The sequence below is a fragment of the Aegilops tauschii genome, chromosome 7, assembly GCF_002575655.3.
Source record: "Aegilops tauschii subsp. strangulata cultivar AL8/78 chromosome 7, Aet v6.0, whole genome shotgun sequence".
Classification (NCBI taxonomy): Eukaryota; Viridiplantae; Streptophyta; class Magnoliopsida; order Poales; family Poaceae; genus Aegilops; species Aegilops tauschii.
In genome coordinates this window covers 44,879,547-44,951,635 of record NC_053041.3, presented here as the reverse complement: position 1 = coordinate 44,951,635, position 72,089 = coordinate 44,879,547, and the positions used below count along the sequence as shown (strand labels likewise).

General features: G+C 44.4%; 1 protein-coding gene across 1 annotated transcript; it reads left to right on the top strand.

Moving 5' to 3' along the window:
• The first annotated feature begins 22,895 nt into the window (after positions 1 to 22,895).
• Positions 22,896 to 32,009, top strand: LOC109735038 (kinesin-like protein KIN-UB). The gene is made up of 19 exons (XM_020294230.4): positions 22,896 to 23,389; positions 24,439 to 24,539; positions 24,633 to 24,755; positions 25,274 to 25,459; positions 25,573 to 25,794; positions 25,890 to 26,055; positions 26,197 to 26,346; positions 26,502 to 26,590; positions 26,754 to 26,957; positions 27,463 to 27,555; positions 27,703 to 27,831; positions 27,956 to 28,087; positions 28,471 to 28,612; positions 29,239 to 29,331; positions 30,006 to 30,131; positions 30,255 to 30,380; positions 30,799 to 30,942; positions 31,119 to 31,247; positions 31,341 to 32,009. Exons 1-19 carry the CDS (start codon positions 23,179 to 23,181, stop codon positions 31,499 to 31,501), a joined length of 2,727 nt encoding a protein of 908 aa, XP_020149819.1. The 5' UTR covers positions 22,896 to 23,178; the 3' UTR covers positions 31,502 to 32,009.
• Positions 32,010 to 72,089: the final 40,080 nt, after the last annotated feature.

Sequence of the window (72,089 nt, the reverse complement as noted above, 5' to 3'; positions counted from 1 at the left end):
TGGAGATATACTCGCCAGCAGAATCAGCATGAAACACGCGAATAGGTGTAGAGAACTGAGTGTGGACCATGGCGGCAAAACGCTTATAAATAGAGAGAACCTCGCTACGAGAAGACATGAAGTAAAGCCAAGTGTAGCGAGAGAAATCATCTATAAAAATAATATAGTAGCGATGCCCCCATTTGGAAGAGAAGGGAGCCGGACCCCACACATCTGAATGTACTAAATCAAAAGGGCGCTGCGACACTGACTCGCTAGTAGGATAAGGTAACTGAACTTGTTTACCAAGCCTACAACCCTGGCATTGTAAGGAGACATCTCCTAAGACAGGCCCGAGAAGACCACAATGAACTAAAGACGATAGTTGAGAACCACATTGGTGACCAAGTCGATGATGCCATTGCTGGAAGGAGCTGGTAGCTGAAGCGGCGAAGGCAGATGGAATGGCCAGTGTGGTGGTAGCGGAAGGAACATTAAGCCATTCCAACTCCCAAAGCCCCAGAGAATCACGGCGGCGCGGGCCAGCCCCAACCAGAGCCTTCGTGTGACGATCCTGGATAGTGCAAGAATCAACGTCAAGAATGACACGACAACCAGAATCAGTAAGCTGACCCGCAGAAAATAGGTTCATGGTAAGGCGAGGCACATGAGAAACATCTGGAACATAAAAGGAAGAAGTGGCAAGAGTGCCTCGACTCGCAACAGGAAGAGGAGTACCATCAGCAGTAAGAACATTAATTGGAAAATCGAGAGATCTACGAGAGGACAAGATAGAAGAATCGGAGGACATATGAAATGAAGCTCCAGAATCTAGAATCCATGGGGATGTACCTGACTGTGTAGACAGTGGTCGCTGAACACTAGAAGCACCAGTCACAGAGCCTGCAGTACCTGTCGAAGAACCTGAAGCAGCAACTAGACGCTTGAGCTTCACAATATCTTGCTCAGTCAAGGAGACAGCAGACGGCGTCGAGGAAGAAGCACGAGTCCCAGAAGAAGAATTGTGCTCCCTATTACGCATATCATGCTTCTTCTTGAAGCAGTCAGACTCGGGGTGACCATCCCTGTTGCAGTAGTCACAATGAGTACGAGGACGAGAGCGGGCCTCACTACCCGGAGGAGTGGGCAGTAGCGGCGGAGCACTGGAGCGAGAAGACACTGGTGGAGTAGCACCTCGAGCAGCGAGCACAGAGGGAACCTGAAGCAAACCAGCACCACGGAGGCGAGTCTCCTCAGCACGAAGCTCAGAAAGCACCTCAGAAATAGGAACACGGCCACAAGCAAACAACTGAGCACGTCGAGGCTCAAACCCCCCACGCAGCCGTGACAAGAACTCATAGACGCGCTGAAACTCCAAGTCTGACCTCACAGTCTGGCAACATGGGCAAGTGCCACAAACAGTAGTGCGAAGGGAGTCAAGCTGGCGCCAGATAGCAGAACTCTGAGTGTAGAACTCAACAATAGTGGAGTCTCCCTACTGAAGAGCATGCTCCTAACGGACCACAGACAAGTAGAGAGCATCACCAGAGGGCTGATAGCGCTGACGAAGATGAGTCCACATCTCAAAGACAGTACCGAGGCCTATAAACTCAGAAGCAAACTGAGGCAAAACACTGGAAGTGAGAACAGTCGCAGCACGAGCATCATCATCACACCACTGAGTGTAAGCAGCCAGATCGTCATGATAAACAGAAAGAGCATTTGAATAATCCAAGACCTCCTGGCCATAAGCGGCATCCGCATCATCAGCAGCAACCCTGGCTGCAGCCCTATCAGCATCAGAAGCATCCGCATCAAGAGCCGGTGGCGTCGGCAGTGGGGTAGGAGCCACAGGAGGCACTGGGCGCGGAGGACAGGGGACCTCACTGGAAAGAACACCACAGAGACGAATGGCACACATGTGAATGCGCATAAAGGCAACGAACTCAGCATAGTTAGCCCCATCAAATATCACTGGGCAGTGCGGGATGACAACATAGCCAGATGACGCCAAAGACATGGTGCTCTTCTCTGTCTCTTTTTTTTTAGAATAGCTAAAGGTCACCCAAGACTCAGCTGGCCAAGATGAGAGCGGCCAGAACCAGCAGCAGATCAATCACACGAAAAGCTAGCCGAACGAGGACCAAATCGGTTTGACAGAGTCGCGATCTGGAGCAGTAGACACCCGGACAAGAAACAGCAGCAGCCACTCACGTGACCACGCGAGCGCCCTGCAGGCACCGCGGAAGACAGCAGCGTCGCGGACGGGGCCGACGGTCGGTAGCAGCAGCGCAGATGGGGCGGCGACCGGTGGCGCCGAAGAAGACAACAGTGACGCAGACAAGGCTGGCGGCCGGGCGGGGACGGAGCGGTTGACCTCCGATAGCTGCTGCCTCTGCTTGATTGAGAGATGGACCGACGGGCAGCTCGATCTGGGGCGGATGGATTGGCCTGCAGCAGAGGAGTAGGCTATAGCGACGGGCCCGCCTGCAGTGACAGAGCCGCGATCTGGAGTTGTAGATGCCCGGACACGAAACAACAGCAGCAAAGCACGCACGCGTGACCACTCGAGCACCTGCAGACGGCAGCGGAAGGCAGCAGCGGCGCCGACGAGGCCGGCGGCCGGCAGCCGCGGAAGGCAACAGCGCCGCTGGCGAGGTCGGCGGCTAGCAGCCGTGGAGGAAGACAAACGGCCAGCGGCGACCTTGGAGGAAGACAAGCGGCCAGCGGCTCAATCGATCGGGACGAAATCCGATATAGAATCCAACACAGCGATGGATCGGCTAGCTAGCATGGACGTGAAGCGCATGTAGCTGGAGATGGACATAGGCAAAAGCAAAATCACGGGCCGGCAGAAAAGAGAGCAATGGCGGCCATGCAGAAGATTGGACCGGAAGCAGCACGAGTTGCGCGTGCGGGAAAAAACCTAGAGCTCTAATACCATGTTATGAAAGCAACTTATATTATTAGGAGGCCAATGCCAATATATATACATATACATGAGGATGCCAAAAGGCTACAAGAGGATGCAAAGAGACTAGAATGCAAAAGGCCAAAAAACATCACTTAATATAACTCTAACAGTATGATTCTCAGACGTGCTACGCATATTCAAGTGCAGGACGAAGGACACAGAAGCTTAACACGCACGCTGCAGCTGCAGGAGCACAAGAATAGTAACCGCGGGGAGGGATGCGTACGTACGCAGTGGCAGTGCGAGTGGGCTGTCACCGTCGGTGCCAGGTTAGAGCAACTCTAGCAGAACCCGCATTTCGCCCCGATGATGTCTACTACGCAACCTTCTTCTTGTAGACGTTGTTGGGCCTCCAAGTGCAGAGGTTTGTAGGACAATAGCAAATTTTCCTCAAGTGGATGACCTAAGGTTTATCAATCTGTGGGAGGCGTAGGATGAAGATGGTCTCTCTCAAACAACCCTGCAACCAAATAACAAAGAGTCTCTTGTGTCCACAACACACCTAATACAATGGTAAATTGTATAGGTGCACTAGTTCGGCGAAGAGATGGTGATACAAGTGCAATATGGATGGTAGATATAGGTTTTTGTAATCTGAAAATATAAAAACAGCAAGGTAACTAATGATAAAAGTGAGCACAAATGGTATTGCATGCTAGGAAACAAGGCCTAGGGTTCATACTTTCACTAGTGCAAGTTCTCTCAACAATAATAACATAACTGGATCATATAACTATCCCTCAACATGCAACAAAGAGTCACTCCAAAGTCACTAATAGTGGAGAACAAACGAAGAGATTATGGTAGGGCACGAAACCACCTCAAAGTTATTCTTTCTAATCAATCCGTTGGGCTATTCCTATAAGTGTCATAAATAGCCCTAGAGTTCGTACTAGAATAACACCTTAAGACACAAATCAACCAAAACCCTAATGTCACCTAGATACTCCAATGTCACCTCAAGTATCCGTGGGTATAATTATACGATATGCATCACACAATCTCAGATTCAACTATTCAACCAACACATAGAACCTCAAAGAGTGCCCCAAAGTTTCTACCGGAGAATCAAGACGAAAACGTGTGCCAACCCCTATGCATAGGTTCATGGGTGGAACCCGCAAGTTGATCACCAAAACATACATCAAGTGAATCACGTGATATCCCATTGTCACCACAGATACGCACGGCAAGACATACATCAAGTGTTCTCAAATCATTAAAGACTCAATCCGATAGGATTACTTCAAAGGGAAAACTCAATCCATTACAAGAGAGTAGAGGGGGAGAAGCAACATAAGATCCAACTATAATAGCAAAGCTCGCGATACATCAAGATCGTGCCAAATCAAGAACACGAGAGAGAGAGAGAGAGAGAGAGAGAGAGAGAGATCAAACACATAGCTACTGGTACATACCCTCAGCCCCGAGGGTGAACTACTCCCTCCTCGTCATGGAGAGCGCCGGGATGATGAAGATGGCCACCGGTGAGGGATCCCCCCCTCCGGCAGGGTGCCGGAACAGGGTCCCGATTGGTTTTCGGTGGCTACAGAGGCTTGCGGCGGCGGAACTCCCGATCTATTCTGTTCCCCGAAGTTTTTAGGGTATATGGATATATATAGGCGGAAGAAGTACGTCAGGGGAGCCCCAAGGGGCCCACGAGGGTGGAGGGCGCGCCCAGGGGGGTGGGCGCGCCCCCCTGCCTCGTGCCTTCCTTGTTGCTTTCTTGACGTGGACTCCAAGTCTCCCGGGTTGCTTTCTTTCCAAAAAATAACTTCTCCAGAAGGTTTCATTCCGTTTCGACTCTGTTTGATATTCCTTTTCTTTGAAACACTGAAACAAGGGAAAAAACAGGAACTGGCACTGGGCTCTGGGTCAATAGGTTAGTCCCAAAAATAATATAAAAGTGTTTAATAAAGCCCATAAACATCCAAAACAGATAATATAATAGCATGGAACAATCAAAAATTATAGATACGTTGGAGACGTATCAGCATCCCCAAGCTTAATTCCTGCTCGTCCTCGAGTAGGTAAATGATAAAAACAGAATTTTTGATGTGGAATGCTACCTAACATAATTATCAATGTAATCTTCTTTATTGTCGCATGAATGTTCAGATCCATAAGATTCAAAACAAAAGTTTAATATTGACATGAAAACAATAATACTTCAAGCATACTAACAAAGCAATCGTGTCTTCTCAAAATAACATGGCCAAAGCAAGCTATCCCTACAAAATCATATAGTCTGGCTATGCTCTATTTTCATCACACAAAATATTTAAATCATGCACAACCCTGATGACAAGCCAAGCAATTGTTTCGTACTTGTGATATTCTCAAACTTTTTCAATCTTCACGCAATACATGAGCGTGAGCCATGGACATAGCACTATAGGTGGAGTAGAATGGTGGTTGTGGAGAAGACAAAAAGGAGAAGATAGTCTCACATCAACTAGGCGTATCAACGGGCTATGGAGATGCCCATCAATAGATATCAATGTGAGTGAGTAGGGATTGCCATGCAACGGATGCACTAGACCTATAAGAGTATGAAAGCTCAAAAAGAAACTAAGTGGGTGTGCATCCAACTTGCTTGCTCACGAAGACCTAGGGCATTTTGAGGAAGCCCATCATTGGAATATACAAGCCAAGTTCTATAATGAAAGATTCCCACTAGTATATGAAAGTGACAACATAGGAGACTCTCTATCATGAAGATCATGGTGCTACTTTGAAGCACAAGTGTGGTAAAAGGATAGTAGCATTGTCCCTTCTCTCTTTTTCTCTCATTTTTTTGGGCCTTCTCTTTTTTTTGGCCTCTTTTTTCTCTTTTTTTATTTTTCGTCCGGAGTCTCATCCCGACTTGTGGGGGAATCATAGTCTCCATCATCCTTTCCTCACTTGGACAATGCTCTAATAATGATGATCATCACACTTTTATTTACTTACAACTCAAGAATTACAACTCGATACTTAGAACAAAATATGACTCTATATGAATGCCTCCGGCGGTATACCGGGATGTGCAATGACTCATGAGTGACATGTATCAAAGAATTATGAACGGTGGCTTTGCCACAAATACAATGTCAACTACATGATCATGCAAAGCAATATGACAATGATGGAGCGTGTCATAATAAATGGAACGGTGGAAAGTTGCATGGCAATATATATCGGAATGGCTATGGAAATGCCATAATAGGTAGGTATGGTGGCTGTTTTGAGGAAGGTATATGGTGGGAGTATGATACCGGCGAAAGGTGTGCGGTATTAGAGAGGCTAGCAGTGGTGGAAGGTTGAGAGTGCGTATAATCCATGGACTCAACATTAGTCATAAAGAACTCATATACTTATTGCAAAAATTTATTAGTTATCGAAACAAAGTACTATGCGCATGCTCCTAGGGGGATAGATTGGTAGGAAAAGACCATCGCTCGTCCCCGACCGCCACTCATAAGGAAGGCAATCAATAAATAAATCATGCTCCGACTTCATCACATAACGGTTCACCATACGTGCATGCTACGGGAATCACAAACTTTAACACAAGTATTTCTCAAATTCACAACTACTCAACTAGCATGACTCTAATATTACCATCTTCATATCTCAAAACAATCATAAAGAATCAAACTTCTCATAGTATTCAATGCACTTTATATGAAAGTTTTTATTATATCCCTCTTGGATGCCCATCATATTAGGACTAAATTCATAACCAAAGAAAATTACCATGTTGTTTAGGCTCTCAAAATAATATAAGTGAAGCATGAGAGTTCATCTATTTGTTCAAAATAAAACCACCATTGTGCTCTAAAAGATATAAGTGAAGCACTAGAGCAAACAACAAACTACTCCAAAAGATATGAGTGAAGATCAATGAGTAGTTGTATAATTATGTAACTATGTGAAGACTCTCTAACATTTAAGAATTTTAGATCTTGGTATTTTATTCAAACAGCAAGCAAAGCTAAAGAAAATAAAATGACGCTCCAAACAAAACACATATCATGTGGTGAATAAAAATATAGCTCCAAGTAAAGTTACCGATGAACGAAGACGAAAGAGGGGATGCCTTCTGGGGCATCCACAAGCTTAGGCTCTTGGTTATCCTTGAATGTTACCTTTGTTGGGGAACGTAGTAATTTCAAAAAATTTCCTACGCACACGCAAGATCATGGTGATGCATAGCAACAAGAGGGGAGAGTGTTGTCCACGTACCCTCGTAGACCGAAAGCGGAAGCGTTAGCACAACGCGGTTGATGTAGTCGTACGTCTTCACGATCCGACCGATCAAGTACCGAACGCACGACACCTCCGAGTTCAGCACACGTTCAGCCCGATGACGTCCCTCGAACTCCGATCCAGCCGAGTGTTGAGGCAGAGTTTTGTCAGCACGACGGTGTGGTGACGATGATGATGTTCTACCGACGCAGGGCTTCGCCTAAGCACCGCTACAGTATTATCGAGGTGGACTATGGTGGAGGGGGCACCGCACACGGCTAAAAGATCAAACGATCAATTGTTGTGTCTCTAGGGTGCCCCCTGCCCCCGTATATAAAGGAGCAAGGGGGAGAGGTGCGGCCGGCCAGAATGGGCGCCAGGAGGAGTCCTACTCCCACCGGGAGTAGGACTCCCTCCCTTTTCCTTGTTGGACTAAGAGTGGAGGGGGAAAGAGGAGGGAGAGAGGAAGGAAAGGGGGGCGCCGCCCCCCTCTCCTTGTCCTATTCGGACTAGGGGGGAGGGGCGCGCGGCCTGCCCTGGCCGCCTCTCCTCTCTTCACTAAGGCCCACTATGGCCCATTAAGCCCCCGGGGGGTTCCGGTAACCTCCCGGTACTCCGGTAAAATTCTGATTTCACCCGGAACACTTCCGATATCCAAACATAGGCTTCCAATATATCAATCTACATGTCTCGACCATTTCGAGACTCCTCGTCATGTCCGTGATCACATCCGGGACTCCGAACAATCTTCGGTACATCAAAACATATAAACTCATAATATAACTGTCATCGAAACTTTAAGCGTGCGGACCCTACGGGTTCGAGAACTATGTAGACATGACCGAGACACGTCTCCGGTCAATAACCAATAGCGGAACTTGGATGCTCATATTGGCTCCCACATATTCTACGAAGATCTTTATCGGTCAGACCGCATAACAACATACGTTGTTCCCTTTGTCATCGGTATGTTACTTGCCCGAGATTCGATCGTCGGTATCTCAATACCTAGTTCAATCTCGTTACCGGCAAGTCTCTTTACTCGTTCCGTAATACATCATCCCGCAACAAACTCATTAGTTGCCATGCTTGCAAGGCTTAAGTGATGTGCATTACCGAGAGGGCCCAGATATACCTCTCCGACAATCGGAGTGACAAATCCTAATCTCGAAATACGCCAACCCAACAAGTACCTTCGGAGACACCTGTAGAGCACCTTTATAAACACCCAGTTACGTTGTGACGTTTGGTAGCACACAAAGTGTTCCTCCGGTAAACGGGAGTTGCATAATCTCATAGTCATAGAAACATGTATAAGTCATGAAGAAAGCAATAGCAACATACTAAACGATCAAGTGCTAAGCTAACAGAATGGGTCAAGTCAATCACATCATTCTCCTAATGATGTGATCCCGTTAATCAAATGACAACTCATGTCTATGGCTAGGAAACATAACCATCTTTGATCAACGAGCTAGTCAAGTAGAGGCATACTAGTGACACTCTGTTTGTCTATGTATTCACACAAGTATTATGTTTCCGGTTAATACAATTCTAGCATGAATAATAAACATTTATCATGATATAAGGAAATAAATAATAACTTTATTATTGCCTCTAGGGCATATTTCCTTCAGTCTCCCACTTGCACTAGAGTCAATAATCTAGATCACATCGCCATGTGTTTTAACATCAATAGTTTACATCACCATGTGATTAACACCCATAGTTCACATCGTCATGTGACCAACACCCAAAGGGTTTACTAGAGTCAATAATCTAGTTCACATCGCTATGTGATTAACACCCAAAGAGTACTAAGGTGTGATCATGTTTTGCTTGTGAGAGAAGTTTAGTCAATGGGTCTGCCATATTCAGATCCGTATGTATTTTGCAAATTTCTATGTCTACAATGCTCTGCACGGAGCTACTTTAGCTAATTGCTCCCACTTTCAATATGTATCCAGATGAAGACTTAGTGTCATATGGATCATTGCCAAAACTTGTATCGACGTAACCCTTTTACGACGAACCTTTTGTCACCTCCATAATCGAGAAACATATCCTTATTCCACTAAGGATAATTTTGACCGCTGTCCGGTGATCTACTCCTAGATCACTATTGTACTCCCTTGCCAAAATCAGTGCAGGGTATACAATAGATCTGGTACATAGCATGGCATACTTTATAGAACCTATGGTTGAGGCATAGGGAATGACTTTCATTCTCTTTCTATCTTCTGTCGTGGTCGGGCTTTGAGTCTTACTCAATTTCACACCTTGTAACACAGGCAAGAACTCTTTCTCTGACTGTTCCATTTTGAACTATTTCAAAATCTTGTCAAGGTATGTACTCATTGAAAAAAAAACTTATCAAGTGTCTTGATCTATCTCTATAGATCTTGATGCTCAATATGTAAGCAGCTTCACCGAGGTCTTTCTTTGAAAAACTCCTTTCAAACACTCCTTTATGCTTTGCAGAATAATTCTACATTATTTCTGATCAACAATATGTCATTCACATATACTTATTAGAAATGCTGTAGTGCTCCCACTCACTTTATTGTAAATACAGGCTTCACCGCAAGTCTGTATAAAACTATATGCTTTGATCAACTCATCAAAGCGTATATTCCAACTCCGAGATGTTTGCACCAGTCCATAGATGGATCGCTGGAGCTTGCACATTTTGTTAACACCTTTAGGATCGACAAAACCTTCTGGTTGCATCATATACAACTCTTCTTAATAAATCCATTAAGGAATGCAGTTTTGTTTATCCATTTGCCAGATTTCATAAAATGCGACAATTGCTAACATGATTCGGACAGACTTAAGCATAGATACGAGCGAGAAACTCTCATCGTAGTCAACACCTTGAACTTGTCGAAAACCTTTTGCGAAAATTCTAGCATTGTAGATAGTAACACTAATATCAGCGCCCGTCTTCCTCTTGAAGATCCATTTAATCTCAATGGCTCGCCGATCATTTGGGCAAGTCAATCAAGCCATTTTGCGGAATCTGGGCTCATCATCGCTTCCTCATAGTTCGTAGGTTCGTCATGGTCAAGTAACATGACCTCCAGAACAGGATTACCGTACCACTCTGGTGCGGATCTCACTCTGGTTTACCTACGAGGTTCGGTAGTAACTTGATCTGAAGTTACATGATCATCATCATTAGCTTCCTCACTAGTTGGTGTAGTAGTCACAGGAACAGATTTCTGTGATGAACTATTTTCCAATAAGGGAGCAGGTACAGTTACCTCATCAAGTTCTACTTTCCTCCCACTCACTTCTTTCGAGAGAAACTCCTTCTCTATAAAGGATCCATTCTTAGCAACGAATATCTTGCCTTCGGATCTGTGATAGAAGGTGTACCCAACTGTCTCCTTTGGGTATCATATGAAGACACATTTCTCCGATTTGGGATTTAGCCTATCAGGATGAAACTTTTTCTTATAAGCATCGCAACCCCAAACTTTAAGAAACGACAACTTAGGTTTCTTGCCAAACCATAGTTCATACGGTGTCGTCTCAACGGATTAGATGGTGCCCTATTTAATGTGAATGCAGCTGTCTCTAATGCATAACCCCAGAACGATAGTGGTAAATCGGTAAGAGACATCATAGATTGCACTATATCCAATAAAGTACGGTTATGACGTTCGGACACACCATTATGATGTGGTGTTCCAGGTGGCACGAATTTGTGAAACTATTCCACATTGTTTTAATTGAAGACCAAACTCGTAACTCAAATATTTGTCTCCGTGATCAGATCGTAGAAACTTTATTTTCTTGTCACGATGATTTTCCACTTCACTCTGAAATTCTTTGAACTTTTCAAATGTTTCAGATTTATGTTTCATCAAGTAGATATACCCATATCTGCTCAAATCATCTGTGAAGTTCAGAAAATAACGATACCCGCCACGAGCCTCAACACTCATCGGATCGCATACATCAGTATGTATTATTTCCAATAAGTCAGTTGCTCGCTCCATTGTTCCGGAGAACGGAGTCTTAGTCATCTTGCCCATAAGGCATGGTTCGCAAGCATCGAGTGATTCATAATCAAGTGATTCCAAAAGCCCATCAGCATGGAGTTTCTTCATGCGCTTTACACCAATATGACCTAAACGGCAGTGCCACAAATAAGTTGCACTATCATTATTAACTTTGCATCTTTTGGCTTCAATATTGTGAATATGTGTATCACTACGATCGAGATCCAACGAACCATTTTCATTGGGTTTGTAACCATATAAGGTTTTATTCATGTAAACAGAACAACAATTATTCTCTAACTTAAATGAATAACCGTATTGCAATAAACATGATCAAATCATATCATGCTCAACGCAAACACCAAATAACACTTATTTAGGTTCAACACTAATCCCGAAAGTATAGGGAGTGTGCGATGATGATCATATCAATCTTGGAACCACTTCCAATACACATCGTCACTTCATCCTTAACTAGTTTATGTTCATTATGCAACTCCCGTTTCGAGTTACTACTCTTTAGCAACTGAACTAGTATCAAATACCGAGGGGTTGCTACGAACACTAGTAAAATACACATCAATAATCTGTATATCAAATATACCTTTGTTCACTTTGCCATCCTTCTTATCCACCAAATACTTGGGGCAGTTCCGCTTCCAGTGACCAGTCCCTTTGCAGTGGAAGCACTTAGTCTCAGGCTTAGGTCCAGACTTGGGCTTCTTCACTTGAGCAGCAACTTGCTTGCCGTTCTTCTTGAAGTTCCCCTTCTATCCCTTTGCCCTTTTCTTGAAACTAGTGGTCTTGTTAACCATCAACACTTGATGCTCTTTCTTTGATTTCTACCTTCATCGATTTCAGCATCACGAAGAGCTCGGGAATTACTTTCGTCATCCCTTGCATACTATAGTTCATCACGAAGTTCTACTAACTTGGTGATGGTGACTAGAGAATTCTGTCAATCACTATTTTATCTGGAAGATTAACTCCCACTTGATTCAAGCGATTGTAGTACCCAGACAATCTGAGCACATGCTCACTGCTTGAGCTATTCTCCTCCATCTTTTAGCTATAGAACTTGTTGGAGACTTCATATCTCTCAACTCGGGTATTTGCTTGAAATATTAACTTCAACTCCTGGAACATCTCATATGGTCCATGACGTTCAAAACGTCTTTGAAGTCCCGATTCTAAGCCGTTAAGCATGGTGCACTAAACTATCAAGTAGTCATAATATTGAGCTAGCCAAACGTTCATAACGTCTGCATCTGCTGCTGCAATAGGTCTGTCACCTAGCGGTGCATCAAGGACATAATTCTTCTGTGCAGCAATGAGGATAATCCTCAGATCACGGATCCAATCCACATCATTGCTACTAACATCTTTCAACATAATTTTTCTCTAGGAACATATCAAAATAAACATAGGGAAGCAACAACGCGAGCTATTGATCTACAACATAATTTGCAAAATACTATCAGGACTAAGTTCATGATAAATTTAAGTTCAATTAATCATATTACTAAAGAACTCCCACTTAGATAGACATCCCTCTAATCTTCTAAGTGATCACATGATCCATATCAACTAAACCATGTCCGATCATCACGTGAGATGGAGTAGTTTCAATGGTGAACATCACTATGTTGATCATATCTACTATATGATTCACGCTCGACCTTTCGGTCTCAGTGTTCCGAGGCCATATCTGTTATATGCTAGGCTCGTCAAGTTTAACCTGAGTATTCCGCGTGTGCAACTGTTTTGCACCCATTGTATTTGAACGTAGAGCCTATCACACCCGATCATCACGTGGTGTCTCAGCACAAAGAACTTTCGCAACGGTGCATACTCAGGGAGAACACTTATACTTTGATAATTTAGTGAGGGATCATCTTATAATGCTACCGTCAATCAAAGCAAGATAAGATGCATAAAAGATAAACATCACATGCAATCAATATAAGTGATATGATATGGCCATCATCATCTTGTGCTTGTGATCTCCATCTCCGAAGCACCGTCATGATCACCATCGTCACCGGCGCGACACCTTGATCTTCATCGTAGCATCGTTGTCGTCTCACCAATCTTATACTTCTACGACTATCGCTACCGCTTAGTGATAAAGTAAAGCATTACAGGGCGATTGCATTGCATACAATAAAGCGACAACCATATGGCTCCTGCCAGTTGCCGATAACTCGGTTACAAAACATGATCATCTCATACAATAAAATTTAGCATCATGTCTTGACCATATCACATCACAACATGCCCTGCAAAAACAAGTTAGACGTCCTCTACTTTGTTGTTGCAAATTTTACGTGGCTGCTACGGGCTTAGCAAGAACCGTTCTTACCTATGCATCAAAACCACAACGATAGTTTGTCAAGTTGGTGCTGTTTTAACCTTCGCTAGGACCGGGCATAGCCACACTCGGTTCAACTAAAGTTGGAGAAACTGACACCCGCCAGCCACCTGTGTGCAAAGCACGTCGGTAGAACCAGTCTCGCGTAAGCGTACGCGTAATGTCGGTCCGGGCCGCTTCATCCAACAATACCGCCGAACCAAAGTATGACATGCTGGTAAGCAGTATGACTTATATCGCCCACAACTCACTTGTGTTCTACTCGTGCATATAACATCAACGCATAAAACCTGGCTCGGATGCCACTGTTGGGGAACGTAGTAATTTTCAAAAAAATTCCTACGCACACGCAAGATCATGGTGATGCATAGCAACGAGAGGGGAGAGTCTTGTCCACGTACCCTCGTAGACCGAAAGCGGAAGCGTTAGCACAACGCGGTTGATGTAGTCGTACGTCTTCACGATCCGACCGATCAAGTACCGAACGCACGGCACCTCCGAGTTCAGCACACGTTCAGCCCGATGACGTCCCTCGAACTCCGATCCAGCCGAGTGTTGAGGGAGAGTTTCGTCAGCACGACGGCGTGGTGACGATGATGATGTTCTACCGACACAGGGCTTCGCCTAAGCACCGCTAAACTATTATCGAGGTGGACTATGGTGGAGGGGGGCACCGCACACGGCTAAAAGATCAAACGATCAATTGTTGTGTCTCTAGGGTGCCCCTGCCCCCGTATATAAAGGCGCAAGGGGGAGAGGTGCGTCCGGCCAGAAGGGGCGCGCCAGGATGAGTCCTACTCCCACCGGGAGTAGGACCCCCTCCCTTTTCCTTGTTGGACTAGGAGTGGAGGGGGAAAGAGGAAGGAAAGGGGGGCGCCGCCCCACTCTCCTTGTCCTATTCGGACTAGGGGGGAGGGGCGCACGGCCCTGCCCTGGCCACCTCTCCTCTCTTCCACTAAGGCCCACTATGGCCCATTAAGCCCCCGGGGGGTTCCGGTAACCTCCCGGTACTCCGGTAAAATTCTGATTTCACCCGGAACACTTCCGATATCCAAACATAGGCTTCCAATATATCAATCTACATGTCTCGACCATTTCGAGACTCCTCGTCATGTCCGTGATCACATCCGGGACTCCGAACAATCTTCATTACATCAAAACATATAAACTCATAATATAACTATCATCGAAACTTTAAGCGTGCGGACCCTACGGGTTCGAGAACTATGTAGACATGACCGAGACACGTCTCCGGTCAATAACCAATAGCGGAACCTGGATGCTCATATTGGCTCCCACATATTCTACGAAGATCTTTATCTGTCAGACCGCATAACAACATACGTTGTTCCCTTTGTCATCGGTATGTTACTTGCCCGAGATTCGATCGTCGGTATCTCAATACCTAGTTCAATCTCGTTACCGGCAAGTCTCTTTACTCGTTCAGTAATACATCATCCCGCAACTAACTCATTAGTTACAATGCTTGCAAGGCTTATAGTGATGTGCATTACTGAGTGGGCCCAGAGATACCTCTCCGACAATCGGAGTGACAAATCCTAATCTCGAAATACGCCAACCCAACAAGTACCTTCGGAGACACCTGTAGAGCACCTTTATAATAACCCAGTTACGTTGTGACGTTTGGTAGCACACAAAGTGTTCCTCCGGTAAACGGGAGTTTCATAATCTCATAGTCATAGGAACATGTATAAGTCATGAAGAAAGCAATAGCAACATACTAAACGATCAAGTGCTAAGCTAACGGAATGGGTCAAGTCAATCACATCATTCTCCTAATGATGTGATCCCGTTAATCAAATGACAACTCATGTCTATGGCTAGGAAACATAACCATCTTTGATCAACGAGCTAGTCAAGTAGAGGCATACTAGTGACACTCTGTTTGTCTATGTATTCACACAAGTATTATATTTCCGGTTAATACAATTCTAGCATGAATAATAAACATTTATCATGATATAAGGAAATAAATAATAACTTTATTATTGCCTCTAGGGCATATTTCCTTCAACCTTGGGGTGCCTTGGGCATCCCCAAGCTTAGGCTCTTGCCACTCCTTATTCCATAGTCCATCGAATCTTTACCCAAAACTTGAAAACTTCACAACACAAAACTTAACAGAAAACTCGTAAGCTCCGTTAGCGAAAGAAAACAAAACACCACTTCAAGGTACTGTAATGAACTCATTCTTTATTTATATTGGTGTTAAACCTACTGTATTCCAACTTCTCTATGGTTTGTAAACTACTTTACTAGCCATAGATTCATCAAAATAAGCAAACAACACACGAAAAACAGAATCTGTCAAAAACAGAACAGTCTGTAGTAATCTGTAACTAACGCAAACTTCTAGAACTCCAAAATTTCTAAACTAAATTGGTGGACCTGAGGAATTTGTATAGTAATCATCTGCAAAAAGAATCAACTAAATAGCACTCTCCAGTAAAAAGTTGAAGCTAATCTCGTGAGCGCTAAAGTTTCTGTTTTTTACAGCATGACCATAAAGACTTCACCCAAGTCTTCCCAAAGGTTCTACTTGGCACAAACACTAATTAAAACACAAAACCACATCTAAACAGAAGCTAGATGTATTATTTATTCCTAAACAGAACCAAAAAGCAAGAAACTAAAATAAAATTGGGTTGCCTCCCAACAAGCGCTAACGTTTAACGCCTCTAGCTAGGCATGATGATTTCAATGATGCTCACATAAAAGATAAGAATTGAAACATAAAGAGAGCATCATGAAGAACATGACTAGCACATTTAAGTCTAACCCACTTCCTATGCATAGGGATTTTGTGAGCAAACAACTTGTGGGAACAAGAATCAACTTGCATAGGAAGGTAAAACAAGCATAACTTCAAGATTCTAAGCACATAGAGAGGAAACTTGTTATTATTGCAATTCCTACAAGCATATGTTCCTCCCTCATAATAATTTTCAGTAGCATCATGAATGAATTCAACAATATAACTATGACATAAAGCATTCTTTTCATGAGCCACAAGCATAGAATTTTTATTACTCTCCACATAAGCAAATTTATTCTCATCAATAGTAGTGGGAGCAAAGTCAACAAAATAACTATCATGTGAAGCATAATCCAATTTAAAATTAAAATCATGATGACAAGTTTCATGGTTATTTTTATTCTTTATAGCATATGTGTCATCACAATAATCATCATAAATAGGAGGCATGCTTTCATCATAATAAATTGGCTCATCAAAACTTGGGGGACAAAAAATATCTTCTTCATCAAATATAGCATCCCCAAGCTTATGGCTTTGCATATCATTAGCATCATGGGTATTCAAAGAATTCATACTAACAACATTGCAATCATGCTCATCATTCACATATTTTATGCCAAGCATTCTATGTAATTCTTCTTCTAGTACTTGAGCACAATTTTCTTTTCCATCATACTCACGAAAGATATTAAAAAGATGAAGCGTATGAGGCAAACTCAATTCCATTTTTTGTAGTTTTCTTTTATAAACTAAACTAGTGATAAAACAAGAAACTAAAAGATTCGATTGCAAGATCTAAAGATATACCTTCAAGCACTCACCTCCCCGGCAACGGCGCCAGAAACTGCTTGATGTCTACTACGCAACCTTCTTCTTGTAGATGTTGTTGGGCCTCCAAGTGAAGAGGTTTGTAGGACAGTAGCAAATTTCCCTCAAGTGGATGACCTAAGGTTTATCAATCCGTGGGAGGCGTAGGATGAAGATGGTCTCTCTCAAACAACCCTGCAACCAAATAACAAAGAGTCTCTTGTGTCCCCAACACACCCAATACAATGGTAAATTGTATAGGTGCACTAGTTCGGCGAAGAGATGGTGATACAAGTGCAATATGGATGGTAGATATAGGTTTTTGTAATCTGAAAATATAAAAACAGCAAGGTAACTAATGATAAAAGTGAGCACAAATGGTATTGCATGCTAGGAAACAAGGCCTAGGGTTCATACTTTCACTAGTGCAAGTTCTCTCAACAATAATAACATAACTGGATCATATAACTATCCCTCAACATGCAACAAAGAGTCACTCCAAAGTCACTAATAGTGAAGAACAAACGAAGAGATTATGGTAGGGCACGAAACCACCTCAAAGTTATTCTTTCTAATCAATCCGTTGGGCTATTCCTATAAGTGTCATAAATAGCCCTAGAGTTCGTACTAGAATAACACCTTAAGACACAAATCAACCAAAACCCTAATGTCACCTAGATACTCCAATGTCACCTCAAGTATCCGTGGGTATAATTATACGATATGCATCACACAATCTCAGATTCAACTATTCAACCAACACATAGAACCTCAAAGAGTGCCCCAAAGTTTCTACCGGAGAATCAAGACGAAAACGTGTGCCAACCCCTATGCATAGGTTCATGGGTGGAACCCGCAAGTTGATCACCAAAACATACATCAAGTGAATCACGTGATATCCCATTGTCACCACAGATACGCACGGCAAGACATACATCAAGTGTTCTCAAATCATTAAAGACTCAATCCGATAGGATTACTTCAAAGGGAAAACTCAATCCATTACAAGAGAGTAGAGGGGGAGAAGCAACATAAGATCCAACTATAATAGCAAAGCTCGCGATACATCAAGATCGTGCCAAATCAAGAACACGAGAGAGAGAGAGAGAGAGAGAGAGAGAGAGAGATCAAACACATAGCTACTGGTACATACCCTCAGCCCCGAGGGTGAACTACTCCCTCCTCGTCATGGAGAGCGCCGGGATGATGAAGATGGCCACTGGTGAGGGATCCCCCCTCCGGCAGGGTGCCGGAATAGGGTCCCGATTGGTTTTCGGTGGCTACAGAGGCTTGCGGCGGCGGAACTCCCGATTTATTCTGTTCCTCGAAGTTTTTAGGGTATATGGATATATATAGGCGGAAGAAGTACGTCAGGGGAGCCACGAGGGGCCCACGAGGGTGGAGGGCGCGCCCAGGGGGGTGGGCGCGCCCCCCTGCCTCGTGCCTTCATCATTGCTTTCTTGACGTGGGCTCCAAGTCTCCCGAGTTGCTTTCTTTCCAAAAATAACTTCTCCAGAAGGTTTCATTCCGTTTCGATTCCGTTTGATATTCCTTTTCTTCGAAACACTAAAACAAGGGAAAAACAGGAACTGGCACTGGGCTCTGGGTCAATAGGTTAGTCCCAAAAATAATATAAAAGTGTTTAATAAAGCCCATAAACATCCAAAACAGATAATATAATAGAATGGAACAATCAAAAATTATAGATACGTTGGAGACGTATCACCCGACCCGTAAAATAACCTCCAAAATGCGGGTCGGGGCGAAAAAACCAGCCCGATCAGACCCCGCATCCCGCCCCGGCCCGCAAAAATTTTTAGGGGGCGCGGCAAAATCCCGAGCCCAACCCGGGAAAACGCGGCTTTCCCTCTCGCGGCTGCGGTGCCCTGCATATAAGCGGAAGCGGTTGGTGGGGGGACATTTCATCCCGCGCTTTCTCCCACCAACCACCTCTCCTCTCCCCCCTCGCGCCGCCGCCGACCGCCGCCCAAGATTCCGGCGACCGCAGTCGGCAGGAGCACGCCGGAAGGCCGCCACTCGCACGAGGCCTCCCCACCTCCCCCCTGCGTCGACGGGCCGCCGGATTTGCAGATCTGCGACACTTCACCGCGGGCCGCCGGATTTGGCTTTTTCCGGCCGCCGGTTGCTGCCCCAAGTGATGGAGTGGTCGGGGAGCCTCTCCCGCAGCCCAGGCAAGGGCGCATCGCCGCATGCAGGTACGAGTTTGTCCGCCGCCGTCGCCGAAGGTTTGCGGGCATGGACTCGTCCGACCATCCACCGGGCTCGGCGCTCGCGCAGCATCTTTGCTGCTTGCCGATGCCGCTCATAGAGTGCGACGACTGCACGCGGAAAGTGCTGCGGCTCACTTCGAGCACGCCAAAGCACCCCGGATGGGTGTTCTTCAAATGCGAAAACGACGGGGTACGTGCACTTGCGGTAGCTCGTTTCATAGTTCATTCTCTAGTTCAATTGCGGTAGCTCACTTCGAGCTTGCTCATTCTTTTGTGTAGGACAATGGATGCTCATTTTGGTTTTGGGAAGGCCAATACATTGATTTGTTGATAGAAAGAAACTTAATAAATGTTAGTGCACTCCTTAGTACAATCGAAGGCAATGATGCGGCTACATGTGCAATTAGAAGGGAAGCAACATCTACTTCTTCCGAACCAAAGATGAAGAAAGAAAAATGCAAAATCAAGAATCCACAGATCAACAACGAATGCATGGAGAAGATATTAGTCCAACTAGTGGAAGCAGTTATGAAAGTTGGAAATCTTCTAAAATGCATACTTGTAGTTCTTGTTTTCTTTGGTCTTGCTATTCTAGCAAAGATTTGATGATATCTTTTGTATCCAATGTTGTTAAATAAGAAAAGCAATGCAATATGCATGATCAAATTGAGTTGCAAATTTCAGTTTTGCGGGCCGGGAGGAGCTGCGCTCGATCAGACGCCGCAACCCCCAACCCATAAAAAAGCATATTCCGGAAATATCTTTTTTTACGGATCCATTTATGCGGGGTCTGCATACGCGGCCGTCCGCGCCGACCCGCAAAGGCGTTTTTCCGCAACCTGTAAAAACATTTTGCGGGTCGGGAGGATGCTAGAGTTGCTCTTAGGTGTGTGTTCAGTCGGTACAAACTGTATGTCTGCAGGGTTCGATCGGTAAGCTGAAATACTCCCGCACCGTCGGGATCGAACAGACAGAAGTGATGTCTCCGGCACGGAACACGTCGAGATCGGGATGGAAACATGGCGCCAACCAACCAGATCGAACGCGTACGTGTGCACCCTGTGGATGTAACGAGGCACTGACGGTGACGCGATTATTATGCCGTCTGTCTCCCCCCGTTGCCAAGGATCCTCGTATCGTCACCGTCCGTCCCAACAGAAACGAGTCTCGGACGAGCTCTGCGTCGCTTGGCGGACGGAGGAGGGAAGCCGATGGGGGTGCTGTCTTTTGCTGCAAACAAAACATCCATGTGAAATGTGAAAGTCGTCTCGAAAGTTGCATCGATCTTGGAAACATCCTCCCTCCACTCCACTCGATCATCAGCAATGACCCAGCACCCAGCTTTAATAATAATTAATAATAAAGAAAAGAAAAACACCGAAGTAACGGTCGTAACGTTCGTTTTGTTCGGATTTTGTCTGTTTGGATAAGGCAATGGGGCGGCGTCCGCGCGTTTTCCTGAACGTGTGTCCAACGCGCGGACGCATCTGGTCCGGCTAGCCGGAGTGTCTGTGTGCACATTTTTTAAGCACCAAAAGCACATTTCTTTTATTTCATAAACGACATTTTGATACACTGTAGTACATAATTCACCAATTCTTCTCTAGAATAGCAATACCAAAGAAAATAAAAACAACAATTAGACATTTTAAAAGATATCCAACTTCCATAACTGCTCCCACTAGTTGGATTAATATCTTCTTTATGTCTTCATTGTTGATCTGCGGCTTCTCGAGCTTGCACACTTCTTTCTTCTTCGGTTCTAAAGAAGTAGACGTTGCTTCACATCTAATCTTATCTGTAGCCTCTATTCTAGTAAGGAGTGCTCGAGCATCTATCAAATTTCGTTCTATCAATAAATCGATGTATCCTTTCCAATACCAAAATTTGCATCCATCATACACATAAATTTAGCAAACAATGAGCTACCGAAATTGCGCTCAGTCTGGTGAACATCCGAATCAAAAGAAGCACATACCCCATTTTTTTGCACTTGAAGAACACCCATTCAGGATGTTCCAGCATGGTAGAAACGTGGTGCACGACATTCCGCAGGCAATTGTCACACTTTATGACCGACAACGGTGAGCCGGCGAGCCGTTGGGCCAACGTCGAGCCCGGGCGACGGCCTGGCTCGTCTTTGACGGCGAACCGCCAACGTGATAAATCCGAGCGGCTAGAGGCGGAGTCATTACCTGCATGCGGTGCGGAGGCGTTGCCTTGGCTGTGCGCTGCGGTACCCGGCCAATCCATGGCAAGCCACAGTCGTCGACGGCCAGAATGCGGCAAATCCGGCGGCCAGATGCGCCAAATCCCGCTGCCGAAGATTTAGCGGTTGGCTGTCGGTGCCGGGGGGAGAGAGGCACAAAATCCGATGGTCGTGCTTGGGGGGCGGGCGAACCGGCCAGGGGGTGGCCGGGAAAATGGGCGGCGGCGGCTATGGCGGCGGGAGTGGGAGGGAAGAGAAAAAGGGGCGTATGTACCCTCGACGGGCTGGCTAGGGGAGGACAATGGCACGCGTCCAGCCCGTCATCGCGTGTCCGTTTCGACGCAAATGTGGTCCAAATTTGAGTCAGAAATGGGACGAAACTGGACAAAAAACGGACGCTTGTCCGTTCCCTCCCGCACATCGGGCCACGTTTTGTGTCCACCCTCAAACGAACGCGGACGAACTAGTTGGGGTGATGCATTGGAGTTGGGCTAGGAGCATCTCTAACAGATCCCGTAAAAGTGGTCAAACCTTGGTATTTATGATACAAGCTAAAAAAATTATCCCGAATAGATCTCATAAAACAACATACTCCGTAATTTTTTTTACAGGCTCCCTTATATTCGAGCCCCAAGCCTTTATATCTAGTGGATTTCAGCCCTTTTTGTAGGATACTGTAAACCGATCAACGCGGGAGCAGGGGGGCTCGCGACGCCGCGCACGAGCAACGAGCAAAGCGAAGGAGCTCGTTGCCGGAGCATCGCTGGAGCATGCGTCGGGCCGTCGCTGGAGCAGGCAGCGGGCCACATCAGGCGGCAGGCCGGAGCGGCGCCGTTCGGACGGGCCGGAGTTCGAGTTCGTCCATGCGTGCGTTCCGAGGAAGAAGAAGCGTGAGGAGAAAAAAAAACCGTCTACGATACGGGTTTACGGAATCCGTTTCGCCCGATGCCTTGCGGTGCCGTAAATTCGTTTCAAGGAAGACTGTATACCGTGTTTTACGTGTGGTACTTTACAGGATCTTGCTAACCCCCTGTGGAGATGGACCATCAAATTGATCGACCACCACAAGTGAAAAAGATGGCGAGAGCGAGGCAGCCGGATTCAAACGCCCTACGCTACGCTACACACGGCCGCACGCCCAGCAGCCTCGCATGAACAAGTCGCATGAGGCCCGGGACCCGGTCGCTGCCCGGTGGGACCAGCTTCTGTCATGGCCCGCCGAAAAAGGCCTCTGCGGGGGGGCCCAGACCAGCCGCAGGAACCAGAGATACGGATACACGGCCCGCGACGCGACCCTGCTTTCTTGCTCTTGTGTTTGTGTAGCGGCTCGGCTCGGCTCCGCCCACCAACCCAGCAGCACAGCAGCAGCAGCAGCGGTAGCAGCCAGCCAGCCTCCACCCCCCCCCCTCCTCCTCGCCGGCCCTCCACCCCCTCCCTCCCTCCCTCCGGCGGGCCCCGCGCCCTCCCCTCCCCTCACCGCATTTATTCCCCGGCCACCGATCCCGTGCTCCCCCTGCAGGCCTCCCGGCTCACCATCTCCCCGTGATCCCTGTCACGGACGCGCCGCCGCCGCTGCCACCCCTATCTAATGGCGAGCGGCGCCAGGAATGGCGGGGGAGGGCTGGGCTCCAGGACGACCGCGAAGATGGACAGGCAGCAGGGCTCCACCGCCACGCCCAAGGCCCCCGCCGGGAAGCCCCGCCTCTCCGCGGCCGGCGGCGGCGCTTACCGGCGCACCAGCTCCGGCCCGCTCCCCGCCGCGGGCGCCGGCGGGGGGCGCAACTCGTCCGAATCCGGAGGTGCGTCTGCCTGCTTGCTACACTTAATGGGATCCGGATTTGGATTTGCTGTTATCTACGGGAGGTTTTTTTTGGGGGTTTGCTGTCCGGCCTGATCTGCCGCATTGCGCCGGCTGATTCGGCCTGCTCGGCCGTGCCGGATCAATCGGCTGCTTGATCTCCTGAGTTTTTTTGCGGGTTTCGGTTCGTCGGCGTGGCCGAGCGTATCTGCGCTAGTGCGATCGCTTTGGGGGAATTTCTTCAGATTTTGGACTGTGCTCCCTCAGTAGCGCCGCCGCCTTTGAACGATTATCGTGTAACGTAGCTGCACAAGCACAACACAGCAACTGCGCCAAACCGTGGAGGAAGAATGATTGAGATGCGTTTGGTCAATGGGTCACAAACTCACAATATCCTTAGATCGTAGTATCATTCCGAGAAATCAATAGCGGATGCCTTGCTGCCCCATTTTTTCTTCCCATTTTAGAATATGCTATTTCCTCGACGGGAGGACATTGGTGATATAGTCTTAGTTGTGCTAGGACCACTGGTGTTCGTCCTCCAGCTGCCTCGTGCACCGCTCATGATGGCACTGTACCCAGCCGCCACCCACCCTTCCGATCTTTCAGTAACTGCGGATTGCACCGAAGAGTCCAGCTTGGTAGATGTGCGTCCATAATTTTGCTTTTATGTTCTTCACTTCTCTTACTAAATTGTGCACCGCAGTCAAACTGTCAAAGTAGACAATTCACTCAGCATGGCTGGGAAGAATTCACTCAGCACTCAGTCAAGAATAGTCAACGGTTGCAGAGAGATTGCTTTTTGTGGTGATTTGTTTTGCATTTGCCTTTTGCATTCCAGAAGAATTACTTGCTGAAATGGTGGGCGCTGTTTTCCTATTGATATGAGATAGAATGCCTTCTTTTGCTAGATTATTTTTGTTGCATACGCAATTTTGCCTGACATGATCATTCCAAATTCATAAGCAAATTTGCGTGTGTGCGTGGAAATATCGATTCATCTGCATTCGTTTAATCAAATGAATTTTGCCTCCCCCATTTTTTCTGCAGTTTCTAGCAGAGTTAGAGTTGCTGTAAGGCTAAGGCCTCGGAATGCAGAAGAGCAGGCGGCAGATGCTGATTTTGCTGACTGCGTTGAACTCCAGCCAGAGGTTTGATCTCCTGTTTAGCATACTGTGTGAAATATGACTCATTTAGGTTTCCTATGGACTCACTTGAATACTTGATTAACGTTTGATGTTTAGCTCAAAAGACTAAAGCTTCGTAAAAACAATTGGGAGTCCGACACATTTGAATTCGATGAAGTGCTTACAGAGTTTTCTTCACAGAAGAGAGTGTATGAAGTTGTTGCTAAACCAGTTGTGGAGGTATGTGAACTTCGAACATTTATACATCAGTAATCACAGTAGCTTGTGCTCGTAGTGAAATCTCTAAGAAACAATATACATTTGCATGTTGCAAGCTTGTTGCTTTTAACCTATATTTTGTGGATAGATATTCTTAGCAGAACTTAAAATGACTTTTGGCGTGGGTGTTGATATATCATGTAATGAAATCTGAAACTTTAGCCAAGTACTCCCTCTGTTCACTATTATAATATGTTCATGTTCTAACTTTTTTCTGAATCGGATGTATATAGACGCATTTTAGTGTGTTTGTTCACTCTTTTCAGTCCGTATGTAGTCCATATTGAAATATGCAAAACATCTTATAATAGTGAACGGAGGGAGTAGCTGACATGATAAATGAAACCTGGAGTTGAACTCTTGGAACTTTCTTATTGTGTCATGGCCTTCAGTTTTACTCCTGCCATTTGTTTGTTCTTACCAATACTCCTGCTATGTGTTACTTTCTTACCAATGTCAACGATGTCCGTGTTCTGCAGAGCGTTTTGGAGGGATATAATGGTACAGTTATGGCATATGGGCAGACTGGTACTGGCAAGACTTTTACACTTGGAAGGCTTGGTGATGAAGATACTGCTGCACGAGGAATCATGGTCCGCGCAATGGAGGATATTCTTGCTGATATAACCCCTGAGACTGATACAGTATCACTATCTTATCTACAGGTTTGTGATGCTTGGCTTCTGTGTGATTTTATCTTGTACCTTCGTTTTGGATTTGTGCACTCTAACTTTATACAGTTCTCTGACCGTAACTCTGTATTGGGTTGTTGTTGCAGTTGTATATGGAAATGATACAAGATCTCCTTGATCCTGTAAATGATAACATAGCCATTGTAGAAGACCCAAGAACAGGGGATGTTTCGTTGCCTGGGGCCACTGTAGTTGAAGTTAGAGACCAGAAGAGTTTTATGGACCTTTTAAGGATTGGTGAAGCTCATCGTGTTGCTGCAAACACAAAGTTGAATACAGAGTCATCTCGTAGTCATGCAATTCTCATGGTAATCTTTATGTTCTTTGATCTTGCTGCCTATTAGCACATGATTACGACTACTGTGGTTATTTTTTTGAGCTTCTGTGATTATCTTTGGTGAAGGTAAATGTCAGAAGGGCTGTAAAAGGTAGAAGTGAAATGAATGTTAGCATGTCTGCTGAAAATGGGCATTCATCTTCAATGATGGACTCTCTACGACCACCTATTGTCAGGAAAAGCAAGCTTGTAGTTGTAGACCTGGCAGGATCCGAGCGAATAGACAAATCTGGTAAGTGCATTCTCATCGATAAAATTTGGCACATTTTTTCTTAAAAATGTCATGCCTTCCCATAATTTTTATCTTCGTCTTGAGATAATTGTTTTTACTGTAAACTGCAACCCTGTAGAGCTGAAAATTGATGTTGTGCAGGAAGCGAGGGTCATACATTAGAAGAGGCGAAGTCTATTAACTTGTCCCTAAGTTCACTAGGAAAATGCATCAATGCACTTGCTGAAAGCAGCGCACATGTACCTGTTCGTGATTCCAAGCTTACTAGGTTGCTTAAAGATTCATTTGGAGGTAAATTCCCTTGGTTTGGTCAAAAGCGAAAATGATTTGACATAGCTAGGTCATCAGCCATCTTATTGCAAAGCTTGCCTTTGTGCGCCTTGTTGCCTGTAGGCTATCGCAGTAATTTGTTCTCACAGAGGTGCTTCTGTTGTTGGATTTCATAGGCACTGCAAGAACATCATTGGTTGTGACGATTGGTCCATCTCCAAGACATAGGGGGGAGACTACGAGTACAATAATGTTTGGACAAAGAGTATGATCTCGCACTAAGATATATTTAATGGTTTTATTTTCTCTTTTCTTGACCAACTGGCCATCTCATGATACCATGGAAGTGTAGGAAAACTATTCTGATTTGCTTTGTTTCTGATTTGCTTCGTTTATGGAATAACAGTTACTTTCATGTTTCATTCTAGGCAATGAAGGTTCAGAACATGGTGAAATTAAAGGAAGAATTTGACTACAAAAGTTTGTGTAGGAGACTTGATATTGAATTGGACAAGTTAATCGCAGAAAATGAAAGGCAACGTAAATATTTTGATGATGAAATTGAACGAATAACAGCAGAAGCGCAATACCGTGTTGCTGAGGCAGAAAAGGAATGCAAAGTTTCTCTAGAGGTTTGCTTCCATCATAATGTTCTTTTACTTCTGTTTTGTGTGCGTTGAACTCCATGAGGGCACTATTTTTTCTTATATGTTTTTACCTTTAGTTAGAGAATAAATATAAGATCTGGGACATCAGTAGTCTTAATTTGCTGAATTCCATAGGTGTAAACTTGGTTCTAGATCTCCACCATAAACTAACTTGAATCTTAAATTGCCTGGATAGTTTTTTAGTTGATACCTTCTCCATGTCTGGGCTCCTCAATTTTCTCACCTCTACCATCATTTAACTCTTCTGAAGCATCTCTGTTGGCTCTCTAGAGTCCCTCTAAAGGCGAGTTTGATCAAGAATAAGTACCATAATATTAACGCAAATAATCCTATGTTTATTTCGGAAACTCTTTTTTATTCGGTATAAATGGCTGGATCTTAAAGCTTCCTAAATTATTACGTTGGCTCTAGCATGCTTGATTGACACTTCATTTGGTATTCATTTTAGCTGTGTGGTTTCTTATTGCAGAATGAGAAAATGAAGTATCATCAAGAATACTTGGACTCTATAAAGATACTAGAAGAGAAGTGGAAAGTACACCAACAGTCACCTAAGAAACAGGTACATCTTATCATGATTAGATCAGCTTTACTTATTGGTTATTTGGTCAGTTATGGGTTAATCTTTTAAGACGTCAGTTATGATGAAGTGCCACATCTTGTATTGTAAAATCTGAAAATGATTACCCATGCAATTTTTCAAATGTAGATTAAAGAGGAGTCTACATCAAATGGTGACGTGCAGGACTTACTGCAGAATGAGAAAATGTTACGCCAATCTGCTGAAGATGAGTCCAATGACCTTAAGAATCAATTATCACACTGGAAAAAGATGGAGGTACTGTCAATATATATTGCTAGAAAGATGACCTTAAGCATCAAGTATCCACTGGAAAAGATATATTGTTTTTGAAATAAACTCATTCCTCAGCGTCGCTGCTAACCATATTTTTGTGTTATAGGCCACAGCTACCGCTGAAGTAGTGAGACTCCGGAGAATGTTGGATACTGAAGCTAGCCAAAAAGACAAACTCGAAGAAGAAATAGCTGTTTTGAAAAGTCAGTTAATGCAGTTAAGTCTGGATGCTGATGAGGTAGGACTTACTGCTGATGCTAGTTTTTATGTTATTAATAACGTTTCTGAATGATGTGAAATTATTATTTTCAATTTAGTAAGTTGTGTATCTATGTTTTGTATTTATTTGGTGATTCCCTGTCAACAACGCAATTATTATTCTTTTTGAATGTTTCACCTTGTAAAAGCATTATTAAGTTCTTTGGCTAACCAATTTTACTTGAAGCAAACTCATAATATTACTTGACTTGTAGCCTTCCCTATTATGTGGAATATACTGTCTTTATTCAATGCATCCAACCATCTACAATTTGTTGGAACTTGTTTCCCTTTTTTACTTCTAATGAGTACTATAGTGCTACCCTAAGGTCCATAATGTGCCTTTTCTTTCGTTTCAATCAGACAAGAATGAGCCTTGACACAGGAGATGGACCAGGAAAAATATTTCCTGGTTTAGATTCTTTGATGTCTCACTCTCGGAATTCGCAGCCTAGAGAGCAGAGCAATGGACCTAAGGCGCCAGTCGCGAAACTCTTTGAGCAAGGTATTTATTACTTATTTGCTGTTTCTCGAGAATGAAATCTTGCCTGCAATGTTGAAAATTTCAATTAGTCGAGTTTTTTTTTTCTGCCACTGATTTTGGTTCTACACCTGACTCGCTCATGATTGCCTTCCAAATTCTGCTTATTTGACCCTCTTGTTCTTTAAAGCATCTCCAAACTGTAAAACCGAATGATTAGCTTAAAAGTATTACTCTACCAGTTATTTCCCTGGTTATAAAAGTGGTGCAAAATAACTTGTTTTCTGAAAACAAATGATACCTAGTCCTTATAATTGTGTTCTGTGCTTCCTTACAAACTTACATATCATGGCAGAGACACCATAGCAGAGCAATCAGATGTGACACATGTTGAGGAAATATTTTGGAGTATACTTACACATGCATCATGTATAGTGACGATAATGATAAAACAATACTGTATGATCTTGTGAATTAATACAGCTTGCGAAATCAAAGGCAACAATGAGAATATTGATTTAAACCATGATGAAACTACTACAGCGTTTTGTCCCTATCTTTAGTCTTTACTATAACTGTCATTTGAACTGATTGACATCTCTAGAGTGTGATTGATCTTTTGATGAAAGTTTCCCCCCTATCTGTTTCAGTTGGGTTACAGAAGATATTGTCATTGCTTGAGTCGGAAGAACCTGATGTTCGTGTTCATGCCGTAAAAGTTGTCGCGAATCTGGCGGCTGAAGGTATAAGCTTCACATTGTTTTAGTTAGATATAAAGCTGCTACATATTGTTTTACGTGCCAGTGTTGCATTTGTTGTATGGGTATGTTTTCCAGTCATCATATATTTGAAGTTGATTTTTAGGCATCACCATTTGCTGCATGTTGCTACATGTGGGTATATGTAGAGCTGTTTGTTATGCATGATGAAATTATATACTCCCTCCGTCCCAAAATAAGTGTCTCAACTCTAGTAAAACTTTAGTACAAAGTTGTACAAAAGTTGAGACACTTATTTTTGAACGGAGTGAGTAGTACTCCCTCCGTAAAGAAATATAAGAGTGTTTAGATCACTAAAGCAGTGATCTAAACGCTCTTATATTAGTTTACAGAGGGAGTACTTATCTATAAGCATGTTACTGATCTCTGAATTACCTCCTGGTTAGATATTAGGATGTTGTAGCATGGCTTTTCAGTTTCTACTTCAATTTAACCCTCGCACTAAACATCACTGTTTAATGGGAATATGTATTTTTAGTGCGACATATGATGCTTGCTAGCTCATGTCGATTCTCACTCTATGGACACAACTTGCAAATAGTTGCATTTATTTGCTCAACTTTGCCCTGAACATCATATGATTATGCACTAATTTCACATAATTGTGAAGTAACTATATTTGACCTTCCCTACTTCAGAGGCAAATCAAGAAAAGATTGTAGAAGCAGGTGGCCTCACTTCCCTCCTAATGCTGCTTAGGAGCTCTGAGGATGAGACCATACGCAGAGTAGCGGCAGGAGCAATTGCTAATCTTGCAATGAATGGTTAGTAACCCAGCAGTATTTTGGTTTTATAATTCATGAAGAGAAGTACATTATTAGATAGTGATTTTTTTCTCTGTGGTAGAAAATGTCTTCTTATCTGATTGTGATAATCTACATATGCAGAAACGAATCAAGATCTTATAATGGCTCAAGGTGGTGTAACCTTGTTGTCAATGACAGCATCTGATGCGGAGGACCCACAAACTCTAAGAATGGTGGCTGGAGCTATCGCCAACCTGTGTGGCAATGGTAACCATGTTCTGCTGGTTTGCTTAAGCAAGCGCTCTATTATCTTATATGAATTTAACGTGCCGAAAGATATGCAAAATTTTAGACACAGTACTGTGATGTTAGTGCTGACTAGAATTCATTATCTGCACTAAGCTTACCTGAATGTAGCTCTAGGTTCTGTAGTGCGGGAAGGGGGGGGGGGGGGGGGATGAGATCTAGGTTTTGTTCAGTAAGCAGGAGTTTTTGAGGTCAGGAATTGAATGGTAGATTGCTTTTCTCGAAGAAGTAGATTACTTTCCTAAGAAACAGTAGATTACCTAAAGGCTGATGTAGGAGCCTACATGATCTACAAATAATTCGATGATTACTTGGACAATAGATACATCATTTCTATCCATGTGGCTGTATCCTAAACTTCTTATTTTTCTTTAACCAGACAAACTGCAAACTCGTCTAAGAGGAGAAGGTGGAATCAAAGCATTGCTGGGAATGGTTAAGTGTGGCCACCCTGATGTCCTTGCTCAAATTGCTCGTGGCATTGCAAACTTTGCAAAATGTGAATCTAGAGCAGCTACTCAAGGTAATGGATTAACAGCAGAGACATGAATTTTCAAGTTCATTCAAACTTTGTACGATATCCCTGCATTATGTGGAGACACATATTAGCTAGACCCTTGATACATTGCAGTCCCACGTAATTTTTCTTTTGAGATCGATCTTTTATGTACTAAGATATGCATATTTCTATTCCATCAGGAAACAAGGTGGGGAGATCATTATTGGTCGATGATGGGGCACTTCCTTGGATCGTAAAAAACGCAAATAATGAGGCTGCCCCAATTAGGCGGCACATCGAGCTTGCACTGTGCCATTTGGCGCAACATGGTTACTACTCTTTCTCTCTCACACAACTCAAATAAACTTGTAAACAGTAATTGCATGTACTTATGTTTGTGGTGTCAATCTGGCCTTCTGCAGAGGTAAATGCCAAGGATATCGTGAGTGAAGGCGCGCTCTGGGAACTTGTTCGGATCTCGAGGGATTGCTCTCGGGAAGATATAAGGATGCTAGCATACCGCACGCTGACATCCAGCCCAACTCTTCAGTCGGAGATGAGAAGATTGCGGATAGAGTGTTGATGAATTGACCCAAAAAGATTCAACTGGGTCTCATCCTCGCACCGAGTGGAGTTACGTTTCTTGCCCAAATCTCCCAATTCGAGTAGAGGCGCTGCTGTTGCGCAAGCGCTGGCAATCAAGCGCGCCGGCCCTTTGATATACCCAGCTTCTGCAAGCAAGCATACATGGCCGGGCAGCGGACCCGTTGAGTTCTGTCTCAACTGTCAATGGTGCGCGCCATCATTCTCCTCAAGATGATTCATTCTATTTATGGTGGCGATTCGTTTATTCAAATCCTAGCATGTGAGAGGCTTTACTTACTTGGATGTAACCTGTAGAAGAATTTGTGTTGTAAAATCCACGATCGTGGTCGGGATATGGGTGGGCCAGCTGAGTGGCTTGCGGTGCAGATAGGTTGGCTTGGGTTGGGGCCATGACATGGATTATATACTTATATACTTGTATTAATTGTACAGTAGACAATCTTTCGACTGTAACTTAATAGTTCTTCAGAGACTGTTTGTTAGAAGAGTGTTTGCGTATACAATATGTCTGGCAGATGGCTGCCTGCAGCGTGAGAATTACGAGGACCGTTGCGTTGCAAACGGTGCCTGGGAGTCGAAAAATCCGAAGTGCGCTGGTCAGTTTTGGCCTGGCTGCACACAACAAGTTAGCGACTAGGGATAACCTAACGAAGAGAAACATGCGTAAACCTGAAGTCTATTGTTTGAATGTGTGGTGGGTGAAATCATTTGGGAAAAGATTTCTTTGCTATACTTCAACATTGCTGTAGGCTTCCTCTTATGAGAATGTTGCTGGCTTTCGGATTGCTAAAAAGAAACAAGCTGCCCTCAGCACTATTTGTGCTGCAGTGCTATGATGCTTGCGGAGCGTCAGAAATCTTGAGCAATCTGAAGTGACTTTCTGTTAAGCTGGTTTGGGCCTTGATTCTGAAAACCCTCAGGAAACGGAAGCTCCTGGTCTCGGTAACTGAGCGGGGAGGCTGGCTGTTTGTCCAAACAAATGTTTTTGGTTCGGTTGCGGTGCGTGGAAGGAACCGCCCGAGGAGTGGCAAAATTTCATGTTTTGACCCTTTTGTGATAGTTAATCGAGATCGTAAAAATTTCGGGATCTGACCCTTTTGCTATCGCCAGGGTCTATAGCAGTAGGGTGTAACAGCCTATCGCCAGAGGCTTTGGCGGTAGGAAATAACCATACCGTCAAACAGGCTGGCGGTAGTATGTACAACCCTACCGTCAAAGTGCCCGGCGGTAGGTGCGAGCATGCAATGTGTTTCATACTTGGGAAGGGCCTTGGCGGTAGGATGTTATACCCTACCGCCATGGACCCTCGCGGTAGCAAAAGGATTAGATGCCGAAATTTTTACAAACTAGGGTCGGATCTCGATTAACTACCATAAAAAGGGTCCAAACACGAAATTTAGCCCCGAGCAGTGGGGGGTGGACATGTCCGCATGCCGACAGGCAGAGAAGCGAAGCGGACAGGGGCAGGGTTTGCTATGCGATAACTAGGACGAGAGCAGGCCCTCTCACTGACCGTCAGCGCGCCATCAGCTCGCTTCAAGTTGAAGACAAGGACAACAGAAGAGTTAGAGCGACGACAGAGACTGGCTTCCATTCTTAAAAAAGTTGAAAACCGCATCAAGTTAACCACAAGAAAAGGGGCCGGCCATCTCTCGTTGAGGGGCTAGGGCAGGGTAGGGTCCCAGCAGTGGTCACCCGTCGTTGTCACCGATCACTCACGGTCAGTAGAGTGGTTGAGGAGGAGGAGAGTCCTGCAGGGCCATGCACGCACGCATATACGTACCACATGCAACTTAAGGCTTGGCATGGATCATCACTCTCTCGCCACTCTAGCTTTGTCCCGACCTCTGGACTGGAGGTGGAGGGGAGGGGAGGGCAGACGAGACACCCAATTCAACTCGTCGACCACTTCACCTTTCGAGTCCTATGAGAGTGAAGATGTGCTGCCAAATAGAGTATTTGGCTAGCGTGTGCGTAGGCTAGCTGTCCGTGCATGCAACATGTGGATCTGGGGTAATGCTACTACTATGCCTTGTGACCTGTACTGTGATGATGGCGTCGTACGAGAGGGAGAGACTTTCTCCACTTCGCAGACTCGCACGCGTGCATGTACTCGCGGTGCTACGAGTACGAGCACTGTGTCTAGTCCAAGCTCACAGCCAGTCTCTCTCTCTATCTCTCTCTCTCTCTCTCGTGGTGGTGATGGCGTCACGCACGTACATTCCGCAGGTACGTGGGAGTACACGGGATGACTGTACTTGTCACTGACACCAGCTATATATGCACATATATATAGAGAGAGAGGAGAGGCCCTGACTGAAGGCGCTTCAATGGAGGGAGAGGAGGGGAGGAGCCTGCGGCGGACGGACCGACGTTGACAGTCACCACTCACCACCCATGCGTGCACGCACAGTGTTGACCGTTTTCGCCGACGACGGACGTACGCACGCATGCATTACCTCCTCTCGAAACAGCGAGACCGCGATATCGCAGGGGGCGATCTTGTCGGACATGTACATGCATGCATGCAGTTGCAGTGCATGCACTCAAGTGTATAGGGACGGAGCCGGTGCGGGAATGCGAAAGCTATTCAAGGGTCGCCGTCGCCGAAAAGCCGTCGTGTCACTCCTCCCCGTGCGTGAGTGCGTGCGTGCCCTTTGCTGACGACACAAACCGGAGACCAAAATCTATCTCGCATGGATCGCTTGTGGAGCTGCCACCCCTCCCTCCATCGGTCGCCGCGTACCGTACGTCTGAATGGAGAGCCTGCGTCGACCCCGCATGTGCTTGGTGTGCTTGGCATTGGTACATTATACATGGGCAAAAGAGAATACCCAACTGTATCCGGAGAAATATGGACGACGTATAATCATCGCTTGTGCTCAGTTCACCTGATCATCGAAAGGCTCGAGCTGTCGGGGGAAAAAGGACGAGCAATTAATCTAGCCCAGTTCGCATGTGTGTGCGGTTGATCGTTAATAACAAAATATTCCCCCTAAAGAAATATAAACACGTTTAGATCACTAAAGTAGTGATCCAAACACTCTTATATTTCTTTACAGAGGGAGTACTAGCTAGATGTAACTTGTCTAAGCGTCGCCATGAGGATGACCCTACTTGTGTGTTCAACATCTTTTTGATTGCATTGCTGCCTCTAATGTGTGGAAAGTCATTCGCTAGAGTGTTGGGCATTTCTGTCCCATACTCTTTCGACGACATATGAAAACATCCAAAAAATAAGAAGATTGATGTTGTGATCAATGCTGTTTCGACTTACATTGTGGAGCTTATGGACCATGCGAAATGATCTTGCCTAAGGGAAGGGTTTGGCCGAGTCTATAGTACGTCCTGGATCAAGTAAGCTCACTGCTGCATCAGTCAAAGGTACTCTGCGTCGATGCTCATGGTGTGCTCTTGCTTCGCAGCCTGATAGCTCCTCGATCATCACTAAGAAGAGATTATCAAGCACCCGGTCTAGAGCTTCAGGGTGAAAGTCTAGGTCAGACCTGAGTGGTTAACCCGATAATGATGATGTTTTTATGACGTCGTTATCTTGTTGAAGGCATTACTCAGATATGCTCAGACTGATTCTTCAGGGTGAAAACCTAGATACAGGCCTCGTGGTTGGATCCAGTGATGCTAGCGCTTGAGTGTCGCTCCCTTTCTAAAGGTGTCGCTGTTGAAGAACCTCGTCGTCCATGTGATGTCATGAGATGATTGGTGCGGATATAGTCATTACTGTAGTTTGCCGATCGCAGATATGATCGTCTTATTTTTTTTCCATGCCGACATATAGTTTAGGTGTTTTATGACTTTGCTAGTTGTCGGTGGGTTTTCGCGTGTCTGAGTTGGTGTTGGCTGTGTGCTCCTATCTATACAGAGGTCGGGTGTGTGTTCATTGTGTTTTATATCTTCTTGATGCTCTATTCTGAACCAATAAGATCCACCTTTTGTCAAAAAAAGTAAGAAGAGGTTATGATGATAGCTTGGTTTTGATCTCTTCAGGAGTGGCGACCAGCGAGCACAAGGCGACGATACAACTGATGGGCTTCAGTGTGTTTCGTGCGATCCAGATGTAGGCCAATGTCTTGTCTCGTCTTGCTGCTATGTTGCTTGGACACGAACCTTATGTTGAAAATATGCCCTAGAGGAAATAATATTATACTGTTATATTTACATATTCATAATTAAGAGTTAAAATTCCTTGCTATAACTGGTATGATCCTGGAATATGCGATTTAGTGAAAAACTCATATGCATGTGTGGAATGATAAACGGCATAATAAGATTCCTAGTCTTGTCTCTAAGACTAGCTCAGGTGTTGTTGGTGATTATGTTTTCTGAATCTTAGGATAGCGTTAAGTGTAAAAATAGTCCTAAAACAACATTGAGAGTGTGACGTTAGAAGAACAATTATATTGAATCGACCCAAACTTGTTTGTTATACTTCGAGAAAATATCGTCAGAAGTCAATTATTATAACACGAAGTGTTAATGTGTGATTTAGTTCCGTAGACCATGAGAGTATCGTAGTCACTTTTTACCGTATGATGAACTTTGGGGTTTCTCAAACGTCATCTATAACACGATGATCATAACGACAACTTACAAGTTCATCGGAAAGTTTGACAAGGTACTAGATAGCTTGAGAGTGGAATTTGCTCCTCCGACGATGGAGAGATATTCTTAGGGCCCTCTTGGTATGGCGGCATCGATCATCATCTGGCCAGACGCAGGTGACCATGTCATGGGGATACCGGAACATGTCAACGAGAAAGAAGAACAAAACCGCTAACAAGGAGACCGGTATAATGAGCATGTCTATGACTCAAGAGGATACCGATATATCTCACCTCGGGTTTTCTAAAGTATCATGAAGCAAAGGGAATAGCACATGATAACCAAAGGTTCACTCGAATGTCATTCACGTAATCAGAAGGATTGATATGGGTGTCCATAGTTCCACTATCGGTCATTGAACGAAGTTTTTTTTTCATGTCTATGTTTTACCGAACCTACAGGGTCACAAACACTACAAAAAAAAAATACACTTCCGTGATGATACGTGTTTGTCACAGTAGGTCATGTTTTCTGTCATGCATGTACATCCATGTCGATTTTATGACAGAATCAAGATAGTCATACCTGTGCTGTCGTAGAAGTGTTCCATGACATTACCAAAATTATCATCACGGAAGTGTCCACTTCCATGACGATAAATCGCGCGTCATAGAAGTGCTTTCGTCAAGGGTGACCGACACGTGGCATCCACCGTAACGGGACGCCGTTAAGCTATCGGGTCCGGTTTTGGATCCGATAACCCGTTAACAGCCCGGACCAATGGGGATTTTCCACGTGTAAAATACTCATTGGCCGGAGGAAACACGTGTTTGCTCACCGTTGGGACAGATGTCATCCACTCATTGGACAGGAGGCGCCTATGATACGTCGATACATGGCACGACCCAACAGAGGCCCATTCCGGTGAAAAGGCCGGCCCAGCTAAAGGCCCACCATGTTTTTTCAGACACTAGTGGGCTGGTCCGTTAACAGCCTGCCATATTTTGGGACAAATTGAGGCCCATACCAGACCAGGCTCGTTCACAGCCTGCCGTGTTTTGGGCCAAATTACGGCACATATCGGATCAGGCCCGTTAACAGGCCACTGTTCTTTTGGGCCCATTCTAAGACATGTTTGTATTTCAGCCTTTTAAATGCCCGTTTACCAGTTCGGCCCGATAATTGTTTCGGCCTGTGGTGCATCTGGGACGTTATCGGCCCGGTTTAACTTTAGGCCATTTAACGGCCCGTGTAGACACTGGGCTATTTCTTGTCCGAAGTAACTTTAGGCCTCTTAACGGCCCGTAGTCTTCGTGGATAAATTTCAGCCCAACTGGCCTACCCGCCTGTTAATGGCCCATGTAACAGTTGGGCCTAATTACAGCCCGCGTTGAATACGGCCTGCTTACAGCCCATCTGATAATGGTCCGTGACACTTTAAGGCCTATGGCCCGCATAGATACCGGCCTGCTTAAAGCCCATAATTTTATTGGGCCAAACGGGCCCGAGATATATTTTGGCCTGTTAACTGCTCGTCCTATTTGGGCCAAACATGGGCCTTAGGCAGTTTGGGCCTGTATTGGCCCGTGAATTTTTCAGCTCAACGCTAGCCCAATCTAGGTTTTAGCCTGTTAAAAGCCCATTGTATTCTCTGGCCCAGCTGGCCAGAACTTTACTCGACCTGTTAATGGCGGGAAACAACCATAAGGTTCAGATCTGCTAATGGCCCAAGATGATTATAGGCCCACGTTTTGGCCCATATGAGTAACGGGCCGGCCTGAAGACCGACAACACTGAGATCCACTGATCCTTCCGGCCTAAATTATGTTGGGGAACACCGTAATTTAAAAAAAATTCCTACGATCACGCAAGATCTATCTAGGAGATGCATAGCAACGAGAGGGGAGAGTGTGTCCACGTATCCTCGTAGACCGAAAGCGGAAGCGTTATATCAACGTGGTTGATGTAGTCGTACGTCTTCACGATCCGACCGATCTTAGCACCGAACGTACGACACCTCCGTGTTCAGCACACGTTTAGCTCAATGACGTCCCTCGTACTCTTGATCCAGTTGAGGCCAAGGGAGAGTTCCGTCAGCACAATGGCGTGGCGACGGTGATGATGAAGTTACCGGCGCAGGGCTTTAGCACATGTCTTAAACACTAGGACGATATGACTGAGGTGTGTAATTATGGAGGGGGGCACCGCACACGGCTAAGACAAATCTTGGGTGTCTTTGGGGTGCCCCCTGCCCACGTATATAAAGGAGGAGGAAGAGGAGGCCGGCCCTAGAAGGGGCGCGCCAAGGGGGGAGTCCTACTTGGACTCCCGGTCCAAGTAGGATTCGGTCCCCCCTTTCCTATTCCAACTAGGAGAAGGAAGGGAAGGAGGAAGAGGGGAGAAGGAAGGAGGGGGGCGCCGCCCCTCCTAGTCCAATTCGGACCAGCCCATGGGGGGGGGGGGGTGGCGGCGGCCACCCCTTGGGGCCCTTCTCTCCTTTCCCGTATGGCCCATTAAGGCCCACTACTTCCCCCGGCGAATTCCCGTAACTCTTCGGTACTCCCAAAAATACTCGAATCACTCGGAACCTTTCCGATGTCCGAATATAGCCTTCCAATATATCGATCTTTACCTCTCGACCATTTCGAGACACCTCGTCATGTCCGTGATCTCATCCGGGACTCCGAACAACCTTCGGTACATCAAATCACATAAACTCATAATACCAATCGTCATCGAACGTTAAGCGTGCGGACCCTACGGATTCGAGAACTATGTAGACATGACTGAGACACATCTCCAGTCAATAACCAATAGCGGAACCTGGATGCTCATATTGGCTCCTACATATTCTACGAAGATCTTTATCGGTCAAACCGCATAACAACATACGTTGTTCCCTTTGTCATTGGTATGTTACTTGCCCGAGATTCGATCGTCGGTATCATCATACCTAGTTCAATCTCGTTACCTGCAAGTCTCTTTACTCGTTCCGTAATGCATCATCCCGAAACTAACTCATTAGTCACATTGCTTGCAAGTCTTATAGTGATGTGCATTACCGAGAGGGCCCAGAGATACCTCTCCGATACACGGAGTGACAAATCCTAATCTTGATCTATGCCGACCCAACAAACACCTTCGGAGACACCTGTAGAGCATCTTTATAATCACCCAGTTACGTTGTGACGTTTGATAGCACACAAGGTGTTCCTCCGGCATTCGGGAGTTGCATAATCTCATAGTCAGAGGAACATGTATAAGTCATGAAGAAAGCAATAGCAATAGAACTTAACGATCATTATGCTAAGCTAATGGACGGGTCTTGTCCATCACATCATTCTCCTAATGATGTGATCCCGTTCATCAAATGACAACACATGTCTATGGTCAAGAAACTTAACCATCTTTGATTAACGAGCTAGTCTAGTAGAGGCATACTAGGGACACTTTGTTTTGTCTATGTATTCACACATGTATCAAGTTTCCGGTTAATACAATTCTAGCATGAATAATAAAAATTTATCATGATATAAGGAAATAAATAATAACTTTATTATTGCCTCTAGGGCATATTTCCTTCAGTCTCCCACTTGCAGTAGAGTCAATAATCTAGTTCACATCGCCATGTGATTTAACACCAATAGTTCACATCACCATGTGATTAACACCCATAGTTCACATCGCCATGTGACCAACACTCAAAGGGTTTACTAGATTCAATAATCTAGTTCACATTGAAATGTGGATAATACCCAAGAGCACTAAGGTGTGATCATGTTTTGCTTGTGAGATAAATATTAGTCTAGGGTCTGCAACATTCAGATCCGTATGTATTTTGCAAATTTTCTATGTCTACAATGCTCTGCATGGAGCTACTCTAGCTAATTGCTCCCACTTTCAATATGTATCCGGATTGAGACTAAGAGTCATCCGGATCGGTGCAAAAGCTTGCATCGACGTAACTCTTTACGATGAACTCTTTATCACCTCCATAACCGAGAAATATTTCCTTATTCTACTAAGGATAATTTTGACCGCTGTCCAGTGATCCACTCCTGGATCACTATTGTACCCTCTTGCCAAACTCATGGTGAAGTACACAATAGGTCTGGTACACAGCATAGCATACTTTATAGAACCTATGACTGAGGCATAGGGAATGACTTTCATTCTCTTTCTATTTTCTGCCGTGGTCGGGTTTTGAGTCTTACTCAACTTCACACCTTGCAACACAGGCAAGAACTCCTTCTTTGACTGTTCCATTTGAACTACTTCAAAATCTTGTCAAGGTATGTACTCATTGAAAAATCTTATCAAGCGTCTTGATCTATCTCTATAGATCTTGATGCTCAATGTGTAAGCAGCTTCACCGAGGTCTTTCTTTGAAAAACTCCTTTCAAACACTCCTTTATGCTTTCCAGAAAATTCTACATCATTTTCGATCAACAATATGTCACTCACATATACTTATCAGAAAGGCTGTAGTGCTCCCACTCACTTTCTTGTAAATACAGGCTTCACCGCAAGTCTGTATAAAACTATATGCTTTGATCAACTCATCAAAGTGTATATTCCAACTCCGAGATGCTTGCACCAGTCCATAGATGGATCGCTGGAGCTTGCACACTTTGTTAGCACCTTTAGAATTGCCAAAAACTTCTTGTTGTATCATATACAACTCTTCTTTAAGAAATCCATTAAGGAATGCAGTTTTGACATCCATTTGCCAGATTTCATCAAATGTGGCAATTGCTAACATGATTCAGACAGACTTTAAGCATCGATACGAGTGAGAAAATCTCATCATAGTCAACACCTTGAACTTGTCAAAAACCTTTTGCGACAATTCGAGCTTTGTAGATAGTAACACTACTATCAGCGTCCGTCTTCCTCTTGAAGATCCATTTATTCTCAATGGCTCGCCGATCATCGGGCAAGTCAATCAAAGTCCATACTTTGTTCTCATACATGGATCCCATCTCAGATTTCATGGCCTCAAGCCATTTCGCGGAATCTGGGCTCATCATCGCTTCCTCATAGTTCGTAGGTTCGTCATGGTCAAGTAACATGACCTCCAGAACAGGATTACCATACCACTCTGGTGCGGATCTAACTCTGGTTGACCTACGAGGTTCAGTAGTAACTTGATTTGAAGTTTCACGATCATCATCATTAGCTTCCTCACTAATTGGTGTAGGAATCATTGGAACTGATTTCTCTAATGAACTACTTTCCAATAAGGGAGCAGGTACTATTACCTCATCAAGTTCCTTTTTCCTCCCACTCACTTCTTTCGAGAGAAACTCCTTCTCTAGAAAGGATCCACTCTTAGCAACAAACATCTTGCCTTCGGATCTGTGATAGAAGATGTACCCAACAGTTTCTTTTGGGTATCCTATGAAGACACATTTCTCCGATTTGGGTTCGAGCTTATCAGGTTGAAGCTTTTTCACATAAGCATCGCAGCCCCAAACTTTACGAAACGACAGCTTAGGTTTATTGCTAAACCACAGTTCATACGGTGTCGTCTCAATGGATTTAGATGGTGCCCTATTTAACATGAATGCAACTGTTTCTAATGCATAATCCCAAAACGATAGTGGTAAATCGGTAAGAGACATCATAGATCGCACCATATCCAATAAAGTATGGTTACGACGTTCGGACACACCATTACGCTGTGGTGTTCCAGGTGGCGTGTGTTGTGAAACTATTCCACATTGTTCTAAATGAAGGCCAAACTCATAACTAAAATATTTGCCTCCGCGATCAGATCGTAGAAACTTTATTTTCTTGTTACGATGATTCTCCACTTCACTCTGAAATTCTTTGAACTTTTCAACTGTTTCAGATTTGTGTTTCATTAAGTAGATATACCCATATCTGCTCAAATCATCTGTGAATGTCAGAAAATAATGATACCCGCCGCGAGCCTTAACACTCATCGGACCGCATACATCGGTATGTATTATTTCCAATAAGTCAGTAGCTCGCTCCATTGTTCTGGAGAACGGAGTTTTAGTTATCTTACCCATGAGGCATGGTTCGCAAGCATCAAATGATTCATAATCAAGTGATTCCAAAAGCCCATCAACATGGAGTTTCTACATGCGCTTTACACCAATATGACCTAAATGGCAGTGCCACAAATAAGTTGCACTATCATTATTAACTTTGCATCTTTTGGCTTCAATATTATGAATATGTGTATCACCACGATCGAGATCCAGCAAACTATTTTCATTGGGTGTATGACCATCGAAGGTTTTACTCATGTAAACAGAACAACAATTATTCTTTGACTTTAAATGAATAAACGTATTGCAATAAACATGATCTAATCATATTCATGCTCAACGCAAACACCAAATAATATTTATTTAGGTTCAACACTAATCCCGAAAGTATAGGGAGTGTGCGATGATGATCATATTAATCTTGGAACCACTTCCAACACACATCGTCACTTCACCCTTAACTAGTCTCTGCTCATTCTGCAACTCCCGTTTCGAGTTACTACTCTTAGCAACTGAACCAGTATCAAATACTGAGGGATTGCTATAAACACTAGTAAAGTACACATCAATAACATGTATATCAAATATAGCTTTGTTCACTTTGTCATCTTTCTTATCCACCAAGTATCTAGGGTAGTTCTACTTCCAGCGACCATTTCCTTTGCAGTAGAAGCACTCAGTTTCAGGCTTGGGTCTAGCTTTGGGTTTCTTCATGGGAGTGGCAACTTGCTTGCCATTCTTCTTGAAGTTCCATTTCTTTTCCTTTGCCCTTTTACTTGAAACTAGTGGTCTTGTCAACCATCAACACTTGATGCTTTTTCTTGATTTCTACCTTCGCCAATTTCAGCATCGCGAAGAGCTCGGGAATCGTTTTTGTCATCCCTTGCATAATATAGTTCATCATGAAGTTCTAGTAGCTTGGTGATTGTGACTAGAAATACTATCAGTCACTATATTATCTGGAAGATTAACTCCCACTTGATTCAAGCGATTGTAGTACCCAGACAATCTGAGCACATGCTCACTGGTTGAGCTATTCTCCTCCATTTTGTAGGCAAAGTACTGTCAGAGGTCTCATACCTCTCGACACGGGCATGAGTCTGAAATACTAATTTCAACTCTTGGAACATCTTATATGCTCCATGACGTTCAAAACGTTTTTGAAGTCCCGGTTCTAAGCCGTAAAGCATGGTGCACTAAACTATCAAGTAGTCATCATACCGAGCTTTGCAAAACGTTCATAACGTCTGTATCTGCTCCTGCAACAGATCCGTCACCTAGCGGTGCATCAAGGACATAATACTTCTGTGCAGCAATGAGGATACTCCTCAGATCATGGACCTAGTCCGCATCATTGCTACTATCATTTTTCAACTTATTTTTCTCTAGGAATATATCAAAAAAAGGGGAGCTACTTCGCAAGCTATTGATCTACAACATAGATATGCAAATACTATCAGGACTAAGTTCATGATAAATTAAGGTTCAATTAATCATATTACTTAAGAACTCCTACTTAGATAGACATCCCTCTAATCATCTAAGTGATCACGTGATCCAAATCAACTAAACCATGTCCTATCATCACGTGAGATGGAGTAGTTTTCAATGGTGAACATCACTATGTTGATCATATCTACTATATGATTCACGCTCGACCTTTCGGTCTCAGTGTTCCGAGGCCATATCTGCATATGCTAGGCTCGTCAAGTTTAACCCGAGTATTCTGCATGTGCAAAACTGGCTTGCACCCGTTGTATGTGAACGTAGAGCTTATCACACCCGATCATCACGTGGTGTCTCAGCACGAAGAACTGTCGCAACGGTGCATACTAGGAAGAACACTTATACCTTGAAATTTAGTAAGGGATCATCTTATAATGCTACCGCCGTACTAAGCAAAATAAGATGCATAAAGGATAAACATCACATGCAATAAATATAAGTGATATGATATGGCCATCATCATCTTGTGCCTTTGATCTCCGTCTCCAAAGCACCGTCATGATCACCATCGTCACCGGCTTGACACCTTGATCTCCATCGAAGCATCGTTGTTGTCTCGCCTACTATTGCTTCTACGACTATCGCTACCGCTTAGTGATAAAGTAAAGCAATTACATGGTGATTGCATTTCATACAATAAAGCGACAACCATAAGGCTCCTGCCAGTTGCCGATAACTTTTACAAAACATGATCATCTCATACAACAATTTATATATCATCACGCCTTGACCATATCACATCACAACATGCCCTGCAAAAACAAGTTAGACGTCCTCTACTTTGTTGTTGCAAGTTTTACATGGCTGCACGGGCTTAGCAAGAACCGTTCTTACCCACGCATCAAAACCACAACGATTTTTCGTCAAGTGTGCTGTTTTAACCTTCAACAAGGACCGGGCGTAGCCACACTCGATTCAACTAAAGCTAGAGAAACAGACACCTACTAGCCACCTGTGTGCGAAGCACGTAGGTAGAACCAGTCTTGGTCATGTAATGTCGGTCTGGGCCACTTCATCCAACAATACCGCCGAATCAAAGTATGACATGCTGGTAAGAAGTATTACTATTATCGCCCACAACTCTTTGTGTTCTACTCGTGCATATAACATCTACGCATAGACCTGGCTCGGATGCCACTGTTGGGGAACACAGTAATTTCCAAAAAATTCCTACGATCACGCAAGATCTATCTAGGAGATGCATAGCAGCGAGAGGGGAGAGTGTGTCCACGTACCCTCATAGACCGAAAGCGGAAGCGTTATATCAACGCGGTTCATGTAGTCGTACGTCTTCACGATCCGACCGATCTTAGCACCGAATGTACGGCACCTCCGTGTTCAGCACACGGTCAGCTCGATGACGTCCCTCGTACTCTTGATCCAGTTGAGGCCGAGGGAGAGTTCCGTCAGCACAACGGCGTGGAGACGGTGATGATGAAGTTACCGGCGCAGGGCTTTGCTTAAGCACTACGATGATATGACCGAGGTGTGTAACTGTGGAGGGGTGCACCGCACACGGCTAAGACAAATCTTGGGTGTCTTTGGGGTGCCCCCTGACCACGTATATAAAGGAGGGAGGAAGAGGAGTCCGGCCCTAGAAGGTGCGCGCCAAGGGGGGAGTCCTACTTGGACTCCTGGTCCAAGTAGGATTCGGTCCCCCCTTTCCTATTCCAACTAGGAGAAGGAAGGGAAGGAGGAAGAGGGGAGAAGGAAGGAGGGGGGCGCCGCCCCCTCCTAGTGCAATTCGGACCAGCCCCATGGGGGGGCGCGCGGCCACCCCTTGGGGCCCTTCTCTCCTTTCCCGTATGGCCCATTAAGGCCCACTACTTTCCCCGGCGAATTCCCGTAACTCTCCGGTACTCCGAAAAATACCCGAATCACTCGGAACCTTTCCGATGTCCGAATATAGCCTTCCAATATATCGATCTTTACCTCTCGACCATTTCGAGACTCCTCGTCTTGTCCGTGATCTCATTCGGGACTCCGAACAACCTTCGGTACATCAAATCACATAAAGTCATAATACCTATCGTCATCGAACGTTAAGCGTGCGGGCCCTACGGGTTCGAGAACTATGTAAACATGACCGAGACATATCTCCGGTCAATAACCAATAGCGGAACCTGGATACTCATATTGGCTCCTACATATTCTACGAAGATCTTTATCGGTCAAACTGCATAACAACATACGTTGTTCCCTTTGTCATCGGTATGTTACTTGCCCGAGATTCGATCGTCGGTATCATCATACCTAGTTCAATCTCGTTACCGGCAAGTCTCTTTACTCGTTCCGTAATGCATCATCCCGAAACTAACTCATTAGTCACATTGCTTGCAAGGCTTATAGTGATGTGCATTATCGAGAGGGCCCAGAGATACCTCTCCGATACACGGAGTGACAAATCCTAATCTTGATATATGCCCACCCAACAAACACCTTCGGAGACACCTGTAGAGCATCTTTATAATCACCCAGTTACGTTGTGACGTTTGATAGCACACAAGGTGTTCCTTCGGTATTCGGGAGTTGCATAATCTCATAGCCAGAGGAACATGTATAAGTCATGAAGAAAGCAATAGCAATAAAACTTAACGATCATTATGCTAAGCTAACGGATGGGTCTTGTCCATCACATCATTCTCCTAATGATGTGATCCCGTTCATCAAATTGACACCACATATCTATGGTCAGGAAACTTAACCATCTTTGATTAACGAGCTAGTCTAGTAGAGGCATACTAGGGACACTTTGTTTTGTCTATGTATTCACACATGTATGAAGTTTCCGGTTAATACAATTCTAGCATGAATAATAAACATTTATCATGATATAAGGAAATAAATAATAACTTTATTATTGCCTCTAGGGCATATTTACTTCAGTCTCCCACTTGCACTAGAGTCAATAATCTAGTTCACATCTCCATGTGATTTAACACCAATAGTTCACATCACCATGTGATTAACACCCATAGTTCACATCGCCATGTGACCAACACTCAAAGGGTTTACTAGAGTCAATAATCTAGTTCACATTGCAATGTGGATAATACCCAAGAGCACTAAGGTGTGATCATGTTTTGCTTGTGAGATAAATATTAGCGGAAGCATGTATTTCTGCTTGAATTTCAGACTGAAGATGTCGAACAGATTCAGGCGGCGACTTCATCGAGCTTGTGTCACTGAGTAAGTTTGACACTACATCAGGATGTGACTTGGTGGTTGTATCCCTACCCTCAATATGTGTTGCCTATTCCTCTGGAATATGTGTTAGAGGGACAAACAATGGGTTCGTCTCACTATCATTGTGGCAGTTCTTCCTAGCAGCGGTGTTGTCACCCTGAAAGAGAAACAAGTAGGTAGATAACAGGTTTTGCACATATAAGCATCAGCGCTGTCAATTCATCTCATTTCTTTGTCAGAAATAAAGAGACACGGTTTAAAATAGCATTAACATAATAGGCATTGTTCATAGTTAAGACGGTAGGAAATGGCATTGTGCAGGAGCGGCCAGCTTCACCAGACCACTGGATTACAGATCAAGAACACAAGCATAGATGTAGTTCTAAACAACGTATAAGCATGAATGGTGAGTGTATTGTCAATTTATACCATTTCAGATTGATAAATAAAGAGACACGATTTAAATAACATTAATATAATATGGCATTGTTCATAGTTGAGACATAGCAGGATATGGCATTGTGCTGTTGTTGGTAGTCTCACCACACCACTGGATTACAGATCAAGAACACAAGCATACACATAGCAGGATATGCACTTCTACTTTATAAACTTTGAACAAGCAATTTGATGCAGACGACAAAAATAAATAGCATTTGCACTCATAGCTATCCACATGTAAACAACAAAGTTTGAAGGCTCGAGGAGAACAAACTTACATTAGTAGTGCAGATAGGCTCTATAAAGGCCTTGTCCATATTGATGGGGGGGGGGCAACTCAAGAAGTTTACCTCACACTCTTCTTCAAGAGTATTGCCTTTATTGTATTTGTTAAGAGTAAATATAGATGTGAAAATATAGGAACAAATGGCGATTATTTAACTTAAGATGCAGAGTACAAATGTAAATACAACATACATTCAGAAGGCACTGACAAGAGCAATGCGGAGCTAAAATTCTTCAGTAACATTGGTTTTATTCAATATTTTGGCAAGAGTAAATGTAGATCTGATGTGTAGAAAAATGGAGGACAAGGGAAAATAAGCTGCAAAGTGTACATGAAGAACTAGCTGACAAATATAAGGACAACAGATACTTACAAGAACAATGCAGAACTAAATTTCTTCATAGGCATTGGGTTTATTCTACATTAATTTAAGCATTAATATAGATCTGATAATTTGGAGCGAACAGTTGATAAGAAAGCTATAATGCACAATGATGTCACATAATCCACCAGGTATGTAACGATAGGACAATAGGTACTCACAAGAGCAAAGCAGCGACCAGCATAGTTGCGATATCCTAGGTTTTGCGGGGCTGGTTCTATCGCCAATATACGTCGGCTGCTATGTGATTTCTCTGGTAGCACCGCCTTTTTCAAGGACTTTGCTTGTACTCCTTCAGGTTCTGCAATCACCTCTTCCTTTTGGACGTCTGAAACACAAGAACAACATTTGAATGGAAAAACATGGTATGGGGACAAATGGAATAGGTGTTGATAATGGATGGGCATGGCATCTTCACATATATCATGAGTAAACTAAGCAGATGGCGGTGCAACGAAGCAAAATAAATGCAAGACACCTTATGCAAGATATGTGCAACCAATAAAACCTTGCCAAATTAGAACAGACACCTTATTGGGTGAACATGATAGGTCATCTGCCATTGACTCCTTGAGCTCAGAATAGTCATTAGGATCATATTCTGAATATGAATCTATAGGTCGGGAGCATGTGGGTTTCATTGCATCCACAATGGACCTCAATCCCTTGATGCCAAGTTTGTTACCCATTGAACTGTTCCGCAATATTCTTCTGATGTGCACATTCTTATATTCATTGTGATTACGTACAATATCTGTAAAGCATGAAAACACAAATAGTAGTGAGATTATCTTTGTAATGCAGAGGATATTGTAATATAATAGAGGCTCCCTGTAAACCCTTGTGTGCTATCACTGGATTCTGATGAGAGAGCCCATGTGTGCTGTAATATGGTGAGTTGATTAATATAATCTGGCACAACTACACAAAAAAATAGGCTCCCTGTTGGGGGCCCCAGATGTAAGGATAGTTGGCAGATAATAGGTTCATAATATACCGTATAGAAAGTTTATTGCCAAACCATGATAACGAGAGCGTAGAGCCAGTAGGCAGATCGTAGTGTAGATAATAGGAGTACACCATAACCACCATAAAAAAATCGGGAAAGCGGAACTGGCTGGAAAACATAGGGTTTTGCCGCTACTAATATGCAGCCTATCGATCACCTACATGCCAACTCTATTCATTTGAAGGCGCACAACTGTTACTATCAGTTTAGTCTATCAAAGACCGCGCGGCTCCCACCATTTCCGGGGTATTATGGTAGACCAACTCGAAGTGCGAAATCATTTAGCAGAACCGGCCCAATAGAGGTGTCGACTGCAGATGTCCCTGCTCCCCTTCCTGACAAGGGACATACTATGCTTCCCATACAGAACACCGCACGGGCCGCCGGTCGAACCACCGGCCCCCACCTCCTGTGTTCCTCCGCCATCCCCACCCCCACCCTCGCCCCACTCGCGTCGAGTTTTATTCGTTCGGCGAGGCCCCACCACCGCCCCCACAACCACCTTCCCCACCCGAGCCCCTTCCTTCGCACCGGCAAACTCCGGTGAGGTCTGAAAAATCTACTGACCCAATTTTGAAATTTAGTCTACTGTCATTTAACTAGTGTGGAATATAAAACGGGAAAACCATAAGCATTGCGAGTATAGTATTGAGCGTGCCATGGCGGATCTGAAGGTGCAAACCGGACAAAGGCAACTTGGCAACCAATGTTTGCTTTCAACTAGCAAGTATGTGATGGACAAGAAATCAGAGTAAAGCAGTGGCGATCTATTTTCTTGCTGCGATAAATAAGTTGAGCAGATACGAAAGAGTACCGCCTTTGGTGCGGCGCCGTGTATGCATCTGCTGAGAATTTGATGGTGCTACGGTAGCGATGGCTGTCGGCGACGTGGAAGCAGATCTAGGAGGGTAGACGGTGGCGGCAGAGCGCGGTGGACGAGACGGTCGTAAGAGCGGCACCAGCAAGGTGGACGACGGCGGGGATGAAGCGAGAGGATGGGATGCAAGGATCCCGGTCCGAAGCCATGGATGAGAGAGGTCGATCTCTTGTAATGGACGACGGCGTCGGGGTATCAACTCCGGCATAGTGGAGGAGGACGGCGGTGGATGGGGTGGCGGACGGAGGAGGCTGGGGTGGAGAGGGTGTTTTGGCGCCCACGGAGTACGAATGGGGAAATGGAGGGAGAGAGGAAGGGGGAACCATGTCTTCAGGGTGCGCTTGTCTCAAATGCGAGGAAATTTACAAACTTAGCCCCCGTTTAAAATTTCCTACATCACTGCAATATTAGTCGGTTGGGGATAGGACGGTAATCTCGCATACACCGAATATTTGCCGACGAGAGTTTGTTTTTGGCGCCCACCGTGTATGAATCGGGGAGGGAGTCAATTTCGGCCGAGGAGACACTATGTTTTGGCGCCCACCGTGTATGAATCCGGGTGAGAGGCGGTTATGTCATGTTTGAGTGAAATTACAAACCTACCCCTATCGAAACCTATAGAAATCAAGCCGATAGGCTTTGCGTGGCAGGGATAGGCAGTAATTTCCATCCCGCAGATTTTGGTTTCAGGCGGTTACTGCGACTTTCCCCGCTTCGTTCAATTTTTTGCAGAGTGCACGTTTACCGTGCCACCTCAACTCGAATCCAGTTTGTATTCTATTTTTGTTCGGGCAGGATCCATTTTCGATTGGAATACAATTCTATATACATCATTTTTTTATATATACTTTCAAAAGCACAACACCCTTTATACATAAATATGGTTTACAAATGGCATGATCTCAGATTCATAATGCTGTATCCATCTTAATTTGGATTTTCAAATATTTGAAACCACTTTATGTTGAAATCCAATGTATGCATTCCTCGCTAACTGTCTCCAATTAATGTGTGTTTCATGCGGTTTTTTTACTTCTCAAACATGTATAATGTGTTTCACACACGCAACATATAGTGTAATCCCGTTTAGACATTAATTGCATATAAACCATGCATTGTCTCTAAGGCTGGTTGTAATGGGAGTATCATAAACTAGTATCATGCATATGATACTAGTGTATGATACTACATCCGTAATGCAAAGTATTATATGTTGGTATCATAGAGTACTATATTTATTGCCATGCATGACACAAAGTAGCACATCATTTAATATGATACGGTATCATGATATGATACTCAAGCATCTCTTTCTTCATTTAATTCTATGGCATCTCATCAAAATTGCTTAGTTGGCATGCATGATACTACCTATGATACTACCATTACGGGTAGCCTAATTAAAGAATCTATGGATCACTAATATTGATAAACTATATAACATTACTCGTGTCACCAAATTCAAATGAATATGCATGTTTGATACACCAATTTGCGTTATGATATTATCGATGTCGTGATCTTCAGTTTTGAATCCCCTTTAATCCAGATATTCGTCTCATATAGCTATCACTCATGCTTATATAGGAGTATCTCTCTAGACCTATACGCGTTCATCGTCTCTCGGGTATCTCTCGTGCTATATGTATGTCGACAATGATCTTTTATCTTCATAACACACTGACGGTACTCTCTCCCTCGACCTTTATCACTCTATCTCTCTCTAAGTATATCTCACTCCCTGCTATGTGTCTCTAACTATGATTCTCCATGTGAAGTCTCTTTCTCTCACACAAACACAAACTTCGTCTCCCGGGGTCTCATTTCTCTCTACTATTCCCGTGTGTGCCACTCGCACACCCCCTCTCACACAGAGATGTCTTTCGCTCCTTAGGTATGAGAAGCTACGACTCTTCCTCTTAAACATCTCTTTCTCACACACAAACACAAACTCTGTCTCCCAAGGTCTCATATCTCTCCACCATTCTCTTGTATGTCGCTCACACACACTCTCTCTCCCTAGAGATATATTGCGTTCCCTCATATGTCTCTCTAGCTATCACTCTCGTTGTGAAATATCTTTCTCTCTCGCAGACACAAAACTCCATCTCTCGGGATCTCATTTCTCTCTGATATTTGTTTGTATGTGACTCACATCCACCCTCTCTCTATCTCTCTCACACCCACACACATAACTCAGCCTTCTGATCCACTCGACTCCTATCTCTAACGCACACTAGCTAGCATCTTTATCTTTCTATTTATCTGTTTCTCCATGAACCTTCTTTCTTGCCCTCACTCTTGCTTCCTATCACACACACTATATATGTTTCTCTCTACATGCAGTCAAGTGCCCTCTTTTTATCTTTCTCTCACACACACATAACTTCACCCTCTGAACCACCCGGCGGTCATCTCCAACACTCAAACTAGCCGATGTCCCTCTAGCTAGCATCTCCATCTCTGTATCTATCTGTAGTTTCTCCGTCAACATTTCTTTCTCGCACGCACTCTTGCTTCCTATCACCCACACTATATATGTCTCTCCATACATGCATTTATAGGTTGATCTATTTTGCACAATCGTTGTGTCTCACTCCCTCTGCTCGCCATCGATGCATGCTCCAGCCCACGCCACTATCTCTTAAAGACAAAAACACATGCTCAATTGTCGGGCCTTCTTCCCTGCACTCTCACATGCATGCATATTGTCATACCGATCCGTCTCTCCCATGTCGTTGATCTTATGGATTATGTCTTCTTTCTTTTATCTTGATCATGCGCGCGCGCACACACACACATATCCCACGTATACATGTATACCGCTCTCACATGCACGTTCAAGGTCTCTATGTCTCCATACGTAGTTAATTACCCTCAACCCTAACGCCACATCGAATCGTTCTCTTCTTGTGTGCACATAACTTCCTCCTAGATGGGTAAAACACACACTCACACTTAACAATCTCCTTCTAGCTACCCCCTCTCACTCTTCCCCTATATCCCCGAAACCAATAAGACCATCCCTTCGTTTAATTCCCGCCTACATGCATGATCGATATAGAGTAGTCTTCCTCGGTGTCTCTCGAACAAACACGTTCTCTCGATGTCGACTCCTCTCACGCGCACACACCTTCTCTTCCCTCTCTACGGGCCTTTTCTCTCTCGTACCCCATCGTTGGTGGCCTCTGCCATACACATCACCTCTCTATGATGAAGCCACGCACACTTAAATTACATCCGCCACCGAGGACCCCGCGTCACACACACACACACACACGCACCCACCCACCCACCCACCCACCCACCCACACCCACACACCCACACACACACACACGCACGCAGCCACCCACCCCCACCCCCCACACACACTAAGAATCCATCTCTCTCTCTCTCTCTCACACACACACCCACCCACCCCACCCTCCCCACACACACACTAAGACTCCATCTCACACACACATGCTCTAGGCGGAGCATTCGTTCCTACCACCCTTCATCCAACCTTACCCGTATGATAAAAAATCACCTTAATTTACTTGTATAACATGGACAAATTCCACTTTACTTTAGTAGTTAGCAAACTTATCATCTCTACACTTATAAAAAACCGAGTTGATGATGATGGTGTGCCTGCCATCTTGTAATATAGACCGTCCGATCTATGTCTGACAGATAGAAAGCAAACTATGATAATTTTACAAAAGATACCCGCACCTCTCTCCACATCCTTATCTCCCACAACCTCATTGCTGAGCAATTAAAAAGGAAGTCTCTGGAACAATCTAGCATGGTGGCCGCTGCCGCCTGCCGGCGCCGTCCATCCCCATGCCTCCGCCCAGTCCGACCACCAGTCACCACCACGCTCCACTCCTCCTCACCTTATCTCTCATCTTTCATTTTTTCGATGAAATTCTCGAGATAGCAGTTTTCCGATAAAATTCTTGAGATATCATTAGTTTTTACACATGGGATTACTCCTGCATGGGTCAATCACAACAGGTGTTTTGTAAAAAAATGCATATTGATGTTCCGTGCAATGCACGAGCATCTTGCTTGTAACTATATAACGCAAATCACGAGCAGAAAATGACATTTTCTTACACAACCACGTTAACATGGCCACCTAAATCACTAGCTAAAGTGTATACTTATATCCCGATGCAAAAGGTTGAGTACATGTCCGAAGAGTAGAGTCGCACACACGCACTCTGTTTCCCAGAATCACACACACACACCAGTTACATGACGCCCACTTAAGCAGACACGTATGTTACAATTTGTGCACCCGTGGGTACATGTGATGGTGCACATTTATTTAAGCCGGACGGTGAACCCAAACAGTAGCTGCATTCATTCCCCTCCTGCTGCCTCTTCTCTGGTCGCTGTCGCCCGGTAGCCATGGCCCGGCCGAAGGTAACGACATACGCCATACTTCCGCCGGAGCGGCGCTTTAATCTGGAAATTTTAGTGGTCATGCATGCATCTTTTTGTGCTAGCACTCCTATATAAGGGTTGACCGGTCGCTTCACGCAGACGTGCGCGGGCGGTGGAAGAGGAAGGAGAAGGGAAGCGGGCTGTGGAGTAACGTTTTTTACCACAATTTCTTAGGAAACTGAGTGCAATAATTGAGTAGTTTTGCTAACTACCAGTACTACACATGAAACGGTTCAAAACCAATACTCCCTTGCCAGTGGACGCTTCCCGCGTGAAACGGTCAGCGTCGCCCTGGAGCGTCAGTGCCACATTAATGCCCGGCCAGAGCGGAGGCGACCTCTCACTGGCGCCGGCTTCGAAGTAGCGCGACGGCCGAGAGAGAGCCGCTTCCCGATGCACGCGACTGCTCCGCGTTGAGGCTGGCCATAGTTTGGATGAGTCTCCATCGTGGGGAGCCACACTAAATGCAATGATATGGATCGTTCCATCTATGAAGAACACGTGGGACTAGAACTACGAGACGGACATGTACCCAGGAGTGGACGTACGAACTTGAGTAATGTAGCGCAATAAGTGAAGTAGAAAGGCACAAATAGTATGAACATGAGTGGCATATAGGCATTTGTCTCTTACTACGTACCACTAAATGTTGTACGTGCAATGCACGGTGATGTTATGGAGTACGTGCCTAAGTACTCAACTACTACTATATTAATTGGAGGCACATATTAGGTTTTATATTTGTTTACGTGTATGCCCCGAGACCTTCCAACTAGACGTGTCTTTCTCTCCGGGTCGCACTTTGTATCGTTCATACCACTAGTACTACTACGTGTGGTCTCCGACCCAGAAGTGGAAGAAGTGGAGACGCTCTACCACGCTGTTCATGTCCCACTCCTTTCGCTGACGTGTGGGACATCCAACACGTGCCGTGTTTGGCACTCCTTCGTCGTAAGAGTTGAAACGCTAGCATTCATCAGAAATAAAAAATAAATATAAATCAGCAGTGATACTATACCACACGGTTTCCTTGCTCCTCGATATCGGAAAGAATACTTCCGTTCGCCAACATGTGGGACGTCGACCATCCTGGTCCACTTGCCATGCACGCAGAACTCCAAGGGAGAGTCACCCTGGTCGTCGCGCCGCAGTAATAATGACTAATGAGCCGTCAAATCACAGGCCCAACCTTTCCCACTGTTAAGTTGCTCGGATGAAGGAACCATCATGACTTCGTTGAATTCCGCCTCTTGAAGAAAACTACTGTACCAACAGTACTGCTAGCTACAGTAGTTACTCCAGCAGAGGCCTCCTTTCGTTCATAGGATAGGAATTTTATAGGAATATGAAAATCATAGGAAGTGAGATGACATGAATCTCAATTCCTATAGAGAAAGAGATGCCATTTGATGCATAGGATAGGAATTTTTCCATTGAGTCTAGGCTAATGTACTGGTAATTTGCTCTAAAAACTACAATAGTAACTAGCAGTACTGGTACATACTCGTACTCAAACACACACACACACACACACACTAACTACTAGTACTACTACTTCTCACATGCTGGCCAGACGCCGTCGTTCTCCTTCCCGGCTTTGTCGGCGACACCCCACCGTGCTTGGATCTCCGCCGACATCTCCGCAGCAGCGCGTGCGTCCTCTTCGTTCTTGCGGTGGCGGGCCTCTCTTTTCTTGAGTGCTTTCTGAATTTTCCGCTCCCTCTGTGCGGCTTTGGCCGCCTCTTGCTCTACCGCCCATTCGGCCTTGGCACCTTCAAATTCCGCCCACGTAGGTGTGAGGTCGCGAGCGGCGATGAACTCGGCACGGCGGGATGCCATCGCTTCCCTACCATTTTGTGTGCGGTCGTGGGCGGCGAGGAACTCGGCGCGGCGGGATGCCATCACTTCCTTACCGGTTAGTGTGCGGCGCGGTGGCATGAACGACGCTTGGTGAGAGCTCTGGGGTGGAGTGGCTAGACAACCGTATAGTGCATTGGTTTGTCAAGAGCTCAAGGACAGAAGACGAAGGAAATTTGGATTCCCCTTCAATCCTGGACATTTATTACCGAGTAAAATGCATTGGCGGTCATCGAACTTGTCTTGATAGCTCACTTTGATAATTGTATACGAGATATGGTGATTATACGGTCACTGGCTCAGCGTATAGCTCCGTATTTGTCTAGTTGACCAGTCAAACAATCCGCATGCTCCTCATCAGCTCGTGTTCTTTATCTATCTATCTATGCGGGCCTACCAGTCAGTGGAGAAAGAAATAAAAACCAAAATTATGCGTATGTGAGGAATCAAACCATGGACTCGTCGCTGCAACGCACACTCGTCACCAAATGAAAATGAAATACTTTGCGTTAAATGCACAAACAGATTTTTTTATATTATACGTGATGCACACATTAGCGCACACCGTCCATAGAGGCAAGTAGCATGTACGCGTGCAGACACTCACGCTCACGCTGTCAAACCATGCTAATGCATGCACGTTGCCCTCTCAATAAAAGTCCTGCTCATGGCGCAACGCAAACGGCGAGCCCGTCACCTGCGCGCCCCGGCAGTGCCTGACATTACTATTTAGACGTTTGATGGAGGCCTCCGCGAACGCCGAGCATGTATTCACCTGGCTCAACACCAACGGTCATACTCGGGACTCGGCGCCTTGCTCATGTATATCGTCCATCACAACGACAATCTATAAAACAGCCTAGCTAGAGAGGGTACTATGGTATGGAGTATGTACTATCGTGAGCGACCGATTATAGTGCCACTGCACACGAGTGTGCGTCTGATCGATTCGTCCATTATTCGTAAGTTATGCATGGTTGTGTGGTGTCTAATGGTAGTCGTCGAAGGCTAGCTGGCGACAAGAGCGGTTGCATGGACGCCTGGTTGTCAATACGTGCCGCATACGCTTCAAAGACTCGTCATCCATGAGTTCACATTTTACCACCACGCCAGCATCTGACCGCCCTGGCCTACCGAACGTCAATGCCGCATTCACCAGACTTAACTGCAGGTGCAGTTGGTGTGTCACTAACATGCGGGCCAGATGCCCATTGGGCCCACATGTCAGTGACCCAACGCACCTGCAGTTAAGTCACTGAAGCAGCGTCCGCATTCACGCCCGACGAACCTACTCCGGCGCCAGCCGTCCATCCATCTGCCGCATCTCATTGCCATTCGCCCGCTGTATTAACTTGAGCCCCAGCTCTGATACGTCTCCAACGTATCTATAATTTATGAAGTATTCATGCTATTATATTATCCATCTTAGATGTTTTATATGCTATTTTATATTATTTTTGGGACTAACCTATTAACCTAGAGCCCAGTGCTAGTTTCTGTTTTTCCTTGTTTTTGAGTTTTATAGAAAAGGAATACCAAACGGAGTCCAATTGACGTGCCAATTTTTGACCATTTTTTATGGACCAGAAGAAGCCCACGGAGCATCGGAGATGGACCAGAAGAGTCCCGAGCCGTCCACGAGGGTGAAGGGCGCGCCCCCTATCTCGTGGACGACTCGGAGACCCCCCTGACGTGAGACCGACGCCAAAAATTCCTATAAAGACAGAAACTCCCAGAAAGAAACCTAGATCAGAAGTTCCGCCGCCGCAAGCCTTTGTAACCACGAGAAATCAATCTAGGCCCTCTCTGGTACCCTGCCGGAGGGGGCCATCATCACCGGAGGCCATGGGGAAGGATCTCGGAGGGGCCATCATCGCCATGAAGGCCAAGGACTAGAGGGGGAACCTCTCCCCATCTAGGGGGGAGGCCATGGAGGAGGAAGCACAAGGGGGAGAACCTCTCCTCCTCTCTCTCGGTGGCGCCGAAGTGCCATCGGGAGGGGAATCATCACCGCGATGATCGTCTTCATCAACATCACCATCCTCATCTCTTTTACGCGGTCCACTCTCCCGCACCCCGCTGTAATCCCTACTTGAACATGGTGCTTTATGCCACATGTTATGATCCAATGATGCGTTGCCATCCTATGATGTTTTGAGTAGATATCCTTTGTCTTTGGGTTGATTGATGATCTAGATTGGTATGAGTTGTATGTTTTATTTTGGTGCTGTTCTATTGTGCCCTCCGTGTCGCGCAAGCGTGAGGGATTCCCGCTGTAGGGTGTTGCAATACGTTCATGATTCGCTTATAGTGGGTTTCTTGAGTGACAGAAGCATAAACTCGAGTAAGGGGGTTGTTGCGTATAAGATAAAGGGGACTTGATGCTCTAATGCTATGGTTGGGTTTTACCTTAATGATCTTTAGTAGTTGCGGATCCTTGCTAGAGTTCCAATCATAAGTGCATATCATCCATGAATAGAAAGTATGTTAGCTTATGCCTCTCCCTCATATGAAATTGCAATGACGACCACCGGTCTTGTTAACAATTTCCTAGGACAATTCCGCACACCAATCCATCATTATTCCACACTCGCTATTTATAATACTTAAGTAATATATTCTAACTTTATGATAACAACACCTACTTTTATATTTTAGCTCTCCGATACCATGCAAAGTTATCCTCTTCATACCCACAACGTAGTTTTATTTCTCGTTTCTAGTTGGAAGCAAATGTTCAGTGTACGTAGAGTCGTATCAGTGGCAGATAGGACTTGAGAGAATATTGATCTTACCTTTAGCTCCTTGTGGGTTCGACACTCCATACTTATCACTTCCACCTTTGGGAATTGCTACGATGATTCCCTGCACTTGGGGATTATCAAGCTCCCAGCCATAGCCAAAGACCCACACTCATTCTCCTCCGGTCCCTTCCTTCTGTCGGCACCACTCCAACCATGGCCTCCTGGCGCTCCAAAGCTCTCTTGGACGTACTGTCGCAGGAGCAGACGAAGGACATCGGCGGCTCCGCTCCGGGCACGCTCCAAAGCTCTCTTGGACGTACTGTCGCATGAGCAGACGATCGCCGGCTCCCCACCGGCCGCCCTCTGCCGCCATGACCACGAAGCCGGCGCGCGTGCGCGGGCGCAGCCAGCAGCGAGGAAGAGTAGTGCACGGTAGGTTGCCGCCGCTCTGGTCCCAGGAAGGCCACCGCTCCTCCACTCAGTCGACGCCAAGCTTGGTGGGATAAACATCGGCGGCCGATTAGCCGCTTGACGGCGATGTGGAGGCGGAAATCTTCAGAACCTTGTGCTCCGGAGGAGGAGGTTATTGAGGCGGATGAGGAGGAGGCAAAGGCAATGGCCGGCTTTCTCGGGTTCATGGCCGAACATGGTGGTTGGGCGTCGACGATCGTTTAGATTAGGTTTACAGTAGGTTTTAGTACGGTTTGTGCGAAATATGTAATGAATTTCGTCCAGTTTGTAGGAATTTGTTTCGAAATGTAATGAATTTCATCCGGTTATTTTGAAATTTGCTTTGTTTGCATGAATTTTGTCCGGTTAGTTCATATAGTTGTCGAAAGGTATGCGGGCAGCATTGGATGGCATCCATCAGTGTCCTCGGACAGATGCCGGTGTAAATTTGTGGGCCAGCGCTGGAGATGCCCTAACTATCATGCTATAATCGCTAACAGTGCTCCATTATTTGGCAGGGAACAGTTATCCCTCGATCAAAATCAGATCCGCCGTGTTTCACACTCCTCCCACGTAAGAGTGTAAACTCTTGCTTACATAAAAATGGAGCAAGTGGACGGCACTGTAGCATGTCATATCACTCAAACTAGCATGCCTAACGCGCGGGAAAGCACCGCCCTCGTCATTTTGTTTTGGATTTCTATCGATCGATCGCACGAAAATGTTACGCTTTGCAAGTTCAAAAGGAAAAGGCGGCACACTTACGACTCGTACGCGTCGCACCCCCAATAGTCCGGCTCGCACGCCACTCACCAGAGGGGACACACGTTGTCTTGCAATTTTACTGACATGTGGGACTGCAATTAAATAAACCGTCGATAGCCGAAAGATAATCGCTCGTCGGACGTTGGCTGAGAAGAGAGAGACGGGGGACGGAGAAGAGATTGCCCACCCGCCGCGCACGGACTCCAAGAAATATATGGTGATAATGTGAGGTGGGCCATGCGGGAGTCCGGACCACTTCCAAGCCCGCTTCTGACCGCCCTGGCCCACCAGAACCCCCCACCTCCCCGCATGCGCTCCCCCCTCAGTCGCCAGCTGCCCGCATTCATAGCAAGTAGTACCAGTAAAATACTGGGCTATAAGCCCGCTTATGTGGAGGAGAGAGAGGCATTGATAAAGTCAAGGAGTGGGCTCTGCAAGAGCCCGTCTCTACACGTGCTCCTAGGTATAAAAAAACTAATTCTAAAAAAAAGAAAGGTCAAAAACATTTGAGAGGAAATAGATAGAGAGAAAGTGAGAAAAAGTTGTAACTTTATAGCCAACCTTATAGTCAATACTATGGTAGTATTACATGAGGAAGGAGGGAGTGGTGCACATGCCAAGTTCACTGGGCTGCCGTGTTTCACACTCCTCCGTCGTAACAGTGGAGACAATAGCTTTCATCAAAAATAAACAATGAATACTCGTTGCTTGATACGTCTCCAACGTATCTATAATTTTTGATTGTTCCATGCTATTATATTATCTGTTTTGGATGTTTAATGGGCTTTATTATGCACTTTTATATTATTTTTGGGACTAACCTACTAATCGGAGGCCCAGTGCAAATTGCTGTTTTTTTTGCCTATTTCAGTGTTTCGCAGAAAAGGAATATCAAACGGAGTCCAAACGGAATAAAACCTTCGGGAGAATCCTTTTTGGAACAAACACAATCCAGGAGACTTGGAGTGGATGTCAAGGAAGCAACGAGGCGGTCACGAGGTAGGAGGGCGCGCCCAGGGGGGTAGGCGCGCCCCCACCCTCGTGGGCCCCTCGTGGTTCCACCGACCTACTTCCTTCGCCTATATATACTCTTATACCCTGCAAACATCCAGGAGCACCACGAAACCCTATTTCCACCGCTGCAACCTTCTGTACCCGTGAGATACCATCTTGGGGCCTTTTCCGGTGCTCCGCCGGAGGGGGAATCGATCACGGAGGGCTTCTACACCAATACCATAGCCTCTCCGATGATGTGTGAGTAGTTTACCAAAGACCTTTGAGTCCATAGTTATTAGCTAGATGGCTGCTTCTCTCTCTTTTATTCTCAATACCAAGTTCTCCTCGATCCTCTTGGAGATCTATTCGATGTAATACTTTTTGCGGCGTGTTTGTCGATATCCGATGAATTGTGGGTTTATGATCAAGATTATCTATGAACAATGTTTGATTCTTCTCTGAATTCTTATATGTATGATTTGAAATCTTTGCAAGTCTCTTCGAATTATCAGTTTGGTTTGGCCTACTAGATTGATCTTTCTTGCAATGGGAGAAGTGCTTAGCTTTGGGTTCAATCTTGCGGTGCTCGATGCGAGTGACAGAAAGGGAACCGACACGTATTGTACTGTTGCCATCGAGGATAAAAAGATGGGGTTTATATCATATTGCTTGAGTTTATCCCTCTACATCATGTCATCTTGCTTAATGCGTTACTCTGTTCTTATGAACTTAATACTCTAGATGCATGCGGGATAGCGGTCGATGTGTGGAGTAATAGTAGTAGATGCAGGATCGTTTCGATCTACTTGTCACGGACGTGATGCCTATATACATGATCATGCCTATATATTCTCATAACTATGCGCTTTTCTATCAATTGCTCGACAGTAATTTGTTCACCCACCGTAAGATATGCTATCTTGAGAGAAATCACTAGTGAAACCTATGGCCCCCGGGTCTATCTTCCATCATATTAATCTGTCGTCAACTAGCTATTTCTGTTTCCTTTTATTTTGCAATCTTTACTTTCCAATCTATACAACAAAAATACCAAAAATATTTATCTTATTATCTTTATCAGATCTCACTTTTGCAAATGGGCGTGAAGGGATTGACAACCCCTTTATCGTGTTGGTTGCAAGATTTGTTTGTGGAGGTACGAGGGATTTGCGTGTAGTCTCCTACTGGATTGATACCTTGGTTCTCAAAAACTAAGAGAAATACTTACGCTACTTTGCTGCAGCACCCTTTCCTCTTCAAGGGAAAACCAACGCATGCTCAAGAGGTAGCAAGAAGGATTTCTGGCGCCGTTGCCGGGGAGATTTACGCACAAGTCAAGACATACCAAGTACCCATCACAAACTCTTATCCCTCGCATTACATTATTTGGCATTTGCCTTTCGTTTTCCTCTCCCCCACTTCACCCTTGCTGTTTTATTCGCCCTTTTTCGTTCGTCTCTCTTCGCTTGCCTCTTGTGTGCCTGTTTGCCCTGATGGCCTTGCCTGAAAGCGTTGATCTTCACCTTAGAAGGTTGGAAGAAATTGAAAACAACGTTAGAAGTTTTATGTCTCTGCAATTTGAGCATAATAATTTCTTCAGAAATGAGCTTAAAGAACAGAAAAGTTTTATGGAGTACATGAATAAAGAGCTTGATGATATATGTCTAAGGAATTTTATGGTTTGAAATCTCAGTTTGCTCATCTTGAAAATTTAGTAGACCAAATTTCGGATAAGCAAGCCACCTTAGTTAATAAGATGGCCGCTAAACCGGAAGATCTAGAGGATAATAAGGATGAAGATCTAAAAGTGATTGATGTGTCTCCGATTAAATCTTTGTTTTCCAATATGAATCTTGATAAAAATGGGACTGGAGATGAGTCAACTTTAGTTAAATGGCGTCCCAATGATTCGGAGTTTTTAGATCTTGATGCAAAAATTGGTAAAACTGGGATTGAAGAGGTCAAAACTTTACATAGCAATGAACCCACTATTTTGGATTTCAAGGAATTTAATTATGATAATTGCTCTTTGATAGATTGTATTTCCTTGTTGCAATCCGTGCTAAATTCTCCTCATGCTTATAGTCAAAATAAAGCTTTTACCAAACATATTGTTGATGCTTTACTGCAATCTTATGAAGAAAAACTTGAATTAGAAGTTTCTATCCCTAGAAAACTTTATGATGAGTGGGAACCTACTATTAAAATTAAGATTAAAGATCATGAATGCTATGCTATGTGTGATTTGGGTGCTAGTGTTTCCACGATTCCTAAAACTTTGTGTGATATGCTAGGTTTCCATGAATTTGATGATTGTTCTTTAAATTTGCACCTTGCAGATTCCACCATTAAGAAACCTATGGGAAGGATTAATGATGTTCTTATCGTTGCAAATAGGAATTATGTGCCCATAGATTTCATTGTTCTTAATATAGATTGCAATCCTTCATGTCCTATTATTCTTGGTAGACCTTTCCTTAGAACGATTGGTGCAATTATTGATATGAAAGAAGGAAATATTAGATTCCAATTTCCATTAAGGAATGGCATGGAACACTTTCCTAGGAAGAAAATTAAATTACCTTATAAATCTATTATGAGAGCCACCTATGGATTGCATACCAAAGATGATAATACCTAGATCTATCCTTGTTTTTATGCCTAGCTAGGGGCGTTAAACGATAGCGCTTGTTGGGAGGCAACCCAATTTTATTTTTGTTCCTTGATTTTTTTCCTGTTTTGTAATAAATAATTTATCTAGCCTCTGGTTAGATGTGGTTTGGTGTTTTAATTAGAGTTTGTGCCAAGTAAAACCTTTAGGATAACCTACGGTGATAGTTAATTTGATCTTGCTGAAAAACAGAAACTTTTGCGCGCATGGGATTAGTTTTCATAAATCACAGAAACATGCTTTTCAGTTGATTCTTTTTTAATAAGATTAGTAAACAAATTGCTTAGTACTTCCTAAATTGGTAGAATTTTTGGAGTTCCAGAAGTATTCGAAAGTTTCAGATTGCTACAGACTGTTCTGTTTTCGACAGATTCTGTTTTTCGGGTGTTGTTTGCTTATTTTGATGAATCTATGGCTAGTATCGGGGTGTATGAACCATAAAGAAGTTGGGATACAGTAGGTTTAACACCAATATAAATAAAGAATGAGTTCATTACATTACCTTAAGGTGGTGGTTTGTTTTCTTATACTAACGGAGCTCATGAGATTTTCTGTTGAGTTTTGTGTTGTGAAGTTTTCAAGTTTTTGGGTAAAGATTTGATGGATTTTGGAATAAGGAGTGGCAAGAGCCTAAGCTTGGGGATTCCCAAGGCACCCCAAGGTAAAATTCAAGGACAACCAAAAGCCTAAGCTTGGGGATTCCCCGGAAGGCATCCCCTCTTTCGTCTTCGTCTATCGGTAACTTTACTTGAGGCTATATTTTTATTCACCACATGATATGCGTTTTGCTTGGAGAGTCTTGTATGATTTGAGTCTTTGCTTTTTAGTTTACCACAATCATCCTTGCTGCACACACCTTTTGGGAGAGACACACATGAATCGGAATTTATTCGAATACTCTATGTGCTTCACTTATATCTTTTGAGCTAGATAATTTTGCTCTAGTGCTTCGCTTATATCTTTTTAGAGCACTGTGGTGGTTTTATTTTATAGAAATTATTGATCTCTCATGCTTCACTTATATTATTTTGAGAGTCTTTTAGAACAACATGGTAATTTTCTTTGGTTAAAATTTTAGTCCTAAAGTGATGAGCGTCCAAGATAGGTATAATAAAAACTATCATATAAAGTGCATGGAATACTATGAGAAGTTTGATTCTTTATGATTGTTTTGAGATATGAAGATGGTGATATTAGAGTCATTCTAGTTGATTAGTTGTGAATTTGAGAAATACTTGTGTTGAAGTTTGTGATTCCCATAGCATGCACGTATGGTGAACCGTTATGTGATGAAGTCGGAGCATGATTTATTTATTGATTGTCTTCCTTATGTGTGGAGGTCGGGATCGCGCGATGGTTAACTCCTACCAACCCTTCCCCTATGAGCATGCATGTAGTACTTTGTTTTGATGACTTGTAGATTTTTGCAATAAGTATGTGAGTTCTTTATGACTAATGTTGAGTCCATGGATTATACGCACTCTCACCCTTCCACCATTGCTTGCCTCTCTAATACCGTGCACCATACACCCACCATATACCTTCCTCAAAACAGCCACCATACCTACCTATTATGGCATTTCCATAGCCATTCCGAGATATATTGCCATGCAACTTTCAAACGTTCCGTTTATTATGACACGCTCCATCATTGTCATATTGCTTTGCATGATCATGTAGTTGACATTGTATTTGTGGCAAAGCCACCATTCATAATTCTTTCATACATGTCCCTCTTGATTCATTGCATATCCCGGTATACCGCCAGAGGCATACACATAGAGTCATATTTTGTTCTAAGTATCGAGTTGTAATTCTTGAGTTGTAAGTAAATAAAAGTGTGATGATCATCATTATTAGAGCATTGTCCCAAGTGAGGAAAGGATGATGGAGACTATGATTCCCCCACAAGTCGGGATGAGACTCCGGACTAAAAAAAAGAGAAAAGGAAAGAAAAGAGGCCATAAAAAAAGAGAAAGAAAGGCCCAAAAAAAATGAAAAAATGAGAGAAAAAGAGAGAAGGGACAATGTTACTATCCATTTACCACACTTGTGTTTCAAAGTAGCACCATGATTTTCATGATAGAGAGTCTCTTATTTTATCACTTCCATATACTAGTGGGAATTTTTCATCATAGAACTTGGCTTGTATATTCCAATGATGGGCTTATTCAAATTGCCCTAGTTCTTCGTGAGCAAGCAAGTTGGATGCACACCCACTTAGTTTCTTTTGTTGAGCTTTCATACACTTATAGCTCTAGTGCATCCGTTGCATGGCAATCCCTACACACTCACATTGATATCTATTGATGCATCTCCATAGCCCGTTGATACGCCTAGTTGATGTGAGACTATCTTCTCCTTTTTGTCTTCTCCACAACCACCATATTCTATTCCACCTATAGTGCTATGTCCATGGCTCATGCTCATGTATTGCGTGAAAGTTGAAAAAGTTTGAGAATACTAAAGTATGAAACAATTGCTTGGCTGAAACTGGGGTTGTGCATGATTTAAATATTTTGTGTGATGAAGATAGAGCATAGCCGGACTATATGATTTTGTAGGGATAACTTTCTTTCGCCATGTTATTTTGAGAAGACATGATTGCTTTGTTAGTATGCTTGAAGTATTATTATTTTTATGTCAATATTAAACTTTTGTTTTGAATCTTTCGGATCTGAACATTCATGCCACAATAAAGAAAATTACATTGAGAATTATGCCATTTTGTAGGGACATGATTGCTTTGTTAGCATAACACATCAAAAATTCTGTTTTTATCATTTACCTACTCGAGGACGAGCAGGAATTAAGCTTGGGGATGCTTGATACGTCTCCAACGTATCTATAATTTTTGATTGTTCCATGCTATTATATTATCTGTTTTGGATGTTTAATGGGCTTTATTATGCACTTTTATATTATTTTTGGCACTAACCTACTAATCGGAGGCCCAGTGCAAATTGCTGTTTATTGCCTATTTTAGTGTTTCGCAGAAAAGGAATATCAAACGGAGTCCAAACGGAATGAAACCTTCGGGAGAATTGTTTTTGGAACAAACACAATCCAGGAGACTTGGAGTGGACGCCAAGGAAGCAACGAGGCAGCCACGAGGTAGGAGGACGCGCCCAGGGAGGGTAGGCGCGCCCCCACCCTCGTGGGCCCCTCGTGGTTCCACCGACCTACTTCCTTCGCCTATATATACTCTTATACCCTGCAAACATCCAGGAGCACCACGAAACCCTATTTCCACCGCTGCAACCTTCTGTACCCGTGAGATACCATCTTGGGGCCTTTTCCGGTGCTCCGCCGGAGGGGGAATCGATCACGGAGGGCTTCTACACCAATACCATAGCCTCTCCGATGATGTGTGAGTAGTTTACCAAAGACCTTTGAGTCCATAGTTATTAGCTAGATGGCTGCTTCTCTCTCTTTTATTCTCAATACCAAGTTCTCCTCGATCCTCTTGGAGATCTATTCGATGTAATACTTTTTGCGGTGTGTTTGTCGAGATCCGATGAATTGTGGGTTTATGATCAAGATTATCTATGAACAATATTTGATTCTTCTCTGAATTCTTATACGTATGATTTGATATCTTTGCAAGTCTCTTCGAATTATCAGTTTGGTTTGGCCTACTAGATTGATCTTTCTTGCAATGGGAGAAGTGCTTAGCTTTGGGTTCAATCTTGCGGTGCTCGATGCGAGTGACAGAAAGGGAACCGACACGTATTGTATTGTTGCCATCGAGGATAAAAAGATGGGGTTTTTATCATATTGCTTGAGTTTATCCCTCTACATCATGTCATCTTGCTTAATGCGTTACTCTGTTCTTATGAACTTAATACTCTAGATGCATGCGGGATAGCGGTCGATGTGTGGAGTAATAGTAGTAGATGCAGAATCGTTTTGATCTACTTGTCACGGACGTGATGCCTATATGCATGATCATGCCTAGATATTCTCATAACTATGTGCTTTTCTATCAATTGCTCGACAGTAATTTGTTCACCCACCATAAGATATGCTATCTTGAGAGAAGCCACTAGTGAAACCTATGGCCCCCGGGTCTATCTTCCATCATATTAATCTCTCGTCAACTAGCTATTTCTGTCGCCTTTTATTTTGCAATCTTTACTTTCCAATCTATACAACAAAAATACCAAAAATATTTATCTTATTATCTTTATCAGATCTCACTCTTGCAAGTGGCCGTGAAGGGATTGACAACCCCTTTATCGCGTTGGTTGTAAGGTTCTTATTTGTTTGTGCAGGTACAAGGGATTTGCGTGTAGTCTCCTACTGGATTGATACCTTGGTTCTCAAAAACTGAGGGAAATACTTACGCTACTTTGCTGCATCACCCTTTCCTCTTCAAGGGAAAACCAACGCACGCCATATAAGTATAAGCGTACCACGAGCTCATCAGCCCCAACATTTCTCTTCGGTGAGTGTTTTGCAAGTACTATAGCTCGCACAGTAGCTAGCCTACTAACACCAAGAATCATCAAACAAGCCCTGCTGATATGCTAAATAGTTCAAACTTACATCTAAGCATGCCATATATTACATCAAAAGCTGGTGAGGATACATCTATTTCCATAACTCGGAGAGGGTTCACATGATTCACTACCAAACAAAAGTAGCAAGTACCGCCCACACAAGATAGTGCACTAGCCCTAAGATGGTTTGATAACACGCATCGTTTGGTAATTAAACATAGGGCAATGCAAACTACCCTGAAGCATTAGCGTGACATCGGAATGACCACAACACGGATAGAGGCATGGGAAACGATCTCTGGGGCGATGTCCATAGGACTGACCTCAACATCGGAATTGATCTCTGGGGCGATGTCCACAGGATGGACAGCGGCATCGGAATCGATCTCCGGGGCGATGTCAACAGGACGGACCGCTGAAGGAAATATGCCCTGGAGGCAATAATAAAGTTATTATTTATTTCCTTATTTCATGATAAATGTTTATTATTCATGCTAGAATTGTATTAACTAGAAACTTAGTACATGTGTGAATACATAGACAAACAGAGTGTCACTAGTATGCCTCTACTTGACTATCTCGTTGAATCAAAGATGGTTAAGTTTCCTAGCCATAGACATGACTTGTCATTTGATTAACGGGATCACATCATTAGAGAATGATGTGATTGACTAGACCCATTCCATTAGCTTAGCACTTGATCGTTTAGTTTGTTGCTATTGCTTTCCTCATGACTTATACATGTTCCTATGACTATGAGATTATGCAACTCCCGAATACCGGAGGAACACTTTGTGTGCTACCAAAAGTCACAATGTAACTGGGTGATTATAAAGGTGCTCTACAGGTGTCTCCGATGGTACTTGTTGAGTTGGCATAGATCGAGATTAGGATTTGTCACTTCGATTGTTGGAGAGGTATCTCTGGGCCCTCTCGGTAATGCACATCACTATAAGCCTTGCAAGCAATGTGACTAATTTGTTAGTTGCGGGATGATGCATTACGGAACGAGTAAAGAGACTTGCCGGTAACGAGATTGAGCTAGGTATTGAGATACCGACGACCGAATCTCGGGCAAGTAACATACCGATGACAAAGGGAACAACGTATGTTGTTATGCGGTTTGACCGATAAAGATCTTCGTAGAATATGTAGGAACCAATATGAGCATCCAGGTTCCTCTATTGGTTATTAACCGGAGACGTGTCTCGGTCATGTCTACATAGTTCTCGAACCCGTAGGGTCCGCACGCTTAAAGTTTTATGACGATCGGTATTATGAGTTTATGTGTTTTGATGTACCGAAGGAACTTCGGAGTCCTGGATATGGTCACGGACATGACGAGGAGTCTCAAAATGGTCGAGACATAAAGATCGATATATTGGACGACTATATTTGGACATCGGAATGGTTCCGAGTGAGATCGGGAATATACCGGAGCACCGGGAGGTTACCGGAACCCCCCGGGAGGTATATGGGCCTTATTGAGCCTTAGTGGAAAAGAGAGGAGAGGAGCAAAGGAGGGGGCGTGCGCCCCCGCCAAGCCCAATCCGAACTGGGAGGGGGGCCGGCCCCCCTTTCCTTCCTCCCTCCCTCCTTCCCTTCCTTTCCCTCTCCTACTCCAACTTGGAAGGGGGGGAATCCTACTCCCGGTGGGAGTAGGACTCCCCTTGGCACGCCCTCCTCCTGGCCGGCCGCCTCCCCCTCCTCTACTCCTTTATATACAGGGAGGGGGGCACCCCTTGGAGACACAACGATTGATCATTGATCTTTTAGCCGTGTGCGGTGCCCCCTCCACCATATTCCACCTCGGTCATATCGTAGCGGTGCTTAGGCGAAGCCCTGCGTCGGTAACATCATCAACATCGTCATCACGCCGTCGTGCTGACGAAACTCTCCCTCGAGCTCTACTGGATCGTGAGTTCGCGGGACGTCACCGAGCTGAACGTGTGCTGAACACGGAGGTGCCGTACGATCGTGAAGACATACGACTACATCAACCACGTTGTCATAACGCTTCCGCTTTCGGTCTACGAGGGTACGTGGACGACACTCTCCTCTCTCGTTGCTATGCATCACCATGATCTTGTGTGTGCGCAGGAATTTTTTTGAAATTACTACGTTCCCCAACAGTGGTATCAGAGCCAGGCTTATGTGTAGATGTTATATGCACGAGTAGAACACAAGTGAGTTGTGGGCGATACAAGTCATACTGCTTACCAGCATGTCATACTTTGGTTCGGCGGTATTGTTGGATGAAGCGGCCCAGACCGACATTACACGTACGCTTACGCGAGACTGGTTCTACAGACGTGCTTTGCACACAGGTGGCTGGCGGGTGTCAGTTTCTCCAACTTTAGTTGAACCGAGTGTGACTATGCCGGGTCCTTGTTGAAGGTTAAAACATCACTAACTTGACGAAATATCATTGTGGTTTTGATACGTAGGTAAGAACGGTTCTTGCTCATCCTGTAGCAGCCACGTAAAACTTGCAACAACAAAGTAGAGGGCGTCTAACTTGTTTTTGCAGGGCATGTTGTGATGTGATATGGTCAAGGCAAGATGCTATATTTTATTGTATGAGATGATCATGTTTTGTAACGGAGTTATCGGCAACTGGCAGGAGCCATATGGTTGTCGCTTTGTATGAAATGCAAACGCCCAGTAATTGCTTTACTTTATCACTAAGCGGTAGCAATAGTTGGCGAGACGACAACGATGCTACGATGGAGATCAAGGTGTCGCGCTGGTGAAGATGGTGATCATGACGGTGCTTTGGAGATGGAGATCAAAGGCACAAGATGATGATGGCCATATCATATCACTTATATTGATTGCATGTGATGTTTATCTTTGATGCATCTTATTTTGCTTAGACCGATGGTAGCATTATAAGATGATCTCTCACTAAATTTCAAGGTATAAGTGTTCTCCCTGAGTATGCACCGTTGGGAAAGTTCGTCGTGCTGAGACACCACGTGATGATCGGGTGTGATAAGCTCTACGTTCACATACAACGGGTGCAAGCCAGTTTTGCACACTAGAATAATCGGGTTAAACTTGACGAGCCTAGCATATGCAGATATGGCCTTGGAACACTGAGACCGAAAGGTCGAGTATGAATCATATAGTAGATATGATCAACATAGTGATGTTCACCATTGAAAACTACTCCATCTCACGTGATGATCAGGCATGGTTTAGTTGATTTGGATCACGTGATCACTTAGATGATTAGAGGGATGTCAATCTAAGTGGGAGTTCTTAAATAATATGATTAATTGAACTTTAATTTATCATGAACTTAGTCCTGATAGTATTTGCATATCTATGTTGTAGATCAATAGCTCGCGATGTAGTTCCCCATTTATTTTTGATATGTTCCTAGAGAAAAATAAGTTGAAAGATGTTAGTAGCAAAGATGCGGACTAGCTCCGTGATCTGAGGATTATCCTCATTGCTGCACAGAAGTATTATGTCCTTGATGCACAGCTAGGTGACAGCACTATTGCAGGAGCAGATGCAGACGTTATGAACGTTTTGACAAAAGCTCGGTATGATGACTACTTGATAGTTTAGTGCACCATGCTTTACGGCTTAGAAACGGGACTTCAAAAATGTTTTGAACGCCACGGAGCATATAAGATGTTTCAAGAGTTGAAATTGGTATTTCATACTCATGCCCGTGTTGAGAGGTATGAGACCTCTGACAGGACTTTGCCTACAAGATGGAGGAGAATAGCTCAACCAGTGAGCATGTGCTCAGATTGTCTTGGTACTACAATTGCTTGAATGAAGTGGGAGTTAATCTTCCAGATAAGATAGTAATTGACAAAGTTCTCTAGTCACTATCACCAAGTTACTAGAACTTCGTG

Coding starts and splice junctions, on each gene's coding strand:
- LOC109735038 (XM_020294230.4), top strand. CDS start 23,179: ATGGCGAGCGGCGCCAGGAATGGCGGGGGAGGGCTGGGCTCCAGGACG. Junction 25,795..25,889: donor GTAGTCATGCAATTCTCATG/GTAATCTTTATG, acceptor TCTTTGGTGAAG/GTAAATGTCAGAAGGGCTGT. Junction 30,381..30,798: donor CGCCAACCTGTGTGGCAATG/GTAACCATGTTC, acceptor TTCTTTAACCAG/ACAAACTGCAAACTCGTCTA.